This window comes from Carassius auratus, unplaced genomic scaffold (genome assembly GCF_003368295.1).
Source record: "Carassius auratus strain Wakin unplaced genomic scaffold, ASM336829v1 scaf_tig00036691, whole genome shotgun sequence".
Lineage (NCBI taxonomy): Eukaryota > Metazoa > Chordata > Actinopteri > Cypriniformes > Cyprinidae > Carassius > Carassius auratus.
In genome coordinates this window covers 12198-84286 of record NW_020526331.1, presented here as the reverse complement: position 1 = coordinate 84286, position 72089 = coordinate 12198, and the positions used below count along the sequence as shown (strand labels likewise).

General features: G+C 36.0%; 1 protein-coding gene across 1 annotated transcript; it reads right to left on the bottom strand.

Annotated features, from left to right (window-relative positions):
• Positions 1-11947: 11947 nt before the first annotated feature.
• LOC113082681 (cytosolic carboxypeptidase 4-like) lies at positions 11948-69430 on the bottom strand. Its single transcript, XM_026254224.1, has 18 exons — positions 69238-69430; positions 65119-65182; positions 63291-63437; positions 60624-60755; positions 58973-59066; positions 52217-52254; positions 47206-47414; positions 46725-46893; positions 43599-43663; positions 41893-42009; positions 35595-35980; positions 31623-31706; positions 29307-29399; positions 28711-28859; positions 27341-27428; positions 27067-27196; positions 26184-26337; positions 11948-12150 (listed from the first exon to the last, which is right to left on the bottom strand). Exons 1-18 carry the CDS (start codon positions 69286-69288, stop codon positions 11948-11950), a joined length of 2373 nt encoding a protein of 790 aa, XP_026110009.1. The 5' UTR covers positions 69289-69430.
• Between the last annotated feature and the right edge of the window lie 2659 nt (positions 69431-72089).

The following is a 72089-nucleotide window of genomic DNA, read 5'->3' as shown; positions in this document are numbered from 1 at the left end:
CTTCACAAGACATTAATTGATGGACTGGAGAGGTGTGGGTTATTTGTGGATTATTGTGATGTTTCTATCAGCTGTTTAAACTCTTATTCTGATGGCACTCATTCACTGCTGAGGATCCATTGGTGAGAAAGAATGAAGAAACAAAGTCATCTACATCTTTGATGGCCAGAGTGAGTACATTTTCAGCAAATGTTATTTTTTGGGGTGCACTGTTGCTTTGATTTGGTGGGTTTGTGTCTGAACATAGTTATGGAACCAGTTGTACCTAAAGAGGACTTCACAATTCACTGCACGGGGCAGCAGCGCTTTGCTCATTCGTCAGATGAACCAACATTTCGACCTGGCTTTCTGCATCTTTAATAACTAACACAGCTGCTTCCGTCGAAGCCATTAGAATCTCATCGACATATTTTCTGTGGTAACCATAGATAATCAATAGTCCAGATTTATGGTCGCTTAGAAAAAAAATAATCAACATACATCAGCGCTCTGATAATAGGGGACGCTTGGTTTCAGATCCAAGTGTAGAACACAAATGGATAGATTATAAAGCAGAAGGTCAGACGCTCGATACGGATCAAGCATTGCTCCCTGGAGATATTGCACTTCAAGGTGTTGGTTACGTTTAATTTACCTTGTGCGGCATGGATAGTGACATCTTTGTCTAAATAAATCAGCTGGGGTCTGTTCTCGTGTTCCCTCATCCGAATGGGCTAGTGGATGATCTTTACGCCTCTGGTTTCGACCACCGCAGCTCCAGAAAAGCAGTTAGATAGATGTCCTCAGGTCACAGCCATTCGTTCTTCTTCATTTGTGCATGACCTCTCCATCCCGCTCTATTTATACCCTTTCATCGTGTGTTTCTCTTTTAGGGTGACATCCAGCAGCTTATAAACATGAGAGCTCACCGTGAGGGATTACCACACAATGAACGCCTCCACATGTGAAAAATGTGGCTGTTCAGTGGCCTGTAGGCCTGTCTGATGAGTTACGCCTCATGCTGGTCAATATCAAAAGGCTATTGATTGTTGACTCACATTATGGCTTCTTATAGTCTTTTAAAACTACAAATAAGGGCTAAAACCAACAGAAAACACTCTTCAAAAACACCATTATAAATGATAGTGGACTGAGCCTAAACAGTGGTGATGGTTATTTTGTAGTCAGTGAAAAAGAAAATAAATGAACATAAATGAACTGTAACCAATAGAAATACATTTTCTGGACCAATGCAAGCACTATCATATAATCTATCCATAATGCTTTCAAGATAAATGAATGTTTAAAATCTTTCAAAATGTTTCATACAAAAGCCTGTTTCCATCTCAGGGAAAAGTAATACTAATAAATCCTTATTTATTTTCATTTTAATCCATTTAATTCTCATAACTGTGACTTATTTTCTTGCCATTAAGACTTCATATTTATAAAACAGAATTTTTTTTATGATTTATATTATTATAAATGTGATTTCATACACTGCAATTCAAAGGTTTGGAGTCGATCAGATTTTGCCTCTTTTGCAAATCTATACTTGTTTGATCAAAACTAAAGCAAAACAGCAATATTTTTGCAAATGTAAATAATTTTGGCAGTCATTATTCTAGTCTTCAGTGTCACACAATGCTTTAGAAATTATTCTAATAATGCTGATTTAGTGATCAGGAAACATTTCTTATTATTATCAATGTTGAAAACAGTTTTTTTATAAATATAAATTGATATATTTGATTAATAGATTTGATGATCCAAACCATATTTAACAACAACAATTTAAGATAGGTTCTTCTGTTACATAATACATTTACAGTACATTTTCCATGCTTGAAAAATTCTGATCTTTCAGATCATTTTTTAAATACTGAATGGTAGTTTATATGACAATGCTACTGGTTACCTTTTGCTGCTTTAATTTCTTGAAATTATGACTTCATATATCAACTTTCTTATATTTGTGAATATCACAATATCACCCTATATCTTAAAGTTGAGACCATTTTAAATGTAAAAATTTCTCAAATTACAAACTTCTAATTTTGTAAATGTCCATTACCCTTTTCCCCTAAGAACTATATCATTGTAACCATTTTAGGGTGCTTAAAATTAAAGTAATGTATAACTTAACTTTAAATGACATTTTACCAAGACAAAAACTGACAACTAAAAAGAAATTGTACAAATTAACACCGTGTGGCCATCATCTGCACCAAAACCAAGCACCTCAGAGGAAGAAGAAGAAGAGGAGGAGTTGAAGATGGTGGGGGCTTGGCTGTGGTCACTGTTAGCCCGACGAAATGATGAACAGCACGGGACGATAACCATTTGTCTTCAACCTGTCTGCCTCCAGCCCACAGGGGCTTCCACAATACGTCACTGTTGCATGCTGGACCGCCCCCATGCATCAAAACATTTTAATACAGCTCAGCCCATTTCCAACCATCAGGATTGGGATCGCAGACAGGAAGTTGAACCCGAACTGTGTTCACCTCATGTGCGTCACGGTATGAATCAATCCACGCTTTGGTGCCTTTTCACACAGCGTTATGTACCATGAAACGATCACGGCACTCCCATCGAGAACAAACATTGCACAAACCGTCTCATTGTGAGATGTTTTCGACCATTCTGTTGTTTTTTTATCCCGTCTAGGGAAAAACATTCGAATGAAAGGAAAAAACAAACAACAAGGCCGAAAATGAGTGGCTGAAGGCTTTAGAAAACAGGCCGATAGGACAGATGGGGAGTGTGCTGGAGATTACAGTGATTGTTTAAACAAAAACTGTTTCCAGTTTTCCAGAGGGACAGCCGGGAAACAAATCCTTGTTAGGAGGGATTACTTCGGTTGGTTTTTGTTTTGGTGTTAGGGATGAAGGCCAGCGGGAAACTCCGCGGAGAGGGTAAATGCTATGAATTTTCTATCATACGACCTTAACCTAGGTCTAGCTAGGTAGATATTAAAGGAGACACATTATGCCCCTTTTTACAATATGTAATATAAGACTCTGGTTTCCCCAGAATGTGCCTGTGAAGTTTCAGCTCAAAATTCCCCACAGATCATTTATTATATTATTTAGAAAATGCCTATATTGAGTGGAAGCAGAAAACACGCTGTTTTTCGTGCATGTCTCTTTAAATGCAAATGAGCTGCTGCTCCCCGCCCCCTTTTCCAGAATAGAGCTGCACCATTACAGCTCGTACCTGCCAAAAAGCATCTTGCGTCTGTTGTATATCGGGCTGAAATCATGCAATTTAAACAATATTAGTTTAAACTTCTTATATACGGTTTTCTGAGTGCACACGTACAGATGTACAGACCCTTGCAACGTCACTAGGGGAGTGAAATCTGACGCGCTCGTTTTTACAGAAGCTTGCAGAAAATGGCTTACCAAAACAAAGTTAATCTTTTTCAAATTTCCTTGGTTGGAAGATGCACCGGGACCCGATTATAACATTTAAATCCTGGAAAAGTGAATGAATGAATGGAGGGAAATAGCGAGTAAAGTAGAGCAAGTGCAAGCCCACTTTCTCCTCAGAATGAGAAACTTACAATATAAGACATTCCACTTCCTCTTCTGCAGCAGGTGCCCTGTTAGTCCAGGCAGCCAAAAACTTGAGAATAAAGCCAGAATCTGCGTCAGCACCAGCAGCTGAACAGGGTCAGGTTATCTCAAATTTCCTGTCTGCGGAGGGGCAAGGATACTTCACGCCCCAAGACTTCAACAGCCAGAGAAAGCATACCCTGCCGGGGCCAAATATTTCAGCGTGTCTCTCGCTTTACGGCGCTGAATCATTTCCATTGACATGACAGTATTGTACTCTGGGTCCCTGACAGGGGTAAAGAATATCCCGGCCGGGTTATTTCATTACCTGAAAGCTGTCACCGGAGAGTTCCTGAGTGTCAGCAACAGGCAGAAAGTTGCAGAAGTGAATTAGTGCTCGGTGTGGCACTGGGCACAGCTGAAACTGACTCACCTCATCATGGTCACCGAGTACATTTGGGCATAGGCAAGACAAGAATAACTTGTATAATGGATGGCAAGTTACTTCAGACTGAACAGAACATGAGGTTTCGGTGGCACTTTATGGAGCCGCATACAATTACTAGTTATAAACAATTGTCTTGTGTCACTTTCTTTTGTCTTGTGGCAAATCAGAATTCACAAGAATAACACATTTCTTTCAGAAATAATCCATGCAAGGTTTAGTTCATAAGAATTTAGAGTCAAGCTATTCTAAAACAATGATGTAGCTTAGCTCAATTACATTAAATGGACATTTGTATTATTATGGCCACTTATGCACTATAGCTTATGTGAGTTCCATGTAATATTTCGAGCATTTGAGTCCTGGTAAATGTTTTTAAAAGGACAATACAGATTTTTTTTTTACTGAGATCAACGAGAATAGAAATATGTAGATTTTTTTTTTTTTTTTACATTTTTTGATTTTGTTATATTGAAACATAAAAAAGTAAAATAAATTAAAGCATAAAATAAGTAAAATATTAATTAGTAATAAAATAAAATTAAAAATAAAATACAAATATAACATTTTATATATATATATATATATATATACCACTGCAATAATAATAATAATAATAATGATAATAATAATAAGTTTAAAAATAAGTCTAAATTGAAAATATTAAAAGTAAAATATTAAAAAAGTACATATTAAATATAAATATGTATATATATATATATATGTATGTATGTATGTATGTATATAAACTCGAAAGGATGAACTCAGAAACACAAACACGTGCCCTCTGCACTCTGGGCTCTCTTGTTTTTGGGAGGTGTTCATTTGCTCTGCCACAATACTTTAGGATCGATATTTTCATGTTCTGAAGGCTTCAAGTGCCAGTAAAACCAAGTAAAAATGCATATCGTCCCCTTGGAATTATAAGGTTCTATCTGACATTTTTGTCAAAACTGAGTTATTCACAAATTTTTATTATGTGACAATTTATTTACATTATGTGATGTTTTATTTTAAGTTGTGTACATTTTGGGATTTTTTATTGAAAAAAACAAAAAGGTTCAATCTACAGAAGTCTATGGAACACAAAAACTTTAAAGCTCAATATCTCAAAACTACTCAGAACGCAGATAGAATCTTATAATTCCAAGGGGACGATATGCTTTTCCAAACAGCTGTAATTTTCGCTGCATTGCATGTAGGCGTTCTGCGCATGCGCAGTGTGAAACACAGGACGCTATTACAGGAAGAAGCTCCAGCGTATCAACTACCAAAGTCGTCTCTGTTTATCGAGCTTGGCATGAATGTATTTGAGAGTAACTGGGGTAAAACCTTAAGCTTCTTCGGTGTTTTCGTCACGACGCTCGCCGCTGTTTTTTTACTATCTTGAGAATTCAGAGATCGACGAGACTTTCCTGACCTGAATAATTTTTCACACTGGGCCTACGTGAAATGCGTTAAAAGATTTGACGTAATTAACGACAAACAACTAATTGACGTCGTTAACGCGCTATTTTTGACAGCCCTAATATGTATATGTTCATATTTTAAAATTAATTAATTAAAATATACACACAAATATATAAAAAAAAATCAGACTGGTCTGGAATAATAGAAAAAGACAAAACAAGGTATCATCATTGTTATGCTAAACTGTAAAAATACACAAATTATCACTTCAAATGGTGACCAGATCTAACTGTTGTAGGCCTACTGTATAATGCAGATAAGTAAACAATAATTCTAAAATAAAATAAAAACACTATTTCCCACTTCAGGTCTTGATTAGATGGTTGACTTTATACTCAAGTAGATAAAACATTCAGAATGCACACCCAAGTTGTAAAACTCTCTACACACAATAAGAGGTGCCAGATCAACCAATCACAATCTAGAATCTACTCACCAAGCTCATTTCGTAAACAAACGTTGCACAAGCACAGAGAGTCGTGTCATCTTCTCGAAGCCAATATTCTGGAACATGCCATGGGGATAACACAAAACACTCAAAAGCGTTGGCATGTGCAGCTCGCACGCACAAAAGAGACCATTACCTCTAAAACCCTCCTTACTGAAAAGCCTTTAAAGTTCCCTCGACTCTCCAAACCAAAATTATACATCACAGTCTTCGAGTTTCCACTAGTAACAGTGGTCAAACAAATTCAATTTCAGGCATAATTAAACTTCATCTTGCATCTGAACTAACAAAGCATGATTTACTACTTGTTTGTTGGTCTGTTTTACAGTCTTTATTCAAGCAAACAATCCCATCGCGTTCTTATCCAGCACCATATCTGGGTTGTTAGCCCACACAAGCATTGGCGGCTTATGAAAGACCTCATCTAGTTATTCGCCACGGTAAGAGAAAGCACTGGCAGATCCCCTCTCAACTGTGCTGAGCACAGCCTGATCCTTGCCAGATGTTGAGCCGATGATTTATGCGAATTGCCCTAAATGATTGCAATGTGCCAAGCTGACGCTGGCCTGGGGAATAGGTGTGGAATACTTGTCAAATATGTCCAATAATCATTGAATCAGATACGGCTGTCCTCTCCGGTGAATGCAAAATACTTGGCTGTGCGAAATTAAGGTAGAAATAAAATGTTTGCTTTGTGGCCTAGCAAACATATTTTAATGTGTGTTCTGATAAGAATTAATGACAGATTTTTATTTTGGATGAACTATCCCTTTAAGTCTAGATTTATACCAGTGGGCCAATGAATTTATCAATGCTTCATGTTTACCACTCCAGCTTTTAGTACAGTATGAGCAGGGAAGCTGATCAGGAACACTGGGAAACGACGCTGCAGGCTATGTACAGCTGATGTGCAATTTGTATGGGAGTTCATGATGTCGGAAACCCAATTCTATTTGACATTACAGAGAGACTTTTTACAACAGCCTTGTGATGAATACACCCAGAGATGAAAACATTAACCTTATAAGGCCTGAGTCTGTTCACACCTCTTGTTTTGTCCCATGCTAAACCATAGCAGGTATTGAGCTCTGTAATCTCAACCCCCCAATGTGTCGCTAACCAAGATAACACCAGACGCAAAACTGCTGTCTGTCACAAGTCACATCCGCTTATTTCTCCTTGTCCCTTTAGTCATTGTCCCGAATTGTCTTTTTCCAATTTCAACAAGAGAATCTCACAGATCTGTGTATGCTAATGCTACATGCTACATAAACAGCACCAAGAGAGCTTAACTTCACACCTTTTATCTGCAAACTAAAGAAATATATAAAATATGCAAACTTTAAAACATTTAATATTAATAAATTGTAAAACTAGCCACAAACAATAGCTGCATTGTAACATTGAGGTAATGGCTGCTGGAAGTTCAGCTTTGGCATCGCAGGAACTGACATGTTAAAATACATTAAAACAGAAAACTGTTATTGGAAAATGTAATCATTTCATAATATTCGCATCTCCCAACTGTTGCAGTCAACAAAATGATGAACGGATTGTCCTTTTCCAATTTCAACAAAAAAAAAATCACATAGATATCTACGTGAATGCTAATGCTACATGCTAGATAAACAGCACTGAGAGATAAACCCACAAACTTTTTAACAGCAAACTCAAAAAAAAAAAAAAAAAAAAAAAAAAAAAAAAGTTTTATTCTTCTTAGAGGTTCCTGTACACATTTGGGAAGTTTAAAATAAATATTGTAAAACTAGCCACAAACAATAGCTGCATTGTAACACTGAGGTAATGGCTGCTAGAAATTTAGATTTGCCATCACAGGAATAAATCCCATGTTAAAATACATTAAAACAGAAAACTGTTATTAGAAATTGTAATAATTTTACAATATTCACATCTCTCAGTTGTTGCAGTCATTAAAAGATTGCTGAACGGGACGTCTTTTTCCAATTTCAACAAGTGAATCATACAAATCTCCAATGCTAATGCTACATGAACATTGCAAAGAGCGCAAAACTTCACACCTTTTATTAGTTAACTCAAAACAAGTGTACATCTGCTGACTTCTCAATGCCTCCTGTATACATTTGAGAGGTTAAAAATAAATATACTGAAAAACTAACCACAAACAGTAGCTGCTTTGTGTGTTTCTGAAGTAAATAATAGCCTGTATATAATGCTAATTTTATATATATATAAAAAGCAATAGTATTCTACATAAGTCAAAACTTTTTGTTATCTAATTTTACCAGTAAGCCACAAATATCAGTCAGAAATAATCATGATTTTGAAGTAATCATAATAATATTGTATCATCTAACAGTACTGTAAAAATGGCTTGTGCTAATAGCATTTCACAATGAATTCTGCTTTCACAGCTTCATAAACCCTTTTTCCTCAGTGTTAAAATACGATTTATTATGGACATAGGGTATCAGAAAACATCAGATCCCTTGACCTACGTTATGTATATTTCCCTTCGAAATTTCTAAAGTCTGTGATGAATTTGATAGAGCAAATGTGACCTTTTCACACATTGTCATTTCCATTTCAAAGGGCTTGCAACACCGCTGTATTTATATCTATGCAATACTGCATTACCATATAAATGAAACTGACGGAAGTACCCATATTTAGAAGACGTCCAATCTTAAAAGTGAGCTCTGCCACTTTCTAAGCGTGCGGTGGACTGTACGAAGGTGCATTTGTGAATTCCTTTGCTAAACTTCAAGCGTTTGAACACACACTAACAGTAAGAAATTGAATAAAACTACAAGGTTATTTATCTAAATACACACTGCATACATTAATATTGCTTTCCAAATGCACCTACATCACTTTAAATGTTGGCAGCGTGTTTTTGAGGATGTGAGATCAGCGCTAAAGGCATCAAACACTCTCCCACGTACCTCAGACCTGTCACTAAACCACAAGCTGCCCTGAAACTGTAAATAAAGGCCCCCCACACAGGAACTAATACCTTGCTGAATCTCTGCTTTGTTGAAGTGAAATCTAAATTTGTCATGGTAATTTGTGAGGGATTGTGGGAAAACAAACACTGAATGGGTTCAAAAAGAGTGCAGGATTGCATTGGTGCATGTGTTGTTGTGACATTTAAAGGGATAGTTCACCGCAAAATGAAAATTTATTTACTCGCCCTCATGTCATTCCAAACCTGTAGGACAAACCTGCATTTATTCTGTGGAACAAAAAGGCAGATAGTTTGAAGAATGTTCTACTGTTTTTGTTTATTTATTATTTTTTTTCCCCCACAAAATAAAGTCACTAGGGTGAGTGTATATACTTTGATTACAATTATTTCGGTTTGCGTCTCAACCCCATTACCTTCTAGTCTATAAAATTCAGAAAAACCATTCTGGGTATTGCACATTTATATTGGTTGCACATATTAGAAATCAATTTTGTGTTGACCAGGCCACCAAAAACAGTATCAGAATAATGGACAAAATCAAACTCTGGATCAGAACAAGGATATCTGAATCTTTATCTGATATCTAAATCGAATACTGAACAAAAATGTTATTGTTTTCCTTTTTTTTTTATAATTTTATTATTGTGATTAAAAAGCGAGGTTTGCTTTAATAATAAAAAAATGCAGTTCATTATGAAAAAAGTTGATTAGGAACAGAGCTGGGTATTAAAGCTGCGGTAGGGAACTTTTGACGCTCTAGCGGTTAATAAACAGAACTGCTTGCTTCTTGCGGAAGAACATTGTAGCCGGAACTACTTCTCTCTGTTTATGTCTATGAAGAATCACAAAGGTACTGTGTTACTCCGCCTCGGTACCCCCGAAGCAATCTAAAATAGTCCGAATATAAACACTTAATATAGGTGCACCCTAGTGATTCAGGACAAGCTAAAAAACGGTTTGGAAAATGGATTCATGGTGTACTCGCTTATTATATACATTTTTCTACATTTTGAACACAAACAAAGTTACGGACCACAGCTCTGATTGGTTGTTTTTTACCGGGAGCGATGGAGTTTCTGCAAATGGCAATAGGACCACTGGGAGGAGCCAGAGGAGCTTGATTTTTTTCACAGATTATCTGTCTCATATTCCACTGTCAGGACATAATGACAGGTTTAATAAATATGTAAAAAATATTTTTTACAAAAGTTCCCTACAGCACCTTTAACTGATTATATATATATATATATATATATATATATATATAAAATGACATTTTATTCTAAAAGTAAAGAGCCATAAAAACAGTCAGACATAATTTGAGGGATAAAATAAAAAATAAAATAAAAAAGAAGAAATTTAACTATGCCCCCGAACTCCTCATAAATACTATATAATAAAAAAAAGTATAATCTTTATTTATTAAAAAAGTCCTCAAACTATTTTCCTCATTAAACAACACTTACCAATATCAAGCAACACAGAATGAGCAAAAGTTCCTGTATTAAAGCACAAGAGTGAGGAAATTATAATTATTAATATAATTATTTTTGTTAACTATCCTTTTAAGAGCTTGAACCTGTGATTCCAACTAAACGGGTCGAGTCTCTGTACTATTTATAGACGAGAGAGTTGGGGAAATAAGGCAGAGTTCACAAAAAACAATCTGGCTCTCCCACAGTTCCAGACTTGGAGCTTATAACTTCAGGAGATCATGTCTTTGCCATCCACGCTTGTTATGAGGTCACTGGAGGAATAAACCCTGGTTCTGATGAAAAGAGTAAGAGCGAGTCTCCTTTAACTGGCCGCCCACTGATCTACACCTCCATTCTCTGAGCATCCTCTCTAATACAGTTAGCATGCCTGATCAATAGCACCCCATACACAAGCTCCTGTACACATGACTGGAGATAAGGAAGAGGCCACGCAATGGAGGAGACCCCGGTCTCTCGGCGAGGAAATCAGGTCACCCTCGATTGTGAGAAAGCCGCGAGGAGAATCGATCATTCCCTGACTGTGAATAGAGCGTTGATAAGCCAGGGAGGAGAGCTCTTAAATAGGGATAGCCACAGAGTTGACCTCTGTATTGGTTTTACACATGTAAATACTATCTAGCTGGGAACAGCAGGGGAGATATGGCGATATCCGGTGGGTTAAAGCTGGCATTCGTCTTTTTCATTTCAGCACTCAATTCCAAGGGCAAAAAAAGGTGACTGCCTTAATGTGTTGGACAAGATGGTGACTGAACTTTCAGACAGGAAGAAATAGCCTGCTTACAGATGCCCAAGGCAATCATGAATATTCTAGTGCCAAACGCAGGCACCTGCTACACTGATATTACACCGAGAGGTCATATATAACCTGCAGGCTGTGATGGAAAGATTTTTAGTTTAAAACAATATGATATGACCTGTCACTGAGAAAACACTATCTAAATACAATGTAATATATTAGTATATATATATATATATATATATATATATATATATATATATATATATATATATATATATATATATATATGATAAATAAGATAAATAATATTGATAAAATATAATAAAAATTATGCATAATAATACAATAATACAATTATATATTGTTTATGATAAAATATTACAAATTGTAATTGTAAATAATTAATACAAATAATTACATATCTAAATATAATTTGTTGGTACATTTTAATTACTTATATTTATAATTTCCAGAAATATACTTTTTATATAAATCAGTCAACCATTAAGCATAAATTTTGTGTTGACCAATCCATCATAACTTATATTGACAGACGGACAGCTGGACAGACAGACAGATTAGAACTAATATTTCTGAAAATAAACCTGAAATTTGAAACTTGAAACAAATTAATCCTGCCCCTCTGTTCTGTATATAAAGTTCAGAAAACTGGATGTTCCTACCATAGAAGTAAATCACATTTACAGCACCACTTTTATTCAAACACACAAAGGTCCCACATTTCTGTATTACAGCACGTATTCAAAAACTGCGCGACAAAACGGAACACAAAGTTCTTTTGTTTTTGTTTTGGGTTTTTTTAAATCAACATTTTGAAAGTAATAAATGAAGACATTTGCACACTATGCATGTAAGCGTACATACTTGCCATTAATGACCCCGTCAGGGTTGAGCATGGGGATGATTTTGAAGATGTAGGCCTCTCTCAAGCTCTCGGCTACGGGATCACTGCTGCACAGGAACTCCAGCGTGCCCTTCAGTACCCAGCTGGCATTGCTCTCTCCTGGATGAACCCTTGCTGTCAGCACCACACATGGCCGGTTACCTGAAAAAAAAAAAAAAAAAAACATGAATATGAGGAAAAAAGCAAACCTGTGGAATGAGTAGCTTGTATTGTGGATTGCTCATGTTTTAAACAGGAGACAGCCACCAAATCAGTGTGATGCTTTGCTGTCATAACATTACACGGCAATTACGCCGAATCAGATTTTCAGTCGACGTCCCTTGACTCGTTTCATCTTGACGGGGAAATTACATCACCTTGCTGAGCAAGTTTACAAAGCCAAAAGAGATGGACAAAGCTTATCAAAAACACATTAAAATTTAATTTAGCTTGACTATTATGGCCTTGGCTGCCACCCCACAAAAGACGGCGGAAGGGGAGACTAATTTGTGTGATTCTGGTATTGATGATTTCATAATGAGTTTCTGCATGGCCTCTGTTTATGCGCTCTTTCACCAGCTCCATTTCATTTTCTGTATTTAATTGAATATGAATATGTCCATGCAATTAGGTGGGAGTGATTTTAATTATTATTATTTGTTTTATTTTATTTTTGGAGCTGTAAAATGAGATAATGCCATTATTGCAGCCTTTTGCCATAATAATGAATTGCATGTGTTTGTCATGAATAAATTAGTCTCATGAGTAGCATGTGACCTACGATTCTGCATTCAGCTTAAGGGTCAGTGAGAAATACGAATGGTCAAGATGAAAATAAGAAAATTCTTTCAAAATAAGATCTCTGCATTTATGTAAGTTTAATACCTTATAGAAAAACAATTATTACATTTGTAGGAGAAGATTTTAATGGCTGTAAAAATGTCCATAATTTCCCTTTCAAAAATATTTATATCAAAAATATTATTATTCTTAATATCTTAAAGTTCACACAAATTCATATAATTTAACATGCAATAAATTGTATTTATACACAGAATTCTTAATTTTAAATAAATAAATGTTAAATTTTTGTGTACATGAAACTTAAATTGTAACTTTGCCACAATATATTACGGATGTAATGATATTTATATATTTATATAATATCAATTAATTTATAGGCTATTATTATATACTTGTATATTTTATATAATATATAATTTTGATTATATTTTATTAGGCCTGTCAGTCGATTAAAATTTGCAATCTAATTCAATTTGACTGTGAAAATCCTCCCAAAAGATAATTTAAAGTCACTGTTGTGTTAAAATAAAAATATCAAGTAGGTTACTCACATCATTTTTTTTTAATAATAATAATAATAATTATTATTATTATTTGATGAAATAATACTCTAAATAAGAAACTAAAACATCCAGCAGATTGCGGTAAATATCTTTATGAGTAAGCCGTTTAGCAATTCATTCATTTGATTTGTTCAAATGGCATTCAGGAATGAAGTAATTGGCTCTCTTTATGAATGGGCCACTGAGTCATTGGTTCAAGCGATTCATTCAAAACGTGGATTTATGCAGAAACAAATCAAATCAAGTCACCGTTATTTATATGGCACTTTTTAAAATGCGGATTGTGTCAAAGCAGCTTCACAGTATTAAACGGGGAAATAGTGTGTCAAAATAGTGTGACATTCACCAGCAGTTTAATTCTAGGTTGCAACAAAATCAGATTGTTGCTCACAGATGCACAACAATTCTGCCTTTGTTTATAGGTGATATTTTTATTGGAAAAAAATAATATTGTATCTAAAATATAACACTACTGAACTTTACTGGAGCATGATGTAGTTTTAGTGCTGAAAATAACTATACCATACCAAAACAATACTGAGAAAGCTAGGAATCCCTGACAAAAGTGTCCTAAAGATAAAATATGCTTGATAAGAATCACATCAGCTTGGTGCACGCAATCAATTCCCCTCAAGAGCCGACTGCTCCAGTACCGCAAAAACCTTAAATTCTAATTTAAATTCTAATTCAAGTCAGAATCAGAGATTTCAGGCCCTCAATGCGTTCAGCCGGTCTCCTGATGAAGTCCTTTCTGCAAACCCTCTGTCCACTCCACTTCATCTCTCCCTCCATCTGTCCTTCATCACACTCGCTCACTTGTATTCCAGCACATCCATTTGTCACTACTCCATCCTACCAGTGAAAGAACGTTTTTGTGCAATAAACTACTGTTTCCATTGTACATCCAGCATCAAACTGCACTGCGCAAATAAGCTGAAGGAGCTATTTTCATCCGTCTGTGGAAAGAAACCTCCACATATCAATTCCATGTGTATTTTTGCCTTGATCCCATTTACACGTATACACCACCCAATCAAATATACGTTGTTTGCCACACACGCAAAGTGAGTGTACAAAGATGTGGGAGTGCTTCGTGAAGCTACGAGAGAATAGATCTCTCTGCCGGTACCACACAAATCAGTCTTCCCACGCTCCCAGTGGGAAGAGTACAGCCCGATCCTTTAAGAGCTGGGCTTTCACTCCTTGTACGGAGGAGTCCTTGGCACACAGTCGACTTCAACCCAAACAGAATACAGAAAACAAAAACTATAAAGGAAAGAGTAAGATGAGAGGGCACAAAAACTCCTTTTTGTGTCTCTGTCTCTCCTGCTGCTTCGCAGCTATCTGAGCAAAAATACCTCCCACCGACATCGCCTAAAAACATGCTGGTTTATCTCCTTCCCATTTGTGTGTGTGTGTGTGTATGTGTTCGCTTCTGAATGTGTTGTGTGTGTGTGTGTGTGTTAGGGTTTAAATAGCCAGGTTTTATGTGCCCCTGTTGAACGGCACTTAAGACGTTTAAAGGAAATGCTTTTGAAAGTAGGGCTTATAATACTGCACATTATGTGGAGAAAGAATACAGGTTTCATGGGTTCCCTGAGTATAGTCGATTTCCATAAAGATCCACTAGAGTATGAAATGTTTCCCAGTCGTCAGATTTATAAGAAGGTGGAAGTGGCATTCTTAGACTTAAGGACAGACCTAGACTTATACTTGTACTTGAGTATCAGCATTCAGTTACAAAGAAATCTGATAAATGTTATACCCTTTAAAGTGTCCATAGATGTAGACCTCAGGCTTCCTGCTCATATTCATCTCAAACAATCTCAAAACTATAATTTTCAGTGACTTCACAATGTTGATGTATTTCATCAAAAATATCTTCATTTGTGTTTCGACGATGAACGAAGGTTTAGGGGTTTGGAAAGACAAAAGGGTGAGTAATGACAGAATTTTCATGTTTGGGTGAACTATGCCTTTTAGCTGGTAGCATTACACTTTAAAATGTCCGCATTATTTGCAGACCCACATTCAGACTGCAAAACTTCCATTTTACTTCTATTCTATTTTAGGTTTACATCAGTATGATGCTTATACTGTATTTTTCATGTGCATTACAGTAAAAAAAAATGCTGCACATTTTTACTAAAAGGATAAAAGCGCACACTAGTATGTAATTAATTAGTTATTTATTTATTTATTTGTTTCTTTGGCTTAATTTCAGCAATATTTTTGCAATAAGGAGTTCTGCACACTTTAAATTCTTACAGGCATCAAACTAAACTTAAATAGACACATAGAAACAGAAAGACATGTCCAGTAGAACCAAACATAAACCCAGACTTACAGACTGACTTACAAATGTAAGCTAGATTTATGAATTTTAAAAGATAACCCAGACTTATAAATTAAGTTAGTTTAATACATTATTAAACCATTACAGATCACCAATCACATACTCGGACTTAACAATTGCGTTTGTTTTACACAATTTTAAATGACTGCTGACATAAACAAGCCTTGGATCCAGTCAGATGTAGAACTAGAACTAGACACAGACCCAGACTTATTAAACTAAAGGTGGGTGTACACGGTGCGAATTCAGACGGTCGGAAGATCGTATGTCCATGCACACGTCACGAGTGAGTTACTCTGAAAATCGGACAGATGAGGTGATATACGACACGATTTTATGACCTGCCGATTTCCGAAGCAATTGCACGAAGTTAATATAACTGCTCTCCCTCTCTCTTAACTGCGTATAAAATAATGATACGAGCCGTGACACATACAGGTTCTTTTTCAGCAACAGGAAACCGGGACATCTGGTCACCCTAGTGTGTGTGTTATGGTTTATTGGGACACAAATGTCTTATGTAAACATGGTTCATGAACACACCTTCTATGTCCTCGTAATGGCTTAAAAAAAATATTAAACAGGGTTTAATTGAAATTTTAAACATGCATTTTTCCGTGATGGATAGAGGTAGTGTATGGGGATAGAATATATAGTTTGTACAATATAGAAAACCATTACGTCTGAGTCCCCGTAAACTACATATCCACGTGTGTGTGTGTGTGTGTGTGTGTGTGTTTGTGTGAGAGAGAGAGAGAGAGAGAGAGAGAGAGAGATAATTTAAATGCATGGTACACGCTGCTAGAAACATCACAGCGCTTGCTGTTTCTGCCAGAGTTTAGCGAGTTTATCCTCTTGGCCAACAGTCTACATTCGCCGTGGTGCTGCCATCTTCGTCTTTCTTCTTCGGTGGTTTTCCTAGTTCGTGATTGGTCCAACTTCAGATAGATCAACAAATTGGCTCGTTCAAGCACACACGTCATGAATTCAAACCGACAGCTCACAAACTTTTAAGACCTGTTTAAAAATGATCGGGAGGTCGGGAAGTGCTCGTAAGGCACTCTGCTTGGCTCGGAATTCCTTGCACATGATATGAGCCGCAACCATACCAGCATACACGATTTCCACACAATTGTCCACACATGCGAACTCATACGACAGCAAAAACTGCACGGTGTACGCCCGCCTTAAGTTAGTTGCATGCATTTTTAAACGTTTATAGATGTACGACCCAACTAAAATAAGCTTAGTTTTAAATGCAATAAAATGTCTGTACACAAAGACCCAGACTTAAACACAGGAACTTCACCAATTAAATTTCTAGGCATTACACATTTAATAAATGTCCACAGATCCAGATTTAGATCAGACTTCAAATTAAATCTGGCAGCAGCAGCACTTAAATTGTCTACACACTTTAAAATGCCTGCAGAAGCAGTCATAGATGTATATCTCCATTTATGTCCAATCTCAGGTTAGACCTAAACTCCAAAACACTTATAAAAAACACAAAAAAAAAAAAACACTTGGGTATCAACATACATAAACAAATGAATCTGACAATATGACACTATTAGACTTAGATTCATAGAGCTTGACCCCAACTTACTGACTTTAACACTTACCAAACTTACTGGACTAAGATCCAGATTTATACCTAAACATAGACCCATATTTAACGAATTAAGTTTAAACCGTGTAAGTCTCCATCTATGTCTATTCTAGGTGTAGAACTAAGTCTGTGCTTAGAATTATACTTTAAATTGTCAAATGACAACAACTGGAACTTAAACCTACTCTTTATATCCTTCTGCCAGACATTTAATTTTGTTCAAATGCGCAATACATTTTTAATCATCAGTAGAACATGCTAACACACTCTTTGCTCGCACACACACCCAGGAAAAAAAAGCCTCCGCCCCTTGATCGTTAAGTACAAAGGCAGCCTTAAGCTATCAAACCGATCTCTACAATCCTTTCCTGTATATGCAAATCAAGTCCAATTAAAACATATCAGACATGTCCATTTGAAATCATGAGATGAATTTGCCCCGCAAAGCTTATGAAAATGCAGCTTTTAATTTAGCCTTTTATTAATTAAAAGTGCTTTATAGGAATCTCGCTTATGCTCATTTCTTGGGTTGTTAATTATCAAGCGTAATCCTGTTAAATGTGACAGTTTCGCCAAAAGCGATCTGGAGGGAGACACTTTCCGCAACAAGAGGATTCACAGTTATATGTGTCTCTACTTTATGTTTTAATATATAATGGGTCATCCTAGTTTTTGCAATGAGGTCATTTGTATTTTACAACAATATTATCTGGTTATATAAATTCATCCTTCATTTAGACTCATAATCTTGATTTTATGCATTTAACAATAGAGGCGGGCTGTAAAGTTATTGAAAAGTCAAAAGAGTTGATAAACCAATTTTACAGCAATTAATTTGTCTTTAAATACAAAAATATATACTTAATAAAATAAATGTAAATTGACATCATGACAAACAAATTATATATATTGTTTTTACATTTTGATTTTTTGATTTAATATATTAATAAATATTTCAAATATCAATAATACACTAATTTCAGATATTTTTATTAAATATAAAATATTTAAATATTTCCCACCTAAGCATAACTACAAAAAGTGTATTAGCTGTAATATATATATATATATATATATATATATATATATATATATATATATATATATATATATATTTTATTGATATATATAAATTTTATTGATATATATAAATTTTATTGATATACATAAAATATATCAATATTTTAAATAAAGAGATGTCTTAACTTTTTCACTAATATCTTAAAAATTATTTCCAGGCTTTCCAGACTTACAGAACAAAAAAAAATCATATTAAATGAAATTTTGATATTTAAATTTTATGTATATATTATATATTATATTTTCATGAGACCACCAACAATATAGAAATATAAAAAATATAAAAAAATATTATAGAAAATATAAAATCTTCAATGTAAAACATTTTTTAACTAAATAACTTATAATCATTGCATCAAACTCATCTCATAGAAACAAAGATGCTAATTCAAATTCTGCATGTTAAAATGTGTCCTCAAATCTCACAATCTCTTTCTACCTAAAATAGTCACAGGCTATTATTTACAAATGTTAGGTAAGAATCAGGGTTCAGAGATCTTTCCATCTCCAGCAGCATTTCTGTTGAAAAAAGGGGTAAACCGACCAGCGAAGTCATTATTGCCCCATACCATAGCCCAGTTTCTGGATTCTGTCCAGTGGAATGTGGGTGAAATAGAGGTTAAGATGTCTATTTGAAGAGACTGTGTGAACATGAAAGACAGAGCGTCAGTACAGATGCCGATATTAAAAGAGAGAGGAAGAAAGAAGCATGTAGGCTGCAGGATGCATGCCAATGGAGGACAGGCTCTGTTAATGTAGAGTCAAAAGCAAGTAAAAAGGTATTGAAAACAGGATTTATCATTGACTGTCAGAAGAAGGCATGGGCAATGTGACTAACAGATAAGAGCCCTGTATTTCTGTTACAGTCACTCTGCTTTTCTAAACTGTCGATGGCAGGAAAACAATTTACTATTTAAACAGCCAAGCCAAATAAATGTATATGTGATTATTTAATTGCGTCATGCCTTTTTTAATAACACAAACGTTTTTAATAATAATATTAATAATAATAATAATAATAATAAACATTACTAAATAATAAGGACTTTATTAGAATTATTATAATGATTAACAGCACTGAATAATATAATATTGAATTTCTTATCATCATCATTACTACTACTATACTACTTCAACTAATAATTATAATATGCATTACTAAATAATGACTATTAGAATTATTATATTGAACACTGAATAATAATATAGTACTGAATTTCTTTTTATTATCATTACTATCATCATCAATAAGATTTCAATATTATATTATTTTTCAGTGTTGTTATTCAATATAATAATAATAATATTATTATTATTATTATTAAATTAATGCTAAATGCAGAAATTGATTTATTGTTTGTTTGTTTGTTAAAATGTATAACCAAACATTTTACCAAATAAGTATTTTAAACAATTTTATTAATTTACATGCACTGAATTTGTTTTTGTTTTATTTTTTACAATTCCTGTTTTTTTTTATTTTATTTTAAAGGGAATAGAAAAAGTTGCATTTTTTGCATAGCACACAAAATGTCCCAAATACATAATTCAAAAAAAAAATTATAACCTGTCTGTTTAGTGATATACACCTCAAGGCAGCACACACAAATGACAACCAACTAAAATTGTTTTCTTTATATAACGTGACATCTTTGTTACTTAGGGAGTGCTGTGAGACATTTCACTCCCGCTTTTGTAGGAAATCGCATAAAAGTGTAAATATAAATTAAGCTGGCTGTGTTTGCAGGTACAGCTAATCAAAGGGATTTGTTTAATTAGAAGTCTGTGAGAGTTGTGTAAATACCAACTGCAAATTAAGCCGTTAAGTTCATCCGGTTCAATAGCTGCTACTTTAATCCATATTGTTCTACTGGTCAGCTGCACAACTTCAATACTAAACAACAGCTGCCCCGGCTCGTCTAATGCGTCATATTAACACATCCTCATTCCACAGCAATGTCCAGTGTCCTTCTCTCTTACATGCACAGAAACAAGCCGTGACCCTGCATCACCTCATAATCACTACAGGGTTATAAAAGCGGCTTAATTTGTTTGTAGTGATTGATGTGGGGCACCATGATTAAGGTTAATCATATCTGAAGCCTTTAATTCAATAATGCAGCGGACGGGAGTTCTCACAAGTCCTGCATCTGAGAGAAATTGTAAAGTGATTATGAAAATCCCACTATGTGTAAAGGCAAAGCTCATGTGCTAACGCTGCTAAACCCCATGTGCTAATTAAAGTGTAAACGTCAGAGTTTGTTGCCATAGAGTGCTGCCATATGTGTACAGTTCACAAGGACAGGGTTAAACTCAAACGCATGTTCATTTTAAATTGTTTACAGGGTCTTCTTTAAATTGGACAGAATAATAGAACACTAGAAAGAATGATGACAGATGGATAGAGAGACTGATATCAGAACAGACAGACAGACCAAACGAACGATAGATAGAACAAAAGAACAAACAACAAACTAACGTTAGAAAGAGATAGAATGAAAGAACAATAGACAATGATGATAAAGAGAATGATACAGAACAATAGGCAGATAGAATAAATGAAAAACAATCTCCTGAACAATAGAACGATAGAAAGACCGACAGAATGAAAGGACAACAGATAGATAAAACAATAGAACAATAGATATAGACAGACAAACAGACAAAAAGACAGATATAGATAGAATGACAGACAGATAGACAGACGGATATAGATAGACAGATTGACAGAAATAGAACAACAGACAGATAGAACGACAGACAGACAGACAGATAGACAGATAGACAGAATGACAGACAGATAGATATAGACAGACAGATTGATAGAAATAGAACGACAGACATAGAACGACAGACAGACAGATATAGATAGAACGACAGGCAGACAGACAGACAGATATAGATAGAACGACAGACAGACAGACAGATAGAAACAGAACGATAGACAAATAGATATAGATAGAATGACAGACAGACAGATAGACAGACAGACAGATAGAATGACAGACAGACAGATAGACAGACAGATATAGACAGACAGATTGATAGAAATGGAATGACAGACAGAACGACAGACAAATAGATATAGATAAAACGACAGACAGACATTGAAATAGAACGACAGACAGATATAGATAGAATGACAGACAGACAGATAGAAATAGAACGACAGACAGATATAGATAGAATGACAGACAGACAGATAGAAAAAGAACGACAGACAGATATAGATAGAACGACAGACAGACAGACAGATATAGAAATAGAACGACAGACAGATATAGATAGAACGACAGACAGACAGACAGATAGAAATAGAACGACAGACAGATATAGATAGAACGACAGACAGACAGATATAAATAGAACGACAGACAGACATAGATAGAACGACAGACAGACAGATATAGAAATAGAACGACAGACAGACAGACAGATATAGAAATAGAACGACACAGATATAGATAGAACGACAGATAGAAATAGAACGACAGACAGATATAGATAGAAAGACAGACAGACAGATATATAGACCGATAGAATGACAGACAGACAGATAGAAAAAAATGAATAAATTAATGATAAACAGAACCAACGAAAAAATGAACAAATGACTGAACAGTAGAAAGAGAATGAACAAACGATAGACAGAGATAGCACACACTAAATAATGAACAAATGATCAACAGATCATAATAGAGAGAACAATATTCTTTTTTACTATTTTTTTTTTATACGATTTATGTATATTAGGAATATGAAAGACCCCACTTTGTTGAAGAAATTCTTATACTATCTGAAATCGATTCATCTACTAGCGACTCTGATTTACTGACACGGCCTCTTCCTGTTGGAGGAGGTTTCTTTGCACGGATGTTCAGATTAATGAAATGCACTGTGAAGTTTCGGCATGGTGTCAGCTGGGACAACATACTCAGCAGGACGATGACGGATGGATGAGGTGCCCTGTGTGTGAGAGTGTGTGTGTTTCGGGCTTGATGTTTACACAGAGCCACGTGAATCTCGCTGGATGCTGCTGACTGTGGTGAGGCTGTGTTTGACTGCTGCAATGGCTGTCACAACGCTATTGTGTGTCAGCTCATGGGAAAACCAGTTTCTTCAAATTTGTTGGACTGTACGTTTGGATAGAACTGTAATTAATTTGTGAATTTAAGAATTATTTTTGTTACATTTTCGAATGTATTCTATGCATTAATTGACAAACATCATACCAGCATTCTGGTGATTTGGCCTCTTACAAGATACAGCTCACTTATTTGGTTTTATTATCAACGAAAATAACAATATGTACAGTATTCTATTGAGATTGAATTGTACTTGATGTTGTGCCATGTTAACCTGTTATGTGTCTCAAATATGGAAACCCACAATAAGATTATGGAAAATAATTATGAAATTATGAAAAAAGTAACCCATTATCATAAAACACGTGCCTCTAGGTACCATTTCTGTGACACATACCCCACATACCTTACTCCACGTTTCACGGCAGTTTCACAGTGAAATGTTGAGTGAGCGGTGCTAAAACACGGGTTTAATACGTGATCCCGGAACATTTTTATTACGTTAATATAGGCACATATAATCAGAATTCAAATATCTGGGGACTGTTATTAAAAGTTAATTCGTTTTGGAAATATGCCCTACACCGAAGCAAACCCTAAACCTACCCGATAGTGTTAACAAATGCAAAACGGATATAAAAACGCATTAATGCAACCTTTCCATTTGAACTTCCGTATATGCAGATTTGAATGGTTTGTTGAACCGTAATTTCACGGGATTTGTATCGGAGCTCTTTGCCTCTCAAGACAAATGCATCTCTGTACTGCGTGAAATACTGAATAAACCTACTGCCTATAAAAACCCATACAGATGAAGCTGGATATGAGAGACTAACATTCAGAAATTTCAGTTTTCAAATCTTGCAGCATATTAAAATAGTCTTGAAGTCATAACCTAATATTCTTCATGTACTTGAGCAAAAATTGAATTTTATTAATCGAAAATGTGGACCTGTAAATCATACATTCTGAAAAGAGATAAAAGTTGTCAGAGTTTTATTGCCTCTAGTGTTCATTTCAACTGGAAACTGCAGTGATTCGTAGGTATAGGTATCATAGGTATCTTTCAGTCTTGCAGAAATATTTCCAAAAAGGCTGGCAAGTCATAATTTCGAGAAGCCATGCTACAATTTTGATATAAAGTCACGCTTAGAAAAAAAAAATTCACGATTGCAAGTAATGTTATAACTGTGAGATATAAAAAATAAAACAATACAAAAATCAATCACAATCGCAAGAATAGTGTTGCAATTGTTATGTATAAAAATCCGGTTTAAGCAAAAAAAAAAGTTGCAACTGCAGAAATGTTATAATTAGGAGATATAAAATTAAACGTTATGAAAAATGGTCACAATTGTGAGAATAATTTTTAAAATTATAAGGTATAAAATCTCACAAAGTCACAGCTGTGAAAATGTTATTCTTGGGATATATAAAAAACTATGCTTTTGTGAAAACTTGGTCGCAAATGCAAGATTAAAAGACAAAAATAAATCAATTAAAAAAGCCATAATTGTGAGATAAAGTCGTAAACACAAGAAAATGTCAATTACTTTTGTCCTAATTGGAATTATTATTATTTTTTTTTATGAGAATTGCAATAATTTATTGGGGCAGTCGTAGTCTAATGGATAGAGAGTTAGACCTGGGAGTTCACTATCGAACCCGAAGGTCGCTGGTTCGATAGTGAATAAATAAACCTTCAAAACCACAACTGAGGTGAGAACCATGAGCAAGGCCCCAATCCCCCAACTGCTCCCCGGTTACCGCAGCGTTGGTTGCCCACTGCTCCGGGTAAGTGTTCACAGAATGTGTGTGCACTTGGATGGTTTCAATGCAGAGCACAAATTCAGAGTAATGGACACCATACTTGGCCACCCCTCACTTCACTTTCACTTTCAATAATACAACATGTTAATTTGACCGGTAAATCCAACAATGGTTTCCATTAGAATTTTTTATTTTATAATTACAGATATGCAGATCATTAGGGTGTTAAAATGGAAAGACCTCTATCTGCTAAAAAATAAATTACAATGATCTATAGTCCCAGAGGCTTTAAAATGCTATGATATGAGTCAAAGTCTATATTCAAAGTCTAATGCTGTTAAAACATTTAAAGCAGTGCCTGAATTAAAATTACGGGAAGCCATTTCCATGTCACTGATTTAATTAGCCATTAAATTCCTGAATAAAGTCCATGTGTGTATTTCCATTATGTGTCTTGATTATACTAACATACACAAATGTGCTCTCTCTCACACACACAGAGAGAGTTCAGGTGTAGCTAATTTAAACAAGCTAATAACTGACAGCCTTTGATCAAGTGCACAAGTTTCCAGTTAGCGGACAGATCACTGTATAAGACAGTCACTGGAAATTATCAGTAGGTCACTTTGCAGTATGTCGGAGTGTCTTGGGGACTGTCAGCAGGCGGTTGAACGGAACGGCCGTCCCTCTACCTCTAGCTGAGCCAGATGCTCTGTGTCAGTCTATAGGGATCAAGCTGCAGATGTCTCACCTCCATATTCATCAGGAGCCTAGGGTTTGGTGAGCACCGTGCTACCCAGTGGAAGTGGCCCACAGCTGGGTCAGCATGTCCCAACATGTCCCTCTAGATCTTCCTTCAGTCTGAGACATCTATCTCTGCAGTTGACAGTCACACCTGTCAGCACTAATGCAAGAGCGGGTGTGAGTACCGCTTCAAGACGGGAACAACCAAGAGCTTTTGCTAGATGCTTCATAAATGTGCTTTATGTGATCTGTATCACTGCACATGACTGTTTGAGCGTCTGTGTGTCTGTTTACACCTTGATTTATCTAATCAAGGCAAAAAGACGATCAATTCATTTAACTTAAAAAAAATAAAAAAAAATAAAAATTGATTTAAGAACTTCATTTATTAACTTAAGATTTGAAACATAAGATCTGAGTGCCTTAAAACAAACAAATACTAATGACAGAAAAATTAATAAAATAAATAATTACTTTGTATTAATTTTCATAAAAAACATCACCACCAACAACACATTTTTGGATCCTCAGAATGAAACAAACAAAAAAAATTATTAATAAATGAATAAATATTTTACTCCTCTTAATTAACATACATTTTCATTTTATTTTACTCGCTTTCCATAGAGATATTATACAAGTGACATTATGAACACACACACATACATACATAAAAAAAAAATATATATATATATATATATATATATATACAATGACAAATCAAACAAAAAGACAAGAGTATAAGTTAAAAGGCTACGTTTTTGATTTCATGTTGCCTTTGAAGCAACTACCAAAAAACAAAAAAACTGACACTCTCAATCCATATGTGCTCTCCTAGCTCTTTTAACTTTTTGTCTCCTGACATAACATATGCTTCAGGTAGTGATTCAAACACTGTCATCCCATCCAACGGTGTCCTCCCCACATACATCCTCCCACCCACCCACACACACACACTGAAGCTCCTCAACTCCTCCTCTGACAGGAGGTGTCAAAGCTCAGATGCTCAGAGTGCCTTGAAGATCTGCCAGACTGTACGAGCACGCGCGCACACACACACACACACACACAGATTCACTGCTGAATACAAACCCAAAGCAGCATCAGACGCTCAGTTCACAGGTGTGTCGACACACAAGAGCATAAATCTGTCTCATTGCGAGTTTTAGTGTCAGACTTACGCAGCTGGTGCAGATGTTTCCAGGCTCTGGAAGTGGGGCAGGCTGTGATCGTGACTAAGGAGCAGGAGTTTCCTGCCAGCGTGTCACAGAGGTTTTGTTGCCTGAAGAAAACTTTCTCTGGGTCTACAGACTTCTCCAACATTCTCAAATGGGTCTAGAGAAAAATTGTAAATATTTTTTTTATTTAATTTTTTTATTCAATTATTGACCAAAATGGTGGTGTTTTTAAAAGTGAAGCTTAATTAACGTCATTAAGCTACACCAGGCAAACAAATATGTCATCTGTGTGGACTTTGTGGCTGATTTGACAATATTAATTTCTTCATTTTGATGAACAGATATATTTTAGTATCTTTTCAGTTGATGTGGAAACAAAACTTGCACGAAACATTATTTTTAGTGTCCCTGTCATCAATTAATTGCAAATTGCTTTGTTATTTTTGATATGAAACAGTCTTAGCTTTTAAATTCTGTTAATTTGCATAATTCACAAAATAAATGTGGTTTTGATGATCTTCAGTGACAGATCTCTGTTGCACATGAACTGATCTCTTCTTCTTTACTACTATACTTACAGCCCAATAAACATGAATTAAAACCATAAAGTATGTTAAAAGAAACAGCACAACTTACTGATATGCAGCATTACTCATATAATGGCTTTTATTTACCTCAGTCAGCTGAAAAACTGTGATAAATATACACTGTTCCATATTATTATATTGTCTTTTTAATTAACCTACATTATATTTTAATTAAACCTGCTGCCTTCATAATTTACAATAAGTATATGTACCATAATACATAAATATTATATTTATTATATTAGATATTTATTATTATTATATATACACACACACACAAAGTGGCTCATGTCAAGCACCTGAAGGGTGGTGTAGGTATAAGGGTAGTGGTAGGCCAAGTAGCACACGTCATCTTCGTGATGAAAGGTCACCGTGAATGTCAGCGTGTAGAAAGAACTTTTTTGACCTCTTCTAGCGCAGAAATGATTTCTGTGGAAGTCAAAAGCACACTTAGATTCTATAGGCTTATGTGCAATGTCTTGTCTAAAGAGTAGAATGCATAGAGAAAAAGCACAGTAAAACAAGGCAGAGTGATGAATGTGAGCGTAAATGTAAAGAGCTGAAGTGAAGTACCTGTAATAGCAGATTTCAGAGCCTGTTCTCACCCAGTGTGGTCTGCCCTCCAGCGCATCCCTCACAGAATACAGCACAGGCTGCATGCCTGAAACATCCCACAATCATACAGTTATAAACCACCTCAAACAGGTCATTCTGTAATTGCTAAGCATTCAGGTTGTTAGCTTTTCCACATTATCAATCATCAACACCACAAAGAGTTTTTAATATAGCAAGGCAAATTATGTATATAAATTGGCAGGGGGGTGGGTGGGCGGGGGGGCTAAACTTAGTTCAATAAATAAGTAGTTACAGTTTGCAAAAAAAAGTTTGAAAGCTTAGAGTTCTCTCTATTATATGAAAATTATTTTGTCTTTAAAATCCAGGCTCAAAAACTAATTATGAGAGAACAAGCATTAAAATGTATTTTTGACTATTAATTTCACTATGATTTCAATCTTTAATATGGCTTTATTCAGTCAATATTAAATATATCAAAGTTATATTTTCACAGAATGTTCTTTACCTTATAAAGAATGATTTTATTTAGTAAATCACAAGAAGCAATCTTGATACAGGACTTTTATTTTTCATTTTACTAATTGTAAGTAATGTAATTACTATAACAATTTTTTATGAGGAAAGCTAAAATGAGCAGCTTACATTTATTTAAATAAATTCAATTTCTCCAAAACATTGACTCCTAGAGGAAGAAGGGTGCCCTAAAATGCATTCCCTTCAAAGTAGATGTTTGTTGGGACTAAGTTTTACTCAAACTCAAATAAGGTCAAAAGTAAAGGACATCTCATTTAATATAGAGACATAAAACACTGACTTTAGGGCAGCACGAGTCTATTATAATGCCCAGCTGCACACCAAAATGAGGAAAAGGCAGTCAAGGGCCATTGAAAACACTTTATCGGGGGAGGAACTCAGAAATGCCGAAGTACTGTATTTTTCTGGGATATACGGCTGGTGTCAGATTTAAGAGCTGCTCGGGCCCACCGCTGCGTCTGAGAGCAATGCGAGGCTAAGATATGATTTAGCTGCTACCACTGTGGCATCTTCTTAAGCTGGCTGTGCTGGTGCCGGTGGGGAAATAGATTTCTTTTGAGAGAAGATGGTTGTGTCAAAATCAAAGCCATCTACAACAATCGAAGAACATACATCTTCAATCTTGGTAGGAGGTAAAAAAAATATATATATTATAACCCTCATGCAACCAACACATTATTTACACAAGTGGAACATGCTCCTGGATCAATCTGGGGTGATCTGAAGTATAGTAACTCTGGTTCCTGTAACATTATGCGCTGATCCAAGAACAGGATGTTGTCCTACTTGTGTAAATCACATGGCTTTAAAGTAGTTGCTACTGTATGGCTTACCATAGTTATACTGGCTGTTTCCCTTCTCACAATTGATAATGTTGAAACGATAAGGCACGCCGGCCACCATGCCGCTGACTTCAAAATAGAACCATTGACAAAATGCAGAGGAGTTGACATCAGCATTGAGAATCAAATCATATTCATGACTAAGAGAGAGTGCAAAAGAGAGACAGACAGGAGAAAATCAGTGGGAGTAAGAGAAGATGGGAGAGATGTAATGAGAGAGAGAGAGAGACTGAGAAACGTGTTACGTAAACGACAGAGAGAATTCTCTCACTCCATCCCTATCTGTGGTTACGCCGCCACATTTCATTTGGAAAAATATAACGTTGGCTCTTTTATTTAAGCGCATCGGAACTGCTCTGTAGACAGGTTCTTTGATTTGATCTTGCATGCGTTGACGAGACAGGTTTGCTGAAAGAGTGGAAACATAAGAATGAGAGAGAGAGAGAGAGAGAGCGAGAGTGATTGCGAATGCACAACAAATGAGGCCCAAGGGCACTCGGCGAGCTGTCTGCAGTACATGTTTGCGCGTGCGTGTGTGCGTGTGTGTTCTTGTGTACGTGTGCTGTATTGTAATGAAAGAGTCTCACCTGCGGACCTGAATGGCTTTTCGCAGATTCCCGCTCTCAAATTTGGAGAAGAAGTGAAGGGAACTGGGACACATATCGGGGGAACACTGTGGACTGTGGAAAGAAAGAAAGAAAGAAAGAAAGGAAATGTGAATGACAGAACCCAAAGTGAACACAGGAGGTAAAAAAAAAAAGAATGAAAGGATGGAAGGAAGGAAGGAAAAAGACAAGAACCAATGCAAACACAGAAATTAAGGAAATACAATAAAAATAATAATTAGGGCCGGGACTCGATTAAAAAAAAAATAATTAATTTAAATTAATAATCTAATTAATTAGAGGCTTTGTAATTAATTAATCGAAATGAATCGCATTTTAATCGCATATAAATATTTGACCTGAGAACAGTGAGAAGTAATTTTTTTTCACATGGATTTATAGTATACCATTGAATAATGACTGAATACATAAGCTTAAGCAACAAAATATTGTTTATTTTTGTTCAACCAAGTCTAGCAGACCAGTGCAATTTTTGCCATTAAGTGTAGCAATAGCATATTTAGAAACAATTTAGAAATAGTACATTTCAGAAATTCAGGAAGCTTATAGGTGCTGGAACCTTCTGTAAAGTGTTTTTTAAGTAAAACACAATACTGTCAATTACATTCAGAACATTGGAAACACTGACTATTAGAAAACATCTCTCTGTTGCTTCAGAGGCCATAACATACTAAGTCCAGCTCTCAATAACCTTGGCCAAAACAATAAAGAGTTCAACATAAACTGTTGCACAAACAAAATAATACCTAGTTCAACATAAAGTGTAAAGTCCACGTTAGCTGCTATATGTTTTGCGTTGAGGTGATACTTGAGGCTCGATGTGCTGCGTTGATATGTGAACGCTAGTTGGTGCTCCAGTATAATCGGTCCGCCGAAACTCATCCAGTGAGAAACGTTCTGCAGTGCAAAAATAAGTTATAAAAAAAAGCGCAATTTTTTTTCTGTAATTAATTAATCTTAGTTAACGCGTTATTTTTTGTGTAATTAATTAATCTCAATTAACGCGTTAAAGTCCCGGCCCTAATAATAATAATAGAAGAAATAAGGAAGAAGGAAAGAAAGAAAGATGAAAAAGACAGGTAGAAAGACAACAGAAGGAAGGAAGGAAGGAAGGAAAAGAGAATGACAGGAACCAGTGTTAACACAGGAAGTAAGGAAATGATAGAATTAATAGAATGAAGACCTTTATTAAGGAAATAAAGAAAGATGGAAAAGAAAAGACAGGAAGAAAGACAACATAACGAAGGAAGGAATGAAAGGAAAAACAGGAAGAAAGCAAAAATGGAGGGAAAAAGGGAAAGACAGAAACCAAACTAAACATATGAAGGAAGGAAGGAATGAAAGGAAAAACAAGAAAAAAATAAAGGGAAAAAAAGACAGCAACAAAGGAAGGAAAAGGGAAAAACAAGAACCAAAATGAGCATTGGAAGTAAGGAAGAAAGAAAAAAACAAAAAGCCAGGAAGGAAGAGAAAGGAGAAATACGATTGACTGGAGAAGGCTAATACACAGAAAGCAGAGAAGAACAGAAGAGAGCGAGAGAGACACATTTTTGGACAGCTGTGCTGATTGAGCATGCTCCACATACTGTCACATTAGCTTAAACAAGTGAATTATCTCCGTACTTGTCCTATACATATTGATTCACACTACTAACCACCATCCTGGCTAAATCATTCATTCTGCACCGTTTGCATCAATACATTCCAGCCACACTGCAAATGATACAGAAGATGAGTGCAGAACACTGTCCATATGATAGAGGCGCACAGTTCAGTATCGCCAACCTGCTGCAACCCACAAACTACATAACGGTAAACGACAAGCTGTCCATCAGCATCAGGGCAAGCAGAGAGACACTGTCCATTCAAGGGTTTATCACCCAGAATGCCCCTGACAGAGGTAGTCACATCAAACCAGGCTTGACTGGATAAACACACACAAGCTGAGGAACCGTATGATCGAAACCAGTCACAGTAAGATTGTTCCTAGAAAGGCATTTTTACCTCTATTACCCTTTTTAAGGTTTTATTGTAATTGCTGCAATTTTAGAGCTTTTAAAAATAAGTTTTAAGGCTGCATTGAAGATCTTTCTCGTTCTGACTGTGACTGTTGTATATTCAGCAAGCATGTGAAAGATCCATTAAGATCCATCAGAGACACTTGATGGACTTAATTTCTCATTGTAGCATCTAAATGGTTGCCATGCCACTGATGTTAGGATTTAATGAAAATGCTTTATCAGGAAAAAAAAATCTAATAAAATCGCAGCATTTTACCTGTGATCGTCCATGTCAAAAACAACCTTGTTGATGATGTCCTCTGGACAGATGAGACGCTGGATGTCTTCGAAAACTTTCTTTCTGGAATATTGAAAAATAAATAAATAAACTATCAATTAGCGACAGCTTTGGTTTCCAAAAGTAAAACTCAATTTATAAATGAAAACATTTCTTTTAATATTTCTTTTTTAAATACATTTTTTACAAAATCTGTGTATATGTAGTCAGTACTCTGGGTTTGGAGCGACATAAGGGGGGAGTAATTAATGAATTCTCTTTTCCGGGTGAACTAGCCCTTAGGGTTAGGGTTAGGTTTAGGGTTAGATGCTAATAAATGAGGAAACTAGATTAGGTCAAATTAACCACATGTATGAGAATCCTTGTTTTGATTCAAATCTTTTCAATTGATTCAAATCCCAAGACCAGCCTCAACAATTCATTCATGAATCCAGTTCATTGTACAATGATTCCACAATTCAGTGACTCTCCCATGCAATAACAATGGTAAAGATGGTTAACGATGTCTAATATTACGGAGCATTCTAAATGAGTGATGAATGAATGGTGTTCTTTCCACTTCTGGATTGTCCACTTCTGGTTGCTCATGGAACATTCGGAAGTATAGTATTTCGCAACAACAAGGCTGTGAAGCTCTTGAGAAAGCTCTTTGCATTTACCCATAATGAAATGTTTCTTGTGTGACACGTTGGTCATGAGACACCTTTATATAGGCCATCATATGGAACTGAACCAACTAATATTAATTTCCATTTGCAAGGGGCAGGATTGCTTTCTAATTACTGATAGATTTCTGCTTGTGTCTTGGCTTTCCGTGTCTTTTTGCACCTCGCTTTCTTCATGGGTTCAATACTTTTTTCATGCGTCATTCTACTTTATTACACAGAACTTATCATTAGATATTACTTTAACATAATGCGTGATGAGCAAAGCTATCAGCTATATTACATGTATTAAGCGGTCATGGCGAAATAATATGCAGACGTCTAACCTAAAGCACTAATATTGGAGGGTCATTCTCAACTCTGTTTGGATGATGCCATTTTCAAATCGAACCTATGGTGCCTCATACTTTTTGCCCTGTATGATGCTAATTGGCTAATTTTCCTGGATGTTTGTTTGTGTGCATTATTTCTTTTTTGCCAATAAACAATAATAATAAGGCCTTTCTCCCGAAGCGAATAAGCACAATGTAAAATAGGGGGGAGGGGGGCAATCTTTGTGGACGCTCCAATCCAGAGAGCAAATTTCAGATGATAATGGGGTTGAATGAATGAGCAAAAACAAAGTTAACAGTCCGCCGTGGCTGGCAATAAACCGAGAGCACTCCCATCATACTGTTTACTTCATAGGAAGAACTAGAAAACAATAAGACAAACAGGCATTGTGTCTTTCATTAATGTTAAATTCTGAACATAGAACATCACGAAGGGTAGAAAAGGCATTATGATGAACCATTTTCCTCCAAATATCATCAAAATGATGCGTCAGGCATACGTTTTAAACGCGTAAATATATAATGTTCATAATGTATATATATATACATATATACATATATATATATATACACACACACATATATATATATATATATATATATATATATATATATATACATACATATATACATATATATATATATATATATATATATATATATATATATATATAAATTAGGGCCGGGACTTTAACGCGTTAATTGAGATTAATTAATTACACAAAAAATAAGGCGTTAACTAAGATTAATTAATTACAGAAAAAAATTCCCGCATTTTTAATAACTTATTTTTGCACCGCGGAACGTTTCTCACTGGATGAGTTTCGGCGGACCGATTATCCTGGAGCACCAACTAGCGTTCACATATCAACGCAGCACATCGAGCCTCAAGTATCACCTCACCGCAAAACATATAGCAGCTAGCGTGGACTTTACACTTTATGTTGAACTAGGTATTATTTTGTTGGTGCAACAGTTTATGTTGAACTCTTTATTGTTTTGGCCAAGGTTATTGAGAGTTGGACTTAGTATGTTATGGCCTCTGAAGCAACAGAGAGATGTTTTCTAATAGTCAGTGTTTCCAATGTTCTGAATGTAATTGACAGTATTGTGTTTTACTTAACACTTTACAGAAGGTTCCAGCACCTATAAGCTTCCTGAATTTCTGAAATGTACTATTTCTAAATTGTTTCTAAATATGCTATTGCTACACTTAATGGCAAAAATTGCACTGCTAGACTTGGTTGAACAAAAATAAACAATATTTTGTTGCTTAAGCTTATGTATTCAGTCATTATTCAATGGTATACTATAAATCCATGTGAAAAAAAATTACTTCTCACTGTTCTCAGGTCAAATATTTATATGCGATTAAAATGCGATTAATTTCGATTAATTAATTACAAAGCCTCTAACTAATTTGATTTTTTTTTTTATCGAGTCCCGGCCCTAATATAAATATATAAATATATAAATATATATATATATATATATATATATATATATATATATATATATATATATATATATATATATATATATATATATAAAAATGTTTTTTTGTTTTTTTTTAATGAACATCTTAGGACGCCAAATGTTTCCGAATTCTCTACAGTTAATGTGCGAGTAGGAAGCAATTTGTGGAATTAAAACTGTCACTTTTTTTTCTAAATGTCACTGGCTGTCTGACACTTTCTTTTTAAACCTCAAAAACTACTTTTAAGTTAAAATAACAACAAAAGAACCCATATAAATCTTACTCTTGAGGAAACGCAATAAACTAGAGAACTGACTGACATAAATGTCTATTTCCTTTAATCTCTCCCTTCCACATTGAAGAAAGTTTCGGCAAATACAAGTTTTCCGAAGGGGGCTACCATAATTAGAGATAGATTTAAGGGCTTTTCCTCAGGAGAAAAGTGTCTTTGGGTGTCTGTAGAGCAAAGCAACCAGCAAAAGCAGAACGACTCACTTAAGGCAAGAGAGTTTAACTCGAAAAGGAATATTTTAATGAATTTAATGTGCACTTACAGTGAGTTTAATGACTCGGTGCAGAAAGTATTTACAATCATTTGCATTTGACAATGTGTAAGCAAGGATGGAGAATAGGCCTCAGATTGCATCCACATGATCTGATTTAGAGGCAAATCAGCTTATAAATGAAGTCTAATATTTGTATTATTTCTTTCTGGCAATCTCAGCATGCAAATTTACCACAAGCAGCTAAAAGGTTGAAAACATGCTGGAATATGGAACATAGAATTTGCGACAAAAACTAAAACTAAAGACAAAAGCGAAAGCACAAATTAAGCCATCTTTAGCCATGTTCTGAAAGCGTCTTTTTGGAATCAAACAGTTTTCTATTGTTTTCTTGTAACAGTCTCTAATGGCACAGTTTTTATGAGCAACAAAACACTAGAGTAATTCTACCCAGATTTGTCTCTCAAAGCAAATGTCTTCTTAAATCTTTTAATATTGAATATTAAATGTGATCACGGGTAAACAGAGAGCTCCTTTATGTTTAATCACAATTGGTATTGCGATGCAGTCTCATAGCTGTTTAGAAGAATGCTGTGCAAATTTTATGCATTTGATAAATTGAATGCAACCTTGCAACAGAAAACTCTTTGTATATATGTTTTGTTATCTGTGACATGGGATAAATCAGGGAAGTGTTCTAATATCCCGGCGCAATTTTATCTGTGGTAACATGAATATTTTTTTTTTAACTTGGTAACATGATGCAATGTAATTTTCAATGGCGGAAAAAACACCAAAAATAAGTTTATAACATTATAAAAACACGTTTATTTTGATAATGATAATCATTTGTAAAAAAAAAAAAAAAAAAAAAAAAAAAAGGATCATTGTCGTTAGAACCTTAAATGTTAGACAATCCATCCACCCTGTTCCTTGAGAAGAACAAAACTGAAATGAAAGACTTGATTTCTCACCTTTGCACATGTGGTGGTCTTTTAGCCATGGGCTCTTGCTCTTGTGGGGGCAGGTGTCCCCAGAAGTCAGGGAAGGCTAGAATGGAGTATCCGGCTATAGACTTTGTATTGGCTGCAGTGGCGGCATAGAGACGTGGATCATGGTTGGGAATGCAGATCCCGTACTTCTCCAGAAGCCTGTCCACTATACTAGAGTGGCCTTTTCGGCCTTTCCTAGAGCAATTGAGATAATGCTTATTGAAGTCGCTCGTCTGGAGGTGGTGTTCATTTCTGTCGGAGGGCAGCTCGTAGCCTCTCTGGTCACTCGGTGTCTCGTCTTGCAAATCTCCCATCAGAGTGCTGTCATCGTCTGAGCTTTCATCGACCTCAGAGCTGGAGTCCAAATCCTAAAAGACATGATTGTTAGAGAGAAGCTGCAAAGCTAATGTTGATTTTCAGGGGGGAAAAAAATTCAGAGCATCCACAGATGTCAGCTCTCTACGCTTTCAGCCACATCAGCAACTTTCAAAATCAAAGGTGTAGGAGAAAAACGGCAAAAAAAAAAAAGGAGACAAAGATTACAGTAAACATCACCCACAAGATATCCTGTTTTCCCCCTGGCACCGTGAACCGCTCAGTGCTGCACTGCAGAATAACAACCCGAAATAAACTGTGTAGGAAATGAAAGCATTTTTTTAGAGACTATTGAGGGAGAAAAGCCAAAAAAGGATAAGGAATTGTTTTGAGGATGCAGCCCAAAGTGGTGCACATCACTTCCAGCTTTCTATTGACTTCAAAAGGGTGATACTGACAGCAAATAGGATCGGCCAATTACAGTCTTTGACAGGCATAAAATGAACTGTATCAAAATAGCCAAGGGTCCTGGCTGCTTTTAGAGGAACCAAATAACAATTTAAGCTCACGCCTCATGCATTTCCATAAATTTAGTGAGGAAAAAGACCCATGGTCCAATTCCCAGGCTCTTCCCAAAGGTGAAAAACGCGAATGTCCAAGAAACAAGATAGACATGATGTGCTGACTAGGGGAAATTCTGCACATATCGTGTTGATAAAAGCTTCCATCATCTGCGCTCACATCCCTATGGAAGATCTTAGTTTCTGAACGCCGTCCCATGTTTTCTCTGATCTTCGCCGCAGTGCACATAAACTGTACACCATCAAAGTGAATTTGTTAGATACAAAACTTTAGTACTGCACCCTATGCTATTGCTTTGCATTTCACTTTTTTCCCTTCTTCACACTCCTAAAAATATGTGTAAGCACAAAGACGCCACAACTTCCATGAATACCAATAGCAGGGGATGCATTAATATAAATGAACCTTTGCTGTATAAAAACGTCTCAGGCTGTATATTGGATCTCAGGGGGCTCGCTTTGTCATATTCGTTTTTCAAAACCACAAATAACACTTAAACAATGTAGCAGCACCGAGATGTTTCTTTCAAAGACTTATTTTAATCATGAACTTGATACAGACAAGTACAACGGCCCTTTTGATGAGCTCTGGGAGTGGGACTCGGGGAACGTGTGCTCGGTTGCTCCTACAAGTGGGTGAGAGGGAAAAAGAAGAGATTCAATTCGCAAAGGGAACGAACGGATCTGTTTGAGGTCAATTCAATTACCCAATCCACCAACCATTAAAAGCTACTCATGCCTGACGTTTTTGAAATCAGCACGAAAAATAATAGATAAATTAGCGCAATTGTGACACTTTTGGGAAAATGCACAGAATCTGATTTGAGTTGCCACATGCACTGTGAACAATTCTGGAAAGAGTACTTAAACTACAGTCAAGCTATTCTTATAAAAAGATATTTTAAAAGTATTTACACGGAAGCTATTGCATTGATTTAGTGGATTTTAATTCTCAATTACGATGTAATTACACATTTTGTATTATGTTTTTTACAACAGTTCTTTTTGGTCATCAAATCTGAATAGCCAGGAACCTTTTTCCAGGCATGCGATGTTCTAGTGATAACAGCACTTCACCCATTTCACCATTTGCATTACTCTACTTGTGGTTTTTCAAACAGCGAGTGTAATGGCAGATGCCCAAATTTTCAAATAATACTGTTTTTGTGCACAGAATGTCGAGAATGTACTTATTTAGACTTCAAATATGTGGTCTGTTAATAAAGAGAACGTCTATTTGAAAATTAGTTTCACCATTTTTGTAGAGGTGAGCTCAAGGGCATCTGTGGCCATTCAGAACTCATGAACCCTCCGATCACAGCCTTAAGGCTTAAAGGTGGGGTAAGCGATTTCTGGTAGACAATGTTGACTTTTGTTTCTACCCCAAAAGGGTCTTGGCCCCTGTTTTGATAGCTCTGCCCCACACATACGTACACAACCCAGGCAACGATTAGTTTTGTGAAACAAAGCAAAACCAATGTTACACCATGTCTACACCAGACGCAAGTGGCGTGACATGACAAAATACTCTAGAACTTGTTATAATCAGTGATGCAGTCTACACCATAGATATATATACGTATCTATGGATTATATATACATATATAGCACGACAACAAATCCCTGACAGAAAACTGCTGCGTTCCATTTATGACATATTGACACAAATGTCAAAAGATTTTCAACAGTTGATTTGTCGCACCCAGTGTAGACAGACTTTAGCTGTTGTGGCCATGGTGTTAGTTACCTATTGAGAAGAAACAAAGCAAACTCCATGCCCGATCGCTTTCGCAATTGGAAACTAAACGAAATGGTCAATTACACTACACAGAGGCCTTGACTAAGGAACTGTGGCGGGAACAAAACAAAAAGACTCATAATCATATTGAGTCTTGGGCTTAGTCAGCGGAGGAACTAGGATGTTGGTGTCATGGTGAATGAAATGCACATCTAATTTTCAACTCCTGGCTGTCCTGTACAGTATCACACAAAGCGTTGGAGATCAAAGGGAAACATGTTATCCCGAGGCGAGTCCTCAGGGGAAGGGACCCTTCTGTTCCTCCCTCTGAGAGCGCAAGCACCGTGCCAATCTCGCTTTCTCAGGCTTCTGTTTCACAACTCAACCCTTTATCTAGCCTGAAATATTTTTGACAGCTCTGCAGTTTTACCTATGTTCTCTTCTTCTGAATCCTAGCATGACACGATGAATTGAAACCATTTAATTATGGCCTTTGTTTTGGCCCGAATTACAGGTGCAGCATCGTAGTCATGCAAGATTAATAGTAGGGAACTGATTGGCATGAATGTCCTGCTGTAAATTCTTCTCATCTTGGTATTTTACACAGCATGCATAATGCAGCAATGTGATTACAACCCCTGCATCCAATCCAGTCACAGCGTCTCAAGATCACAGTGGTATTTAATGATAATGGGAGAAATACATCAAAGACACGTTCAGAGAAGGGGGCTATGGACAGTATGGTTTGATTGATTAAGCTGAGACCAAAAGAAAACAATATAAAATCGCATAATGAACATTCAGATTCATGCATATTAGAATCAATTACAGGTTTTCAAATTTGGTTGTTCAACACTAGGGTTAGCAATCACTAAAAATAAAAATTTATGAAATAAAACAAAAAAGTATTGTCCTGAAACCACAAAAAATATCATGTATAATGATTGATGTATATTCAAATATCTAAACGAGCTGTAGTATTAAACAAAATTAATTGTGCATATCAATTGGACAAATACATCAAATTCAATTTTGGGTGAACCATTCCTAATAACCTGTCATTATGAGGAAGAATCATGTGTTTCCAGGAATTGCTTGGCCTTTATGTCTAGAATTTGCAAACATAATTGATTTTAAAAATGTTAAATTGAAATGAAAAAGTGAATTAGTAGCTCGTCATTTCTTTTGGAGACCTGAATTATAACATCAATACGTGAAGGAGGAAATGAACCAAAGAAAAGACGCTTTTTAACAGCAGTAGTACATCATGCTATATGATTTAAATTACAATAGTGGCAGCGTCTGAATAAGGAGGGAGTTGAACGTTGATGAACCGGAGGTGTGTTGACATTTCTATTAGTTTGAACTCATCCGCATGCTAAAAGCAGCCACGCAGGGATTTGTGCAAGACAGCCGCAGGCGTGTAATTGTGCTGCGAGTGGAGCCGTCAATCAAGACCATAGCAGTGGCTCGTGATGGGAGGGGTGGTGACACATTTAAAATGAAGAGTCACACTGAACATATTATGGAACTTGAAATGTCATCATTCATTTCTGTCAATGGCCCTACGGTCGGCTGACCCGCAGCAGGGTTAATACCAGAAGGGTAAAATCTCCAGATATTCTGAAACAACCTTTTAAAATAGTTTGATATTGTTTTATCATTTTTCATACATTGATTTAGGATTTAAGTTCAAAAACTCCAAAAGGCGAAATTAAGACAAACTATATAAAAAAAAATATTAAAATAAAATAAATCTAAAAAGAAACATTTTCAATGTATTTAGAATTTTTTTTACACAATTCCAAGATCACTATAATGCGTTTCCATAATTTTATGTAAATGTAGAATGACCTTAAAAAAAAACAATCTCTATCTATCTATCGATCTAAAAACGTATAAAACTTATATAAAACCTAAGCATAAATGAGAATCTAAATTCCCAAATATAATATAATATAAAATAATATACGCATGTAATGAGAATTTAAACTGTTAAGCCCTGGCCTATACCAAACTGTAATAATAATTAATTAATAAATACATAAATACATAAATAAATAAATACATAAATAATATATATATATTTATTTTATTTTTTATTGTCAATATTTTGTTGAATGTTTGAAAACAATGTAAATATGAACACACATTTTTTTCTTTGATTAATAAGTGAAAAGATAACACATAATTATTGCGATCTCTGAGAGATCAGATGAATCATTTCCAGTGGATATTCTGCCAACAAGATGTTCCTCATTCTTCCCCAGAATTCTTCAGGTCAGCAAAAACCGGAACAAGATCACTCTATTAATATGAAGAGTGATGCATACATGCCGCCATTGTAAGGAGCCAAAGCACTAGTGTCAGATTTTTTTAAAGCATAATGAGGTAATTTTCAGAAGAAGCCGTGTCCCTGTTGTGCTCTTAAGTTGTATAGTGGTGCAATAGCAGTAGGTATTACAGCACACACTGTTCCCATCAAAATCTCTTACTGCTTCCACACAAGGTCCATATTCACCCCAAGTGCACTTAGAGACACTTCATATAAACTTTATCCTGGGTGTCTGCCATTAAGAGCAGTACACTTGTAACTTTCACGCCTGGCTGCAACAACTAAACCCCAGAGATGCTGACGGTCTCAAAAAAACCCTCTTTGAAATATTTCTCCAGAGCAGATTAAAGTCAACATGAAATCAAAATTCACCCCATTTACATTCTTAATGCATGGTCTTATTGTGCATGAATTATCAGCTATGCTGTTTTAAAGAAAAACCAATAGCATTTCATGTTGACATCATCTTCTTGAAGTTATGCATTAAAAGAATAATGCGGGTTTATGTCAATATAAATCGACTTTATTCATAACAGTGTTCATTATCACCACAAATTAATTTCCACATGCCCTTCTCTTTTGTGTATATATATATATATATATATATATATATATATATATATATATATATATATATATATATATATATATATACACACACACACACACACATATATATATATATGAATCAGAAAGAGTTTTATTGGCAAGTATGCTTGCGCGTACAAGGAATTTGTTTAAGCTTCCAGTAGACAGAGACAACAAGACAAAAAAAATCCCTTGCAAATAAGTGTATAAACAAATTGTGCTATAAATGATAATGGAATAGGATTAAGATGAAAAAAAATGGATAAAAAATAAATATATATTTATTTATTTATTGGTAAACCATAGTGAGGCACTTACAATATGCATCTGAAGTTTAATAAAATAAACCATTAATTCATTTTTTAATTAATATGCATTTGATTTAGTTGCTTTCCTAATCACTTCCTAAGGTTTTCAATGTAAAGTTATACAAAATTTGATCTTCATTGCCATAACTGCATAACCTCTAAAATAGCTGTACAATTCAAATGCACAAGTTATGACAGAAACTGAATTCATTTTAGAATGCATTAATTGTTCTCTTGTACTTCACTTGTAAGAGCCTCATTGTAACTTCCATTTTTTTTTTTTTTTTAAGAAAACGAGGAAAATTTGTCACAAACGCTATCATTGGAACCTAAATGGAAATCTGTAACTTCTGTTGATGTAAGAATGGAGATGCAATGCTGTGTTTTGCCTGCTACAGAAGGCAAAGACATTCACCTGGAAGTCATGGTGCAGCTCAGGGCAGAGGCGCACATATTGGCCCAGCTGCTCTAGGGGCCGGTCGGGCTCTGGTCGGGGACGCAGCTTGTTCACGTCTGTTTCCAGGTCATCCTCCTGCCATGGAGAAACATAGAGCTATATAACACTGTTCACTCTACAGACTGCAACCTATATATCTTCCCATCACTGCATGTGCGGACCAGAGGCCATGTGACCAGCTCCAGCCAATAGAATGCAGCAGGCTCTGACCTTTACTCTTTCTTTGTTTATGGCGAGTGGGCCAAGCAGCGGACAAACAGCAATTACACACCTTATTTGCCAGGTGAGGCACATGTAAGCGGTCACCCCTCCAGCTGTGTTGTAAATGTCACTCTTACACATACATAGGAACAAAACAATTTGTGCGGTTCTATTCTGTGCAACTAGGAAACAGAAATCAGGTAGCGTCCCTATTAAGCCAGCCAAAAAAAAAAAAAAAAAAAAAAAAAAAACACAACACGTTTTCCATGGTTTTTAGAGACATCTGAATAACTTTCCAATAAAGTACTCATTTAACATGTTTTTGACATAAAAAACAAAAACAAAGAGTAAATTAAATTATTTTTAAATTGCAAGTGTCCATTTAAGCCTAGCTATTTTATAAATATGGCAATAAAACATTATTAAACATACTTTACATACTATATATATAAAAATGTTGTGTATTCATTGTTTTTGTTTTTTTTTGCTCAAGAAAATAAAACAAATGTATATTTATATGTATATTTACTGACAAAAGTTATTTAAAAAGTGTGTGTGCGTGTGTGTGTTTGCGTGTGTATTGTTTCTTCTGCAGATTCCCATTAAAATTAGTCTTTCAAATACAAAAAAATTGTTTTTTAAGAGACCAAGATTTTAAAAATACTTGATTACTTCTGTTAAATTAAAATAAATAAAAAGTATTCTGTAAAAAAATAAATAATAATAATTCAAAGGTTATTAAAAAAATTGTGTATTCAGTCTTTTTTTTGGCCCAAGAAAAGGTAAACTAATTTAAAGATTATTAAAAAATTGTGTGTGTGAGTTCATCCATCTATCTATCTATCTATCTATCTATCTATCTATCTTTTTTTTCCAAAGTTAGCATTTTTTAAGGGCATTCCACAAAGTTTCCCAAATGACTGTCCAATACAATTTCAAAATGGCATAAAATACCAAGAAAAAAAAAACATTATAATGTATTTTATATATTATTTTTGAGATTAAAAATGTGTTATCAGTAACCAAATTAAGCCTATTTTATCATCTGATACTAGTGAAGTAGCATCTCTTGAGGACTGTCAAATCAAATCAATACAGTAGTTGTAAAATGTAAAAGTCACGCATTTGCACTACAGAGTATCTGAAGAGGGCCGAAGAGGAAAGCAGCGCTTTGGTTTGGTGTTGGCGTCTCAGCAGAAAAGGGATTGTGAAGTCATTGATTTATGGCTGAATCAGGGGACCTATTATTGGAGTTATGTGAGAACAGGAAGTTGCTTGTGTCAGTCTCTTGTCACACGCAGAACCCGCTCTTCAATCACATTTTAGGAGGGAGAATGAATCAGTGGAATTTACGCTCACATCGTCTGCTCTGTCAAAATTACGACACAGGATCGTGATGCGTGCATGCATGTGTTGAAGGTGCCGCTCACGTCTTCCTCCAGAAGACATCTCAAAACACTCACGTAGTCCCTGTTGTCTGGCTCCTCGTTCTCCTCGTCTTCCTCACTGTCATCTTCTAAACTGCCATCTTTCAATAAGGAAGAAAGACAGATAAACAACATATAAGACTAAGACATAAATGTCAAGATGAACAAAATATGGCAGTCTGTCTATCTATACATCCATCCATTCTAGATAAAATAAAAATGTATAAAGTATAATTCAGCTAAAACATATTTCCCCTCAAAATCTATTAATTCAACTGAAAAATAAGAAAACTATAAAAAAAATGCTCATTATATGTTTATGTCCAATTTAGATAAATTACTAAATAATAGTGTTATTTAATTAAATACATTCATCTTTTTTATCAATAATTATATTTTATACGGTTTATATATTATACAATTAGTATTAAATCAGTATATCATATAGTATCTGTATAGCAGTATATATTATATCAGTATACATTATATCAGTATATTTTATACATACATATATTATTATATACTGTATATAGCAAATACAAATAATAATTATTGATATATTGTATACATTTATACATTGATATATAAATATATACATTATATATCAATAATAATAATAATAATTATTATTATTAAAACACACCATTGATTCTTTAATTGAATATTCATTTGTAGAGATAAACTGAAACTGAAATAAATGTAGTCAGACCCTCTGCTGAATACGCTTCACAGACTTTCATCTGATATGATGACTGCAGATCAAAACAGAACACTAAAAGCACTATCATTTTACAACTATGTCTGCTAAACCAAATGACTGGTTATATAAAAAAAATGTTTATAAAAAAATGGCGTTCAAGGTATCTGATTTGGCGTGAAAGCAGAGTAAATTAACCATGTGATAAACGGTGACAAGTCATATATTTTAGTGTGAGGTTGTGAAGTAATACAACCCAGTTAATGAGCACTAATAATGTTAATGGCAGCATTGCTAACATGTCAAAACCACGTTTAAGTTTTACAAGGTAATTTGCTGTTAAAAGAAGCCAATTCATTTTTAAAAAGCTATAGTCTTAGTTGGTTCAGCTGGCCTCGAAGTGCTTTAACACCCTCGAAAACCATCGAAACAGGCTAGCCTGATCAGCATAGTGGCCAGCAAGACCAGCAAACCGCCATAGACTGGTTTAAGATGGGTTTTTTTTTTTTATTATTGTTTTTTTTTACCGGGTTTGTATATATAACAGAGAGATGATACTAAACCACCGCTGTAATATCTTACAATCCCTGAGGGTGTTTTCCTGTGATTTTCACAGCTTAAAACTAATAAGATAGTCGAACTGAAGTGACAAGGAAGTGCTAAAGGTAAAGTCCTCTCGAATCTGGGCGTCTTGAAGATTAACATCATCTTATCGGTCTGGCCAGACTTAACAGCAAATAGGCTCAGTGTTACTGAGCACTCGCACCACACACAGCTTTCCATTTAGAAGCATCTGACGTCAGTAAAGAAGCTAATGTTAGCGGTTAGCATGTTAGCAACCGTGCTAAAAACCTGCAGAAAGTCCTTCATTAGTAAGCAGGGTGGGATGCAGGAAACACGTATCATTCCGCCAGGTATAACGAGTCAACCACACAACAATTTTTTTTTAATGATAAACAGATAATCATTGCGTTCGGTCTGATATCGGCCTTCCCAGCTCTCTGGCTTCCTTGCTCGAGATAAAAGCAGTGGGAAACTCATTAGTGAGAACATCCCAGCAGGAAAACTCCCGCGTGGTGTCTGGATTCTACAAGTTATTGTGTGAAAAGTGTGTGTACATCAACAACAATAATCTGCACTCTTGGGCTTTGGTGTATTAGCGAAGCACATGTGGTAAGTTCAAACAGACGTGCACGCTAACACGCTTCACAATGCGCTATTGAGTCGAGCAGCCACGATGGGCAGGGTTGCCTGGGCAACCACCTCAGAGCTCCCTGCAAAACAAGTGAATATAGACTATTGTGGGTCAGCGAAGAGCAATCTGCTCCTCTCTGGCCAAGCATGTCTTCGCTTTTTGTTTTCCTTTGCTCTGTTTACTGCTGCACAGGTTCTGACCTTGTTTAAAGAGTGCATTTGCATTTGATGACCTAGTCGAAAAGAAACACGTCTGCTAAAAGAGGGTTGCACGGTAGTTAATTTATGCGCAATACTGCTGTACAGCATAACATGACGCATTCAAATCAAAATGGCCTCTGAATCTGGTTTTAAAACAAGGGATTTCTCACATTGCCTGCTTTCACAAGGACTGGTGTTGACATTTGCTTCACAGCACAGGTCTGAACAATCACAGTTTTAGGGAGTTTGCATGGCTATAAAATGAATTAAGCAAGGTGCATTTCAGGAATACAATTTTAGAAATTATAATATTTATTTTTATTATTATATATTATATACAATACTGATTTATGGTGTTTATATTTAATAGCATTTAACATCCTATGTAATAAAATGTGACATATTGATGCAAATTGTCCGTGTTCTTTTTTTTTTTTTTCTCAAGAATGATTTTTGACCCGATTCTACTCATATTCAGGTATGACTGATTTTCTGGAATGTAGAGTAATATATAGAAAAATTGTTTCCGGACAGGGAAAATTTATTTGCTCAGTAGCTGTAAAGTGTCAACATTTTTAATTAGATGTTGATCTAGACATGGTCATGTGTCCAGTGAATTATAATCAACCTTTTGTTTTTATCCAGTCTTATATGTTTGTTTATAATTGTATTAATTCATGAAAAGCAATTTGATGCTCGGAGGGAAGCAATGAGTGGTCTGGATATAAACACTCTGAACTGATCCAACTCACGTACTCTACATTACACTATTCTTGCTATCGAAGTCTAATAGAGGAAAATTGGAATAAATTGTGTTGACATTGAAAGAATTTTCTAGAGTCATTAAATGCCCAGCGCCTATTTGATAACAACGGCAAATTTGGCCTGGCCGATAAGGACTTTGACAGGCACTAATAGCCAGAGGCAGTGTGTAAAGGCTAAATATCTCTAGTGGGACAGACTCTGTGTCCCTTACGGACACACTGTGAGAGGAGAATAATAGTAACTGTTGGGTGTTTGGCAGTGTAATAAAGAACCTTGCTTAAAAACCTAGGGAACATAAACCTTACCGTAAAGTCCTAAATCAGCATCCCAGTCATCGACAGGCCTCCCAGGAATAGAAAAGCTGAAGACGCTCTTATCTGAGGTCAGTGGAAGAGGGACTTTGGGATTGCACTTTCTCATCAGCTGGATCGCGGGTTCCACCAGAGATTCGAGGCCTTTCATGGCCAAACAGGTCTTCAGATGAAATGAAACCGGTTAGAAACACTTCAAGGCGCTACATGGGATTTCCAAGTGACATTTCCTCTGGGCAAAAAATGCATCAGAAGCTAAAATTAGCTTTTTTTCGGCACATTAGCAGACAGTTAGAGCATCTGGTAATGACTGGGCCCGGTTTACTTAGCAAGGCTGATAAAAAAATCAATGTGATTCAAAAGGGGAAATGATAAAAGCATTAGGAATAGAGAAATGTAAGTACAGAAGGTAGCAAAAATACCAGGATAGGGGATAACAATAACTTTGGGACCACATAGTAGACTGAAATATCACCTGAGTGGTCTGGAAGAGAAGACTAATGCCACCTTCGGCGACCAGGGCGTCTCTGCCCACAGGTGAGTTGGTGGCACGTTGCAGACAATGAAGTAGGGCTCTACGGATAGGAATGTTCTTAAGGTTGACGTCATTGTTGTGCCAGTCTTCGTACAGCTTCAAAAGATCCGCGATGTAGCCTTTCGCAACAGCAGTCCGACAGTTGACCTCTTTAGAAGAACATAAAGAGAACATTCAGTATTTTTATAATACAGTATAATACAGTCTGCATGAAACATTTAAAGATTCTCTCTAAAGAAGTAAAAATGCGGACACATTTAGCATTTATTTGCAAGTTTTAGGAAATCCAGAATTTTTTAATAAGAAATTTAATTTTGCTTTTTGTTTTTTACGTGAGGCCAAAACAGTTTGCCAAACAAAGATAAATTCATAAGGTAAGGTTACATTAGCCAGAGTTAATATTACTGAAAAACAGCTGACTTGATATTCACAGCAAGTATATATCAATTAAAATGTTTGTAAAATAAAAACTTCTGGCAAACAGTGTTTGAAAAAGCTATAAGGTATTTTAAAGCTAAATGCTAATAATAATGACAGTAGTTAGCTATACTACAAACTCTTAAACCTACAACTAAATGTTTTGCTATTAAAAGACAAAATAATGCACGCAGACCTTTGGGAATCGGTGAATCCTTTGTTTGAAATCAGAATCACTAAATTAAACCATCAAAACTAAAATAATCAGTGTTACAAAATCAAAAAATTAATTACTAGAACATGAGTTAGCAGCATGTTTAGATGTACTACACCAGTACTTGATGGAAAATTTATTTACAGAAATTAAGATGTTCAGTCTGACAGGCTAAAATGTTTTGTTAGTATATGCTTACCAAACAACCAGAGCTTACCGAGCTAAGGGCTAATCATAGCAAGCTACACTAGAAAATGCTAACAGCTAAAGCTATACATGTTTGCTTTAAAAACAAACAAGAAGACAAACTCTGAATCAAAATGAATCATTTCTGTTTGAATCATCTGAACAAATTGATTCACTACCTACCCTGGTAGCACACGTACAACTCAGATGCATCTATTTGACATTTGCATTTACATCTGCAATATGTCTATAGGACGTTTCCTTTTAGATGTCAAATAGATGTCTTTAAGATGTTTATGATTTACTGTAGAATGTATGTAAAATTGACATCTGAAAGACATCTGTCAGACGTTTGTAGACAGCAGATGCTTTCCAGATCAAGAAATCTTTAACAGACATCTTGCAGACGTATGTGTGGTACAGTATGCGCAGAAAGACAGTTTAGCAGCATATTTATCTTGTGCTACACTTTTGTTGGCAAAAACTCCCTGTTGAAAAAAAAAGGATATTTTGGTAAGGTATGTTTCGATGCAGGGATGCTGGGTTTGGCTGGTACTTTGCTGGTTTGTGCTGTACTGGCAAAGGACCAGCATAAACCAGCAAAAAGGACCAGCATAAACCAGCATCAAAACATACCTTACCAGCATATGCAGTTTTTTTTTTTTTTTTTTAGCTGGGCTATGCTAACAGTAATAGTAACATTAAAGAAATTACGCAACTTTTGTTCATTATGACGAGTCTAGGCAGAGGAAAAAAATTACTAAACAAATAAAAAACCTTGCTCATGCGCAATATCATTATTATTTGTCTGGGTCTTAATGTACCAAAAAAGATGCATATCATTCATCATTATCATTCCTTCCAAGTCCAGAAGGCTCCTGAATAATTAAAGAGGCTGACATCAAAGAGGCTGACATCCATTTAACAAAGAACACCATGTTCATTTGAATACACGCCAGATTTGTTTTTGGTAGAAAAAAAAAAAAAAAGCATGTTTTGCTAGCTAGCATGTTAGAAACAGGCTAATATTTATTGGAAGCATCTCTATGTATCATTCATATTCAAACTGACCTCTCTTTCGCTCTCAGTTTCTCATGTCACGCTCTGTTGTGCTGTTATTAATAAAATGTAATAAGAACATACATCATTCGGGCACTAAAGAGCCACATCAACAGAATGCAGTAACACTGGGATGATGGAGAGGGAACAAAAAAGCATGTGACTCTGTCTGTCAGAGCAAAAAGATTTCTTAGTATGGCGCAAAAGGTTAAATGAGATCAAAAACAAGATGGCGGAGAAAGATCCACTCTGCAAAGACTTAATTTCTGTTCTTTAAGCCAGTGACATGTCTGGTGCCTGAGGTAAGCCTGGCTGTGTCTCAGAGCAGCCCTTATTGTGCATGTTGTCAATCAGTATATCGTGAACAATTATAAGTGACTGCTGAAGTAAAAAAAAACAAAACAAGAAGATCGAATCTAACATGTTACTATATTTTCCCTCCTCCTACTGTGACAGTTAGGTTTCCATCTTAAATGTACAACTTTTCCTGTCAATTCTAATTGAGAACATGGAATGAGAAGCAATAAAACACCAGCGATGCAATTCTTTGTTAATGCTAAGAATCTGTATCTTAGCAACCAAATTAACTTCTGATATTTATTTCAAAATTGTCACATTACTATATACATAAGCTATGCACTAGTAATTCAATAAGCGACCTCATGTAGTCACAGCTTCAGATGGACCAAAAATAAAAAGTTTTACATCATTGCTGTTCTTACAGTATTCTGAGTTTTATACAAGCGCTTAATTTAGAACTTTTTTTTTTTTTACACTTTTGACAAAGTTTCGAGTTTCAAGACTTTGTGTGTTTGTTGTCTGCTAGAGATTGGCATTAGCATGTCTAACTAACTAATACTCAGTTTATACTACCATAATGAGATCTTATATAAAAAAAAAAAAAAAAAAAAAAATGCAAATATGCCTTATAATCAAACAAACAAAATAAAAAATGTGTTTACGATAAAAATGTAAAATAATATCTAATGACAAAAATGTTACAATATCAATAGAAATAACAATAAAACATGTAAAATAAAATAAAATAAAAAGTCTGTATTTTTATACAATATACTGTAATAATGTAAATATAAAAAATATGATAATATAAAAAAATTAAATCGAGTAAATAAAATGAATAACAACATTAATATAAAATAATAATATACAAATATTTGTAATTACAAATAGCAAACATAAGTAAACAAATTAAATTCAAATAAACTATACTCACCCATCCCCTCTGAATGTATTGCTTGTGCTTAATATATAAACACAGTGACTTATCTATCAGCAGAAACCCTTAACCAAACTGCTTATTCAAATGAACTAAATGTTTGCTGCACTGCACTAAACTTTGAGTCTTTTGGGACCGACTACTTCATGTTGATCTGCTTTGTGCTTTCAGAAATTCACTAATAGCATTTTAAACAGAAAACAGCTCTTCACAATGCTACTGGTGAAGTGGATATTGCAGTTCATGCTTACAAATAAAGAGAGGTATTTTTGTACCCATGACTTATGCAAACGTTTTTACAAGTCCACATCTGAGACTTCACAAACATCTAAAATGGTTGCACGGGAAACATTTATCATTAAATGGCCATTTGGTATTATTCCAAATGGAGCTTGATGAATTGTAATGCCATTTTAATTGTAGCTCAATTTGGTTATCATTTTAGCTATCTATCTATCTATCTATCTATCTATCTATCTATCTATCTGAGCAGGAGATTCACTGTGTGACTGCCACTGATCTCTTTCAAGGATTGAAATGACATTATTAAATCAATGTTTGAAAGCCCGCCTGCGGAACTATCAAAATAATTTCCACTCTCCTTGTTTTAAGAGAAATCCTCCAATCTCAGTATTCATCTGGTTCCTCCATAAATCTCTCCAGCCGAAGATGCTCAGAAAAGGGGCAGGGGGCTCCATGCGAGGGAGTTTGCAGGACTCTCGGTCCAAAGTCTCCTTGCTTCTAATGAAGGGCTTGGAGAGCAGCCAATGGAGCTGTGCACTCAGTGCATCTAATGGAGGCCATCGGCGGGAGAGTTTGATATGAAGGTCAACGGTATTTACTTCCACGTGCACGCAAAACAATTGCTGATGGAATTACAAAAGGAAATAAGGGGAAAAGAACAAAACTTTCACAGTGTTCTGGAAAGCCTATTTCCGAAGCTTTGGGAATAATATTTTAAAATGGAGAGCCGAAAATGTGTTGTGTATCTACTTCTTTGGCTTGAATCCCTCCTGAACTCCCAGTATGGGAGTCATGAACTTAAACAAACACTGCAGTTCTCTGACTTGCACAAATACAGCAATCTGAAATATTAATGTCTGCGATGGTTTCTATCGAACTTGGACTTTTTGAAGGATTTCTGGTGCTGCTAATATAGCCAAAAGATTTCTAGGAGTTTTACAGTGGAATATGAAGTCACCGGATATAGAAATGTCTTGTCATCGTGAACTCCGGAGATTTGGCGTCTTGTAATCACTGTTAGAAATGCCGCAGCGCAGATCTGATGTGTAGAAAACATGACAGTACTTCTGTGAAGCTCGCTGGAGGAAATACGGCCACGTTAGATGATGATCAAGCGCTCGCGACGTCCTCCGGAGAAATAAAAAGCGTGCAGACAAAAGGCACAGACTAGTTAGCTTCGCCGGACGGAGGAGAATTAATTGCGGCATCACCGGCCAGACGTGTTTCTTTTAGAGGAGGCTCCTAAAAGGCCCACAGAGCATTACGTGATTACAGGCTCGCTGACTGCAGAGCTTCAACAGGTGCAGCGGCTGTGTTCTCAATGAGAGAGAGCAGGATGGGACTTACAGAGTCACAGCGCCCCCTGCAGGATGATGAATGACCTGCAGGGAGCGTCATTAAAACACAAGAGCATTGGGATGGATAAATGGATCTGCTAATCCTCTATTTTATATTTACAATATTATTTACTATATACATAGTAAATAATACTATATATAGTAAATAAGAGAGAGAGCTATCTGGAGCAAAGCATGCTGGGAGAAACATGATTGTGTTACCCTATGTTCACAAAAGTTAAAGCAAAAGACACTTACTTGAGCATAACATTGCAGCAAAAGCGTCAACAGCCGCCCTGTGAAAAAACAGAAACACATCTGACATAAAAAAAAAAATTATATGTAGCATTACATTTCTGCATTTGTGTCATGTGCACAGTGCTACCATATTATATATATATATATATATATATATATATATATATATATATATATATATATATATATATTCCTGCCATTGTGATCATGAGCAGTGAAAGTGTTGCTGATTCGGCAGTCTCCATATTCCTCAATCCAATATGTGCAGGCTGAACGTAGAATAATTATGAATGACTTTGCAACAATCTGCCAATAAATATCACCAAATCCAATGCCTTGAAATATGGGCAGAGAGCAAGCTACATTTCTGAGCTTCTGAGATGGAAAAGCCAGGGCTAAAGATTAAGAGAAAGCTTAGCAAAGAAAGAAAGAAAGAAAGGCCTTCTGCTTTCTGCATTTAAACGTTGGTGCATGTGACGTTGTGCAAGACCAAATCAAGTGGTCAATTTAAAACCGAGCCAAAGAATGACTTCACTCCAATTAACCCAGCAAAACAAAGCCCTAACCCAAAAACCAAAGCTATTATTGGTTATTTTCATGTTCTCCTTGTGTGAATCCCATTTAGCATCATTAATCACTGCTATTCTGAAAACCCACTGAAAAAACCCCCACAAAGCTTGGTCCTTCGCATGTGCAGCACAACAGTCTCCTTTGTGGAATCTGCACAAACAATATTATCAAGCCAATTTCGAGTCATCACGTCACAATAGGAGTCATCACAGAGACTTTGTGATAGGGGTCCCACTGCAGCGATGGACTGAGCTATCATCGCCGCTGGGATCAAGACGAGACACCGAGCAGATCGATGTCAACACCACGGGTGTGGAAAGCACATGCATTGTGAGCAACAGCACTGGGCCTGTTATCTACATGGGGGTATTTGGCTTTAAATGCTGCCCTTGTCATTCAACTATCAGACTGCTATGTTTGCTGTGTATGTAGTCTCAGACTCAAACAGTCGGTTCCCGGACCATCTGGTGAATGTTCCACATAAAATTAACTGAATTGTGGTACTGTAGCAAACAGTATGTACTGCATTGAGTATAAGGAAACAGTCACTTGACTGTAATTTCAGAATAAAAAGAAAGAATGTGGCCCTGATAACCCTGAAAGTTTAGAATTTTAGATTAATTTATAGATGGACAGACAGACTGAATGAGTAAGGAGATCATATCAAGGAGATTGTTAAAATTATGCATGTGACGTTATTGTTGTTGTTGTTGTTGCAAACAGAAAAGTATTATCATAGCTTCGTAAAATTACGGTTGAACCCCTTATGTCGCATGGATTATTTTAACAATCTCCTTGCTACGTTTCTGGATGTTGATTGTGTTAAATACATTGCTGTCTATGGGAGGGTCAGAGAGCTCTCAGAATGCATCAAAAATGCATTGATGAACGGAGGTTGTACGGGTTTAGAACAACATGAGGGTGAGTAATTAATGACAGAATTTTCATTTCTGGGTCAAATATCCCTTTAAGGAATGACAACAACATACAGTACAGATAATAAAACAAAAGAATGATAAAACAAACAATATACTGAACGAAAAAAAATTATATGTAGTGCAAACATAAAGTATGTGACCCTGGACCACAAAACCAGTCAGAAGTAGCACGGTTATGTTTATAGCAATAGCCAACAATACATTGTATGGGTCAAAATTATCGAGTTTTCTTTTATGCCAAATATCATTCGAATATTAAGTAAAGATCATGTTCCATGGATATATTTTGTAAATTTCCTACCGTACATATCATATATCATTGCACCCCTAAATGTTGTCCTATAATAACAACCTTAAATCAGTGGAAAGTTTATTCAGATTTCCGATGATGCATAAATCTCAATTTCAAACAAATTGACCCTTATGACTGGTTTTGTGGTCCAGAGTCGCATAGATAGACAGATGTCATGAATGTTTGATTGACAGACAAACAGAGACCTTGGATAGAAATGAATGAACAACAGATGTAACAACGGACAGAACCAATGAAAACAACAGACTGACAGACAGAATGAACAAAAAAGAATGATAGAACGACCGGACAGACAACAGACAGCACAAACAGCATATAAACTGACCGATAGAATGAATGGTTCTATCAGAATGATTAATCGATAATAGAATGATGGAATGAATGATAGAACAAATGATGAACAGAACCAAAAACTTCAGAATAGTAGGACAGACAGAAGACAGACAGAACAAACAAACATCAAAGCACACAAAAGAATGAGCGACAGAAAGATTGATAAAACAACATAAATATAGAATCAATGATAGAAAGATAAAAAATGAACCAAAAATAATGATATAACAATAGGACAGACAGACAGACAGGTAGACAGACAGACAAACACACACAGAGACAGACAGACAGACAGACAGACAGACACACACACATACACACAGACAGACACACACACATACACACAGACATACATACAGACAGACACACAGACAGACAGACACACACACACACACAAACAGACAGACAGACAGACAGACACACACACACACACACACACACACACAGACAGACAGACAGACACACAGACAGACACACACACACACATACACACAGACAGACACACACACAGACATACAGACGGACACACACACACACAGACAGACAGACAGACACACACACAGACAGACAGACACAAACACAGAGAGAGAGAGAGAGAGACAGACAGACCGACAGACAGGCACACAGACAGACAGACAGATAGATACTGAAGACTTTAAAGCAAAGCTTTATCTCTCTGTTTCTCTGGTCACACCATGGCATGGTAAATCTTGAAAAGCTCTTTGACTTACAGCAGTATGTAGTCGGACCCCTACAGTGCACAACATTGTTAAGTCTCCATCACAGAGACAATATGTCACTCCCTGTTCACTAACCGCAAGAGAGCACAAACAGCCCAGCGGTGGAGCAGACAGCAGCTCGCTGACGCAAAACCACCATTCTGTCCTCAAGATAGTCAATCCGCTTTACCCGCAGCCTCTCTGTTTGTGGACACTGGGAGCTCCATAAAGAAATCATATCATCTCTCCTCTGCCGCTGTCGGAGTCTTTGAGTCACGCTGCTGACATTAATGCAAACAGTAGCGTATTGCAATTTCGGAGGCAGGCAAATGCCATTGTTTCCCCAAGCTAACGGCTTGTCGCTTCTTTGAAATGACACGCGGTATCAGTCGGTAGGACTACGAGCATCAGTGCGCAGATGTTCCACGGGGATTTGAGCTATGAGGCCGAGCTGTCAGCAGAAAGCCAGCAGACAAATTTGACAATATGGAAGATCTGTTGATCTGTTCTGCCTGTGCGCCGAGAATTGTTTTCATATTCATCAGAGATTGAACAGTGAGAAATTCTCAACGTGGAGTTAAAATCTTTGCAGCACACTACTGTAAAGGCCACTGAGGCAGAGTTTAACCCAAGTTTGTATCACATAGTTATATACTTTCAAGTGCATGGGCAAAACAGTTCTGAGAAAAGGGATACTGGATCTGAAAGTGCAACTTTCCCAGGCCGATCAATTCATTGTAGGGTTTAAAAGATGAATTACACAAAAAACAAAACAAAAAGAAAACCATGTCCCAGTCATCTCTGGCCATGTTGAAAATGATATTCTCGTTTAAACTGATAAGTGAGAAGGAAATACTGCATGTTACAGAGAGCCTAAAGTGACTTTTTCAGAAAATAAATAAATTAAATTGCATGTACATGTACACACAATCATTGTATAACTTTTATTTAATGAACATATTTAATTAATAGCATAAGTTAAAGAAATATTAATATTAATAGGAATAACAATACAAATAAAATGTTAATAATGAAAACAATGTATTTAGCATTAATGTATTTATTACTATTATTACTGTAATTGTTATTAATACTTCATTTATTTATTATAATAAAAGCACTCATATTTTATACCACTTGTCATAATTATCCCCTCAAGTTGTTTTAAACACAAAAGAAGCATGTTGGGTAACCAAACAGTTGATGGTAGCCATTGACTTTTACATTATGGAAAGAAAATTCTATGGAAGTCAATGGCTACCGTCAATGGTTTGGTTAACCAACATTCTTAAATAAATGCTGTATCTTCTTTTGTGTTTAACAGAAGAAAGAACCCCATACAGGTTTGGAACAACTGGAGGGTGAGTAAATTATTTTTTACATTTTTATTTTTGGTGACCTATCACTTTAATATTATTATTAACTCTTTCTCTGCCATTGACAAAGTTTTCCATTTTCACTGGCATATGGGTATGAGGTGATATTACGCATCTTCTGAAAAAATATTAAATGTCTGGATCAAAACACGATGAAGAAGGAGAAATAACTGATTGTGTATGTAAGCAGATGGATATGTAAAATAATAACATTGCCACGCACTAAACAGCGCAAAATCCAAAATGGCCTAATGTAACAGAATGAATGATGATCCAGAAAGTGATTCAGGAGTGTGTATGCTTTAGATTTGTTGATGAAAGTGATCCAATTCATCCACGTTCAGCTTTTAGCTCAAAATGATGCTTTTTTCCATGAAACTTACCCTGATTCAAGTATGGATAAAAAAAAATATATATATTGCATGAAGCTAGAATAAAGCATTTTAAAAGTGACACTTGTGAAATACTTTCTGATATCGAAACGGTTGCAAATATGATCATGTGGCAGATAAAGCACCGCACACATGCCGTTTGCATCAGACAAGCCTCGTCAGGTAACTGTGGAGAGCCAAGAGAGGGCGCTGTTCTTACTCCTGCCAACTGTCGAAAAACTGGACCGATTCCATATCGGGTTCCTGATAGCTCCCTGCACACACAGCGGATTACAGCAGAATTCCATCTAATTACAATTCTCGCTCTCCTGTACACTTCCCGTCCTGTGGGAATCCTGACATGGACACTAGAGAAGAAAATCTGCATGTGCACCAAGCCATCAAACACACGTATCAGATATGGGTGTAATCCAGTTCTAGTCTTACATTCAATATTGCAGTTTAATTTGACTTTATCTGCCTCACAGAGCTGTGCTCCTGGAGTTAAGCAGCCAGAGAGGGTCCTTAGGTTATCGCACGAGTTCGCAGAGGCATTGACTAGCTCTAGTCTTTAGTTCTGATTTAAGAGCAGGAGAAGCTCTGGCCACTAATTGGTCAGGCCGCCAAATAGACACTGATGCTTCACTTAACCTGTTGGCAGTGAGCACCAAATTAACACGAGAATGAGGCGAGAAAGCCTGGTGCTTCAGAGACTAGCACAGACAGGCATACCAAACACTATATTTCTCCAACTATATTCCCCCTAAAAGCCGTGAAGACTAGGAACCCTATGAATGGGAAAGCAGCTTGGATCAGGGTTTGCTGCTCTGTGCAGCATCAGGACACACTCCACAAGTGCAGCACACTTCATGTGGGAATTCATTTCCCGTCACTGCAGGTCAAGCACCCAAGTTAGGCTAGTAACTGCCAATCAGCATCCGGCTAACACATATCTATGCAGCGCACAGTTGCCAAACCCCAGTAAACAAGCATCTTCTGAGCATTTCAATGAGCAGGCTTGCTATACATGAGTTGCACTCTGCATGCAAATTTCCCAGGACTGGATTTGATCTATGAGTTACAATATAAGACACTAATTACACAAGTCAAGTGCACCGACAGCTGCATCTTACGACTGTGTTAGCATTTCTGCTTTGATAATATGTCACACCACATGTGGCGCACATACAAACACATCACCCCCAGTCACCTGCTAATTTCTAAAGAACCCAACCCCTTTCCTTTAAAGGGAAAACACATGATCAGCAAGTTTGTGGATATATCAATCGATCAATCAATCAAAGTTAAAATATTTATATGTATCATTAAAAAAACATTAGTAGTAGTAGTAGGGCTAAACTATAGTAATAATAGGCAGAAGTATAATAATATTAATTTTATTAAACTATATTAGTTCTTTACATAAGTTCAAATTTGGGTTTAGCATAAAAAAATATATATTTCATTGCATTTTATTATATTAGTAGTAGTAGTATTAGTAGTATTACTACTTTTATTAATAATAATATTAATGTTAATATTTAATAATAATTATACTACTTATAATAATATATATATATATATATATATATATATATATATATATATATATATATATATATATATATATATATATATATATATTCTTTTTTTTTTTTCTTTTTTTTTATAAATAGACATTTCTCCATTATTTTGATCATATGAAGTGGCCATATATGCATTAATGCATTTAAAAAATACATTATAGATGTTGTTATTATTATTATTATTATTATTATTATTATTATTATTATTATTATTATTATTATTATTATTATTATTATTATTATTATCATCATCGTTAATAATAAGAATGTTTTAAATGTAAAAAATCAAAAAAAATTAAATGCAAAAAAATAGTGGTATGATCAAGGTTTAAGTCTATTTAAATATATTATATTTAATACTTTACAATAACAAATTGTAATGAGCCTGATATCAAAATAAGAGCTGTCTATGTTGGGCCCACTTTATTTAGACTAATGTAAGCAAGCATGTGAGTAATGTAATGACAGCGCTTTCAGCACACAGAACTGTTCTCACAGTCAGGCAAGATCAGCATACGCCATTGACGCACCCTCACCACGTGATACTCACTTGATGGTGCGTAGGTGCTTGGAGCTGTGTGGAGACATAAGTTTGAAGACCACATCCAGCCCTCGGTTCTTCCCCAGCAGGTCAGCTGTGGTCACTACAACACCAGATGTGTGATTAACACAACAATAAAACGTCTTTGCAACATTGCTGAACCCAACACTACTGAAGATTGCATTTCACAGCGCAGTATACTGGATCCCCCGTCAATCTTGAGCAGGGGCGATCGTTCTCCACAACTTTAGACTCAAGGGGGAATTTTAAGAGACCAAACTGCCCAGATGATATTTCTCCTATTAATACATTGTGCTTGCTACAAGGCTAGCTAGCATCATAAACACTGACGGTCGCTGCGGTGGAATCTCTTCGGTGTCCCAGGGTACGCAGACTATACGTCTAGTGTTTCCAAAAATATATATTTTTCAATTTTTATGATAAAGCATAACAGACTTTTGGATGCCTTTTTTTTGGAACGGTGCATTTCTCACAGTTACAACCCGAGAGCTGAACTTCATGCGCCAGTATCGTTCACAGGATAGCTGGCACATGACTGATAAACAGACCTCACACTGCATACAGCAAAAACACAACTGCATTTGAAATAAAAACCAGAAAAGGCATATTTGCATTTTAAGTTACCTGTTATCGTATTTTCCACTGGTGGAATCGCATACAAAGAGTAAATCAAAGATGGAGGCTAACCTCCCTCTGCCCCATGCAGAGCAAAATCACAATATATTCTTCAAGTTAGATTTGAATACGGCAGATGCATAAATAAGGTAACAGTGGCATTCTAGAACAATAAGTGCTAACGCTTGGTTTGCAATTTCACCAGAACACTTTATAGCTGGAAAAGTGTAATGAAAGATGGGAAAATAACTACATATTCAAAGAAGAGAACAGACACGCATCAAAAGAAGCTATTTTATGGGAATTATATTAAACCACAGAGGTACACAAGTAGAAAGTAGAGTCGTAAAAATATGAGAAATGGAACGAGACACTTTTTAGTATCGAACTGGATTATGAAACTAGCTAGGTATTCGTTTCAGATGTTACTATGTTTTCAATTCAGTTACACTATCGTTCAATAGTTAAGAAATTAATACTTCAGCAAGGATGCATCTAATTAATTAAATGTGAGAAATATAATAAACAAAACCTTTTCAAAATAAATGATCTTCTTTCTATTCAAAGAATTCTGATAAAAATATTATATTATATATATATATATTATCATGTTTCAAAAAAAAATATTTGCAGCAAAACTGTTGTTCAGAACTGTTGTGACACTCAAGAGCAATAATGCTGAAAATTCTATTTTGCATCAGAGTTATAAATTACATTTTACAAGACAGCAAAAGTCCTTTCAAATTGTAATAATATTTCACAATATCACTTTTTATTCAAATAAATGCAGCCTAGGGAAGTATAGGAAAGCACAAAGAAAAGAAAAGACAAGAAAAGAAAATGTATTTGTATTTTTTTATTTAGCTTTTTAAGATTTATACTGTCACCCCAAGTGAGAATCATTCATGCAAAATTGAAAACTCACTGTTTTTGAGTCAGAAAAATTATTTAGTTTATTTAACTGTATCTCATTTACTTTAAATCAAGAGTAGTGTGTAGCTTAGGAAGGCGAAAATGAACTCACCAGAGGAGCAGAAGACTCTGAGAACCCAAAGACAGGCCGCGGCTCTCCGGGCGTTCTCTGTATTCTGCTGCAGCAAACCCAGAACCACCAGAACTGCATCTGCCTTCTCTGCTTTCAGACCAATCTGACGATCTGAGGGAAATAAGAAAATTATGTTCCTCTTTGACATTCATTGGTCTTGCTTTGACAGTGTTTTGCTCACTACATGGATCTGGGAAGGCAAAAATGTTGAGCTGTTGGCAGCTGCGATGAATCTGATTGCTTTGGTTTGGAGATCAAAACCACATTCGCTGGGATGTGTGATGGGGAAATTTGGGATATCAAAGGGACATCACCACTTTCAAAATCACATTTTAAAAATATCTGATTCATTTTAACTGTGATCCCAAGTGATACACGAGATCAAGTTTCAAGTTAACACAAAATCATAACAAAATCATATTTACTTTTTAATGCACGTTATTTGATTTACCGTGCAAAATGTATAAATAAACAACTGTAGTAAATAAGCAAATAGATAAATAAATACATTTTAATTAATTACTAATATTAACATTCTAATCTAGACGATTCAGAAAAGCAATATTTTTTTTACATTGACAGTACATAGACAGTTTTATGTATATTTTATGAGAGATAAGGCCAATATAATAATTCTACAGTAATTTGTCTAAAGACATTAAAAATGAAACACTTAAGACTAAAATCCATCGTTTTAAATGCTACGATTGAATTAAGGCATCACATTTTAACAAGATTTAATTTTGAAAATGATTATCAAACATTTTAGTGTTATTAAATTATTAGTGTTTTTGAAGTTTTACTATAAGGAAGGATCAGATTATGACCCAATATAATCTAAATGTACATGCATGCACAATTAAATATCTATTTTATAACTGATTAACCGATACATATGACAAATATATATATATATATATATATATATATATATATATATATATATATATATATATATATATATATATATATATATATATATATATATATATATATATATATATATATATACAGTTTCCAATAAACCCAAGCTAACAGATTATCAATTTGATTATCAGTCATATCACGTGTCACATTAGAAAAGTAAAATGGGTTGCAAAAGCAACTTTACGTTGACTTAAAACAATGATTTGCTTAAAATTGTGAAGCTAGGAAGAGAATTAATTGGCAACCAGTACATAATTCCATTTTCTCCTCCTGTGTTCTACAAAAGAAACTGTCACAGAGATTTTGAACAGCATAACAGTGAGTAAATGATGACAATAGTTCATGTTTTGGTGAACCATCCTTGTAAGATGAAAAAAGCAGAGTAATGAAAGCATTCTAGGAAGTTACAGTATTTCCATACAGTACATCAACTATTTATGAATCTGGAGCTAGTGCAGATCATTGCACCATTTGAAACAGACGGTGGTCTCTGCTTTGTAAATGCAAGTGGATTATTGAAAAGTTGGTGAGGGGTGGAAAATGTTGTCCGTAAAAACCCAACGCCCAGAGAGGAATGCGACAGAAACCATTCAAACTTAACATCCTGCAGGCCCACCATGACTACAGGCGCTTACAAAAACACAAAAAATCCTGTTTGCGAACCAGTTTACGCTCTCAACAGATGGAGTTTGTTTTCAGCCATGTTTTGTCTCAATGGCAAAGAGTTGTGAGGATGAAGGAAAACAAACCCTGCTGATTTGACTGGTTCACCCTGTTGCCGGGGTTCATTGGGACAGACATCAAAGTGCAAGAGTGGAATGCTGACAGACACTAGATCCAGTGAGGGATCAAACCCCCTCGCTCCTTAAATTACACAACATCTAAACACTGACTGTGTCTGTGCTCAGACGGCGACCTCTGACCCCTCAGGATTGAGGGCTTTTACCTGACCCGAGAGCGACCCTACACATGCTGTCTGCACCCGCAGGCGAGATGTGACTTGTGGGCATTCTCCACATTAGAGACGTCTAATTTTGGCGAGGTGCTATTTATAGCACTCCAGCGATTAACTCAGAAAATACTCAGCACTAAAGATGATCATGTATTACAATTTAAAATAAAATAAAAATGATGTTTCCAATATTTATCGCTTTTTTTTTTTAAAGTGCATCTTCACACTGCAAACTGCATTTGAAATACATTGAACACACTCCTCACACTATTTATACTATAAAACGGCACAGAATTGTTTACACGTACCGTATTTTTCGGACTATAAGTCGCACCTAAGTATAAGCCGCATTAGTCCAAAAATACGTCATGACGAGGAAAAAAACATATATAAGTCACATCGGACTATAAGTCGCATTCATTTAGACCCAAGAACCAAGAGAAAACATTACCGTCTACAGCGGCCAGAGGGCGCTCTATGTTTTCAGTGTAGGCTACAGGAGCACTGAGTAGCATAGAACGCCCTCTCACGGCTGGAGACAGTAATGTTTTCTCTGGGTTCATTAATCTTGGTTCATGTCAAATTAATTTTAATAAATAAGTTGCACCTGACTATAAGTCGCAGAACCAGCCAAACTATGAAAAAAAGTGCGACTTATAGTCCGGAAAATACGGTACGTGATTTGTTTTGTCACCAGTAAAATGACACCATCATACTCAACTAAAAATTTTTTTTTTGTCTCTTAGCCCCGCCCCCTCATCACTCACCGCGGTAGCCCACTTTGGCCAGCAGGTGCAGCAGCGGCAGTAGGATGGTGTAGTTGGGAGTGAAGCTGCGGGCTGAGTTCACCAGAGCCGTCAGCAGGGCCTCGCTGCCTCCTTTCGATATCATGTGATGAATCCGTCTGTCTGTGCCTACAGGAAACAGCCACCACCATTTCACAAAATGTCAAATTTAGGCTGATAACTCGTACGCTAATTATGCCACTGGCGTACTATCGCAAGATGATGTCTGGGTTTATTTTCGACTTTCTTTCAGAACTTGAATAAATTTGCCTAATTACTTTATAGTGAATTAATTTCAAATTACAGGATTAGTATGGTACTGTTCCACCCCTACAAGAGTATTATTTGATAGATTTGTTGGTGAGTGATATACAAGAATAAGGCCAAGATATGAAAATAAACAGCATTGAAACAGTGGAAACTAGATCCTGGGAGAAATGTGTATTGACGTCACGTCTCCTTTCACAAGTATTTTCAATGTTATTAAGACTGCTTTAAAAGATTTGGTTTTGAAAGTAATGCCTCTGGATTATTGTAGATTTAAAAAAAAAAAAATGTCTGACTTCTCAAGGTGTCCTGACTTAAATCAAGTACTTTATGTACATTTGTTCATTTAACAGAAGCTTCTATCCAAAGCAAACTACAAATGAAGACAAATTGAAATGTGCAAGAACAAGTAGAGAGTTCATCTTTAACTTCACAAGAGATTTTTCGTGTTGTAATTGACTTATCTTTATAGTTGTGATAGTCTTATCCTTATTATGTAGCAAGAACAATATTTTACAATTCTTTTAACTAAAATGGTTGCGTTATCTTGCTTGGCCTAATTTCATTACTAGCATTTTGTATTGTATAAATACACACAAATATAATATTAACACATTTTGCATATTCAACAGGATGATTGGAACTGTGCCATTTACCTTTAGTTTATTGTTGTTTATTGTTGTTTTGTTTTATTTTTTTGTTCAGGTTATGCATCACACTTAATAACCAAATACAATAGCATCTGGAAAAAAACATTATTAGGGGCAAAATTGTTGGTTTGTGATGGAAATGAAAATTGTAAAAAAAAAAAAAAAAGCATGTTTTCTGCAATAAATTATCATTTTAGACCTAAATCAATCTATAAATCAATAAAATAAATAAAAATGTAACAATAATTTAAAGAACATATAAAATAAATAGTATACAATTAGTTCTTAAATTGTGTACAATAAATTAAATTGGCCTGTGTTTATTTCACTCTATTTAAAAAAAGTATATATATATATATATATATATATATATATATATATATATATATATATATATATATATATATATATATATATATATATATATATATATATATATATATATATATATATATGAATGTATAATAATTATTATATTACACTACATTAGATTTTTGAGGAAAATCTGGGTTCAGAACAAAAAGATATTAGAAATGTAGCAAAAATAAATAGGTGAAGGCATGGTAAACTATTTTCAAATTTTAGACCTAAATCAATCAAATAAATATTTTTTATAACAATTTAAAGAATATATAAAATAAATATTATACAAATAATGACAAATAAATATTTCAATATTTCACAAAAGTTTAAATGTTAGCTTCATACAAATCAATCCCTAGGACATGCAAGGGCCCAAAATTGAAAACACCCATATAAAGCTGGTCTGTGGCTTCATTGGCCAAACAAAGTGGCTTCACTTTTCCTGCTCGATGAAACAAATTCCAGCACACTTGCAATCAGTGCAGAGATGTCACAGAAAACATCTGGCTGTAGAAAAAAGGGCATCTCACCTGCTGACAACAGTTCATCCAGGACGTTCAGGATGTTCAGCATGTTCTCCTTGTCTCCAGCGTTCTGAAAAGAGAACGGAAAGAGCAGCACGCTTAAAAACTCAACCTGGCCTCTGCATTAAGACTTCCTATAGCGTCCACACAAAATGTGGCTCAACAACGACAAAACAATGTAAGCAGCTCCAATAAAGCATTCACAGATGACATCACTATTCACGCCCCATGTGAGATATAAAGTGTTGAGTGCTTCCTGGCTGGCACAGCAAAAATCCTCCGGCATTACGTCCACTTGCAGAATGCATTGGGACATGTACCCCGGCGTGGTTAAAAGCAGCAGCAGTTGACGGGTAGGCGGTTGGGGGCTGTAATCCTCAGAGAAGAAACTCCACAGCTGGGGATTCAAGCTTCAGCTCTCATTATAGGGCAAAAACGACAGAAAGAGAGAGAGAACACAACATTGTCCTGCCTGCATCTCTGCTGGCCGTGTCTTTCTGACAGTAGCCATTGAATCCTATTAAGCATCTCCACAGCCAACTGCACCGCAAAGAGATGTGTCCTGCCAGGGAGCTGTCACTCTCACCCACATTATTCAACTGACAAAAGAGACCAGTGTCTGCAGAGCATGAAAGTACATACAGTACAATGCTTTAAAAGTCAAGTGTGGAGGCATATTGTTTGCCTCTATTATAATAGATGCATTCTGGACACAGGGTTATTTTAGTATTATTTACAACTATCATATAATGCACACATTTTTCATTAGTAGTTAGTTTATTATATCTATCAAATCAATCAATCAATTACTAACAATTATTTTGGCTCTGGAGAGGAGTAGAAAATAATGCAGGATTTATTTCATTTTAGCACAAACGACTGCAAGTTTAGATTTTTTTTGTACTTGTTGTTTTATTCCTTTTTATTGTAAGCTAAAAAAAAAGCCATCTAGACATTTTAGCAAAAAAATCCCAAAACTTGGAAAAACCTGAGGATTAATATGTGAATTTGGTGGGAACTATTGCTTGAACTTTATTTCAGCTGCTTTTATTTATTAATTTTTTTTACATTTATGAGGGCATCATTTTTCTAAAAGCATGCATACAACACACACATTTCTGCCAAATCTCTTAATTAAACCAATGTTTCATTCAAAATCTCTAACTATGAAACAAAATATGAAATGTTACTGATAAGGACATTTTTAGCCCTCCGAATTTCATTTCCAGGGCATTTTTGACACACTCGTTGACATTTTCACTCCATAACCCCATTAATTTCTGCCCCTGAAGGTGACTGGTTTTAATGAAGAAACCACAACTCACTGAGGATGAACTTTCACACTAGTAGAACGGAGCGTGTGCTCGTTCTTGGAAAAGCCATGGCCTGCCATCACCATCTGGGCTAATTCCATGCAACCATGTTAATAACTCAACATTAATGATATAACTAGCCTAGAGAGCCAGCTGGCACATCATTAGAGCATTATTTGCCCAACAATCTTTTAACACAATAATCCAACGGCACTTGAAATTATGAATAATGACATCTTTTTTAGTCCGGCATCGCCTATGCCAAACTACAATCAGAAACTGTTAATGTTTCCCATCTGCCAATCGGAAGAAGGTAGAGCGGTTATATACTCAAGGAACCACTTGAAAGTGAAACATTTCATATCCCCCATTCATTTTTAATACTCTAATGAGGAACATTGACTACCTCTTAGTGCACACCATTAACTTTTAGGAGGGTGGCAGGAGCGAGTCAGGAGAGCTTTGGCTGGGAGCCGGTCCTTTCAGGCCAAACAATTCTGAATAGCGCAGAAAATCTATTAAAAGTTATTCTGACACACCTTCAGAATGATTTAGTACATCAAAGGCAGGACCTGCCTCAGCAAGTCATACAAGAGATATAAAACAGGAAGGGAAAAGCAGAGGAAGAATATGAAGAAAAAAAAAACTAACTCCGACACGGCACCCTGAGCGTCTGTGTCAGTCTCAATTTGAATTAGCAGGAATCCCATTTCAGGCACCAACAGCTCCGTGTCAAGGACAGTGAATTTGGGACTTATTGCTACGTTTGATGCCAGTCATGGCTGGAGGAAGGCGACACGCTGGCTGTGGATAATCGTGAGGGTATTACTAGCTACCCTTGTCAGTTTGCGTTGTCATAAAGGAGTCGATTCTTCAGAGCCGAGGCCACATGGCCAATGCCGAGCAGCTGCAAAGGATCCTTATTTGAACTGACAGGACATACGGAGACACCTTTTTTGCCCAAACAGTTAATATATAATTTTATATTTGACTCCAGGCTACAATACAACACTATACTAGTTAAAATAAAACTAAAAACCTAGTGATCCTTTATAGGATTATATGATTAAGATCAATCGCTTTAACAATAGCATTTAGATATGCACTCAAGTCTATAATGTTATGCGTTCTCTGTCCCTTCAAATGTTGTTTTCCTCTGGTGAGATCAGAAACCTTTTAAAGCTTGCGTTTAATCACACTGAGCTCATTGCTGCACTTGTTTCCTCCCAAACCGCTTTTCCACTTTTTCTTACAAGCCTCTTATCGACATAGGGGGAATAAATCTCATCTTATGGTTTTCACTCTCAATTAAGCGCTTTGACGCATACACTAAATAATTTCAGCCCTTCTGAGTTAGATTTTCATGCGAGAGGTAGAAAGTTATCGGGAATTCGGCACGTCGCCCTCCTGCGAGCATAGAAGGCCTCAGCGGCTCATTGGCAGCGACTGATATATACGAATCACTGATATGAAATCAGTCACCGCAAGCTGTAGAAGTAGATATGAATCACATTTAAATGTTTATGAGGCATTTTAGGTTTATGAGACATTTTGGGAGCGCGACCAATCTGCTCAAAACAGATATGGAAAACGATAAACCAAAAAAGAATGTTTACTGGTCCACACATCTTTCAATATAAACCAATAATAACGATGATGTTGATGCTTGCCATTACTCTCTCTCTCTCTTTCTCAATGGTTTGAATAAGACACAACCATTATTAACTACTGCCAATAGCATACACAACACCCCAATCAAATCTGCAAATACAGGTCACATCACCAAATTTGTTCAGTTAACTTAATCACACAACTCTATAGAATATTTATTCTGACAAATGGGGCATTCTGCAGTGAAGTGTACGGAATATATTTACATTTACAAAAAAAAATAAAAAATTGCAAAAGCAAAACAATGCAAATTGATCGCAAAAATATGACAAAACATGCATTTTGTGTTTGTGCGCGTTCGGCATTCGCGAATCAGTCTGAACGAACAATATACTACGTGAAAGGGAAGACTAATTTAAAAAAGTAAGCAACAGATTATTATTTTGGAGTAAATGTAAAAGGCTTCAAAACACTAACTTGATGATATTCATACTTGGCTTTAATAAAAAGAATATTAATGAAATTTTTAACGGTTAAAATATAAACCAGAATTGATCTCTCTCCCTTTCTCTTTTACTGATAGTTTAAGCATTTAGTGGTCCATTTATTTATACTTATATCTGCTGAGAAGAAGAGTTCTGCTCCAAATACCATGTTTAAATGTTTAAATTGATGTCAGTAGTAATAAGCTGCTATATTTTATATGGAGCGGCGAACCTCAGAGATCTGATCAAATAAAATCTCACTATAATTGAACATTTTATGGTATTATATTATTCATAGAAGTCTGCAAAGGGTATATTTCTAAATGGCAATCGCAACTAAAGCGTTTTGCATGCTGCTCCCTATAACCATTAGGTATTAATATAATCCAATATACGCATTGCAGTCTAGTGTAACAAACTAAAACAAAACTAAGTTATAAAAAAAAAAAAAATCAAGCACTGTACAGTATTCGATTGCATACATTAACAAACTCACTTCAAGGGGGTAAACATGTTAACAATAACCGCGGGCTATTTTTTATGGTACTGAGAGACCATGTCATTTATCTTTCTCACTCATCACACGGAAAGTGTCCTGCATGTGTGTGGTAGTGTTCCCAGCATGCCTGCCTGAATCTGTGGGCCTTTCCTAACCTTCACGTGTCAAAGTAGAGAGAGAATCCAGATGCACTTGTTCACAAACTATGCGCGCTTACCTGCAACGTGCTGATGAGGACCTCGAGTCCACTGGAGCTCGGCGCCGCCATGGTGGGCCTCGATCGTGCTGAAGAATGGAAAGAGGAAGTAGAAATGAAAGAGAGGTTAGAGTGACACAGAGGCAGCACCTTCTCCCTCTGCGTTTTTACAAGACAGACGGGTACAGTTAAAGCCAAGAGGGGTTCAGCTTGTCGCCTGAAACTCTATCTCCGTCAGATAAACCCGCGGGCTGCTCCAGTTGTGCACGGACATTGAGATGAGGCTCCTATTAAAAGGGCCTGATGAGACACAGGGATTAAACCAAGCCGAGCATTTCGCAGGAGAGAGGACACGGCCTGGAGGGATATCAAGAGGCTGAGGAATCTTCTAGTGTGTGTGTGTGTGTGAGAGATAAATAAGTGAGTGAGAGTGTGTGTACATTCGTGAGAGAGCTAATATAGTCAAGTTGTGCTTAAACATCGCCTGGCACTGACTTTATAAAGATGATCTATCCTCTGAAATGAATCTCGACGGAGTAAATGAACGTGATTAGTATGGGAGACACACTCACAGCTGTGTTTTTGTTGCCATCCTGGCTAACAGGGAATGTTGGCAGAACTTTGGCTAATGTTCTGGCAAGGTTCTGTCAAAGTTAAAGGCTCTCCCTCAAACATTACTAGAATGTTAGATGGTCTTTAATAGCGTTCTCAAAAAAAAAAAGAGAATGTTCATTTTCTTTTCTTTTTTCAAAACGTTTTAGTTCTGGATGAAGTTTTAACATTACTACTTGTTTGAACTTTATCTTTTTAAACATTACAGAGAACATTCAAAAGTAATGCCACCATAATGTTTGCAAAAATGTTTGAATGGACAATTCCCTTTACGTAGCGAATATTTAGAAACAATGTTTTCATAACTCAATGAGACTGTTCACAGAACCTTAAGAGTGTGTGTGTGTGTGTATATATATATATATATATATACACACACACACACACACACACACACACACACACACACACACACACACACACACACACACTTTATGGAACATCACCTAAATGTAACTTTTTCTATGTTACTACTTTCTACTTGTTTCAGAACATACAGAGAGCATTCAGAAATAACACTTTCATAACCTAATAGAAAGATTATCAAAACATTCTTAGAATAGATTTTTGTTAGCTGAGAAAAAAAAAGGCATTTAATGCCAGGAACAAACAATGAAATATATGTTTGTGTTACCAAAGCAAAAGGCTTATAACAGCTTTATTGCTAATTGTGCTTTGGCAAAAAAGTAACATTTAGCAGATTAATACACGCAAAAACATATGTGATTGACTAGAAGTTCCAAAAACTTCAAAAGGGGACAATCTTCTACAAGAAAATGTAATTGACTTGTTTGCTTTGGTGTAAAAAAATTACATACAATGAAAAAAATTACACAGCCATTGTGCCCAATTTCAAATTATGACTTTGCAACTGTGAAAAATCATACATTTTGCATTTTGAGATGTCGTTTTTTTTTTTTTTTTTTTTTTTTTTTTATAGTTTGTTAGTTTACCTTGGTCATGCCATTCACAATTACTGTACAGGTATGTCACCAATAGTCACTTTTGTTTCTGTTTGTATTCCTCCAAAGGATTTAAGAAAGCAAACCTAAAAATCTAGTCTCCTGAGCTACAGTACGATAAAAACAAAACAAAAAAACAATACACTTGTGTTCCAAGGGGTGCACATATGTAATGATGACAGACTCGACATGGGATCCATTTGCAAGCTTTTATTAGAACACTCGTAGTCGTACAGGCGAAGGGTCAGGATCAGCAAACACAGTATAGTAGAGATATCAGAATCGTAGTCAATACCAAGCAGTGGGTCGGGGTAACCAGCAAGTATCACAGTCCGTATTACAATCTGGGTTCAAAGGTAGGCAGCAAAGGTTCTAGGATCGATAATCATCAAGGGTTGGCAACTGGGATAGCAAGACAGGGTATAACGCTCAGAAATGTTAGCCGTGGCAGAAACAAGACTTCGCAATGAGGTGACGCCAAGGTCTGGCTTATATGGCAGTCTCTGATATGGAACACCTGGCCGGTGATCAGTCCAAGGTGCGGGGCTGTTGGGTAATGTAGTGCGTATCAGTGTAAGTGAGTGTTTGGATGCCTGTAGGTGTCAGTATTCGGGCGATGGTGCCCTCTGCTGGCCTCTGGAGGGACTCACGGGGTTCGTACTCGTGACAGAGCCCCCTCCCTGCGAACGCCTCCTGGCGTGAGGTGGAGGGCGACGTCGGGGTCTTCCTCGAGGTCGAGGGGCCGGTTTCTCTGGATGTTCTCTATGGAAATCCGTGGTTAAGTTGGGGTCAAGAATGTCCTCGGCATTGACCCAGGAATGTTCCTCTGGACCGTACCCCTCCCAGTCAACCAAGTATTGGAGAACTCGTCCCCGACGTCTTGAATCAAGCAGCTCTCGCACCTGATAGGTCTCCTCGCTCTCCACCTGAACCGGTTGGGGACTCTGCTCACGGGACCTCCCCTCACCCTCCTCCTCAGGGGCAGCAGCGGGCTTGAGCAGTGACATGTGGAAAGTGGGAGAAATACGATATGTGTCAGGCAAAGCAAGGCGGAATGACACAGGAGTGATTTGTTGTGTGATTTTGAATGGACCCACGTACCTAGGACTTAGCTTTCGGCATGGCAATCTCATCCGAAGGTCTCTGGTGGACAGCCAGACCCATTGACCCGGTTGGTAGGTGTGTCCAGGGCGTCGACGACGGTCGGCCTGTTCCTTCAGGCGCCGTACAGCTTGTTGAAGATGTACATGGGCCTGATTCCATGTGTCCTCGCTCCGTTGAAGCCAATCAGTAACAGCG

Coding starts and splice junctions, on each gene's coding strand:
- LOC113082681 (XM_026254224.1), bottom strand. CDS start 69,288: ATGGCGGCGCCGAGCTCCAGTGGACTCGAGGTCCTCATCAGCACGTTG. Junction 46,894..47,205: donor TTCTCTTCCAGACCACTCAG/GTGATATTTCAG, acceptor TTTCATCTGAAG/ACCTGTTTGGCCATGAAAGG. Junction 27,429..28,710: donor AAACAGCCAGTATAACTATG/GTAAGCCATACA, acceptor GGGATGTTTCAG/GCATGCAGCCTGTGCTGTAT.